The sequence below is a fragment of the Primulina huaijiensis genome, chromosome 15, assembly GCF_012295235.1.
Source record: "Primulina huaijiensis isolate GDHJ02 chromosome 15, ASM1229523v2, whole genome shotgun sequence".
Taxonomy (NCBI): domain Eukaryota; kingdom Viridiplantae; phylum Streptophyta; class Magnoliopsida; order Lamiales; family Gesneriaceae; genus Primulina; species Primulina huaijiensis.
In genome coordinates this window covers 18,474,920-18,545,767 of record NC_133320.1, presented here as the reverse complement: position 1 = coordinate 18,545,767, position 70,848 = coordinate 18,474,920, and the positions used below count along the sequence as shown (strand labels likewise).

The 70,848-nt window shown below is 33.8% G+C and overlaps 9 protein-coding genes and 1 pseudogene across 12 annotated transcripts in view; 2 read left to right on the top strand and 8 right to left on the bottom strand.

Annotated features, from left to right (window-relative positions):
• Positions 1–4,470: 4,470 nt before the first annotated feature.
• On the top strand, positions 4,471–10,553 carry LOC140958649 (cleavage stimulation factor subunit 50). The gene is made up of 14 exons (XM_073416169.1): positions 4,471–4,720; positions 5,269–5,352; positions 5,463–5,587; positions 6,382–6,454; positions 6,576–6,659; positions 6,737–6,823; positions 7,005–7,075; positions 8,378–8,429; positions 8,544–8,601; positions 8,735–8,835; positions 8,926–9,080; positions 9,236–9,344; positions 9,868–9,924; positions 10,175–10,553. The coding sequence occupies exons 1-14, from the start codon at positions 4,604–4,606 to the stop codon at positions 10,325–10,327; spliced, it is 1,326 nt and encodes a 441-aa protein (XP_073272270.1). The 5' UTR covers positions 4,471–4,603; the 3' UTR covers positions 10,328–10,553.
• A 285-nt stretch (positions 10,554–10,838) lies between these two features.
• Positions 10,839–14,209, bottom strand: LOC140958648 (small ribosomal subunit protein mL104 (rPPR9)). The gene is made up of 2 exons (XM_073416168.1): positions 12,518–14,209; positions 10,839–11,098 (listed from the first exon to the last, which is right to left on the bottom strand). The coding sequence occupies exon 1, from the start codon at positions 14,151–14,153 to the stop codon at positions 12,564–12,566; it is 1,590 nt and encodes a 529-aa protein (XP_073272269.1). The 5' UTR covers positions 14,154–14,209; the 3' UTR covers positions 10,839–11,098; positions 12,518–12,563.
• Positions 14,210–17,049: 2,840 nt separating this feature from the next.
• Positions 17,050–20,578, bottom strand: LOC140960066 (replication protein A 70 kDa DNA-binding subunit B-like; annotated as a pseudogene).
• Positions 20,579–21,842: 1,264 nt separating this feature from the next.
• On the bottom strand, positions 21,843–22,656 carry LOC140959372 (uncharacterized). Its single transcript, XM_073417223.1, has 2 exons — positions 22,581–22,656; positions 21,843–22,471 (listed from the first exon to the last, which is right to left on the bottom strand). Exons 1-2 carry the CDS (start codon positions 22,654–22,656, stop codon positions 21,843–21,845), a joined length of 705 nt encoding a protein of 234 aa, XP_073273324.1.
• A 380-nt stretch (positions 22,657–23,036) lies between these two features.
• LOC140959371 (uncharacterized) lies at positions 23,037–24,281 on the top strand. The gene is made up of 3 exons (XM_073417222.1): positions 23,037–23,333; positions 23,419–23,557; positions 23,703–24,281. The coding sequence occupies exons 1-3, from the start codon at positions 23,037–23,039 to the stop codon at positions 24,116–24,118; spliced, it is 852 nt and encodes a 283-aa protein (XP_073273323.1). The 3' UTR covers positions 24,119–24,281.
• A 1,701-nt stretch (positions 24,282–25,982) lies between these two features.
• Positions 25,983–27,869, bottom strand: LOC140960286 (uncharacterized). Its single transcript, XM_073418498.1, has 3 exons — positions 27,726–27,869; positions 26,441–27,248; positions 25,983–26,335 (listed from the first exon to the last, which is right to left on the bottom strand). Exons 2-3 carry the CDS (start codon positions 27,214–27,216, stop codon positions 26,143–26,145), a joined length of 969 nt encoding a protein of 322 aa, XP_073274599.1. The 5' UTR covers positions 27,217–27,248; positions 27,726–27,869; the 3' UTR covers positions 25,983–26,142.
• A 397-nt stretch (positions 27,870–28,266) lies between these two features.
• On the bottom strand, positions 28,267–32,043 carry LOC140960002 (protein NPGR1). Of its 2 annotated transcripts, none has more exons than XM_073418100.1 (6): positions 31,614–32,043; positions 31,211–31,517; positions 30,677–30,935; positions 29,259–30,466; positions 28,947–29,094; positions 28,267–28,862 (listed from the first exon to the last, which is right to left on the bottom strand). In XM_073418100.1, exons 2-6 carry the CDS (start codon positions 31,409–31,411, stop codon positions 28,549–28,551), a joined length of 2,130 nt encoding a protein of 709 aa, XP_073274201.1. In that variant the 5' UTR covers positions 31,412–31,517; positions 31,614–32,043; the 3' UTR covers positions 28,267–28,548. The 2 variants fall into 2 exon arrangements, with proteins under 2 accessions (XP_073274201.1, XP_073274200.1); XM_073418099.1 differs by having other exon boundaries at positions 31,854–32,043.
• Positions 32,044–47,541: 15,498 nt separating this feature from the next.
• On the bottom strand, positions 47,542–53,047 carry LOC140959005 (ubiquitin-conjugating enzyme E2 2). The gene is made up of 6 exons (XM_073416684.1): positions 52,863–53,047; positions 52,401–52,531; positions 50,472–50,497; positions 49,460–49,549; positions 49,255–49,343; positions 47,542–47,900 (listed from the first exon to the last, which is right to left on the bottom strand). The coding sequence occupies exons 2-6, from the start codon at positions 52,523–52,525 to the stop codon at positions 47,772–47,774; spliced, it is 459 nt and encodes a 152-aa protein (XP_073272785.1). The 5' UTR covers positions 52,526–52,531; positions 52,863–53,047; the 3' UTR covers positions 47,542–47,771.
• Positions 53,048–65,336: 12,289 nt separating this feature from the next.
• On the bottom strand, positions 65,337–66,918 carry LOC140958192 (uncharacterized). The gene is made up of 4 exons (XM_073415556.1): positions 66,720–66,918; positions 66,455–66,614; positions 66,000–66,081; positions 65,337–65,628 (listed from the first exon to the last, which is right to left on the bottom strand). Exons 1-4 carry the CDS (start codon positions 66,877–66,879, stop codon positions 65,434–65,436), a joined length of 597 nt encoding a protein of 198 aa, XP_073271657.1. The 5' UTR covers positions 66,880–66,918; the 3' UTR covers positions 65,337–65,433.
• Positions 66,919–68,327: 1,409 nt separating this feature from the next.
• LOC140959715 (SNAP25 homologous protein SNAP33-like) overlaps positions 68,328–70,848 on the bottom strand; it is a 3,687-nt gene continuing 1,166 nt past the window's right edge. For all 3 annotated transcript variants that reach the window (XM_073417700.1, XM_073417702.1, XM_073417701.1), the window contains exons 2-6: positions 70,403–70,848; positions 69,279–69,372; positions 68,992–69,122; positions 68,777–68,874; positions 68,328–68,610 (exon numbers count right to left, since the gene is read on the bottom strand). The exon at positions 70,403–70,848 is cut by the window's right edge. In XM_073417700.1, coding sequence (XP_073273801.1) covers positions 68,511–68,610; positions 68,777–68,874; positions 68,992–69,122; positions 69,279–69,372; positions 70,403–70,848 — 869 coding nt within the window. In that variant the 3' untranslated portion in view covers positions 68,328–68,510. The remainder of the gene's footprint in view (positions 68,611–68,776; positions 68,875–68,991; positions 69,123–69,278; positions 69,373–70,402) is intronic.

Below are 70,848 nucleotides of genomic sequence, written 5' to 3'. Positions count from 1 at the left end.
TTTTATGCAGTAAAAATAACTTTTAAAAAATGGTCATTATTTTTACTTACAAAGAAATTTACGTTAAATATTGATAACACAAGTTAAAGCTTCATTGAAAAATAGAATTGACTCTAAACCGAAAAGGCTAAATTATTGAGATGGTAGGCTTTGTGTCAAGATTATATTTTTTATATTGTTATTATTAAATCTCATGAAAATATTCTTGTAGATTTCTTATCACGAGATGGACAACCCTAACATCGTTGTCATCATGAAAATGCAGAGGCATTTGGGAGAACACCTTGAAATGCTTCAAATCGAATTCAATAAGTTTGCCCTAAATGCAGAAGTTGCGGGTAAGTTACAACAAGTTCATAAGAGCATTGTCTCTGATCAAATAACATGTTGTTTACATGCTTATAATCAGCTATGTTCTGTATTACAAAAGTCGATCCTCCATGCTATTGAGAAGCCACTGGTTTCTCAATTGGAGAATTTTTGAGTGTAGGGCTCTATATCTGGAGCAGGGGATTCAAGTACCCCTAACGCAAGTGCTAAGTCGGGATCATCTTTAGATGAGTCGGTAAAAACAAAAATTAAAACTCCAGATCCTTATCTAGAACCATCAAGTAAACCCTTCACCTCGGAGATTGAAGAAGGAAAGATCAATGTTAGACCTCAAACTGACAAGGGAAAATTTAAGGTTGGTACTAAAGAGCTTATAGTTTCTCTATTTCATGTATATCAACAGAACTGAGAGAAATTGAAAATAAGAACAGTATCAACCCAGCCACAATCCAAGTTGGCGTAGTAGGAAAGTATCATAGGATATGGATTAAATCAAATTCCTATCCCAAGAGGTAAAATCATTGTATGAATTTGGGGATCTTCATCAGTTTATACATCACCCAGCTTCCCAGAATTCTCAGCACTATCAAAATAGATCCAGGAAGCTATTCATGAAATATGTGCAAATAATTATTTTTCAAGAGGAGATATCATAGAGCTTTACTTTTTTAGTGCTGCACCAGAACTGTAAGGTCCAAAATACGATAACGTAACTCAACTGCGTGCAAATATAGGACAAATGAAAAATACTTAATTAAATTATTTTAATTGTACTTATTGAATGTGGTAGACATGTGTACATGTTTAAAATAAAGTTTTACATTAGAATGAATAAATCGTATTTTAAAGGTTATTCGAGACGCGTTCGAGGAACGGAGACCTGGGACATAAAGGGAAAATATTTTTATTAAATGATTATTTTTAATTATTTAATATATGGTATATTTTAAATAAAATTTTCGAAAATGGTGCTTTGTGAGATGTTTTTACTCGCCGAGTCGTATTTTAAACCGGTAATCGATTTTTGACTAAAATAAGGACTTTTTGGGGACTCGGCTAATATTTTCGAAAACTTCCCTAAACGAAATAATTTTCCTACATTCTAATGGGCCTATTATACCTAGATTATTGGGCATAGCTTAATATACCATTATTTATATCAAACTTTTATCTCCTAAACCCTAATTTCCAAGCCAAACTCACGCACAGAATATCATAAGGAACTAGGACTCTCTCCAACAGCAGCAACACGCACACACACCGAGTTAGGGCATGTTCACGTGAGTTTGAAGGACAAAAACGCAGCAAGTTCCCGTCTCTCCACCAACTTCCCTCACGTCAAGGATTGTTTTCGTGCGTGAAACACGCAAAGACACACCTTAATCTTCCTTCACTCATCATTCATACCATATTATGTGTATTTAACATGATTGCATGAAAAATATGATACACTTTCTTATATTTTCGTTTTTATGACAATACACGATCAAAACTTGAGTTTTCTTACTTTTAAATCCATGTTTTTGTTGCAAAAAAGAGCTGCCATGGTAGGGTTATGAAGAGGAGTTTAAGGGTCATAAGAGGCATGGTTAAAGGCTGGACAAGAATGGAATTATGTTGAGCGAAAATTTGGGTTGTAAGAGGGCTAAGGTTTCGATTTGGTGGATAGGAAGGAGCAGGCTGCTAACTGCTGTTGGGACGTGTCTAGAGATCCCTAGGGGGTCGAGTCATGGTCCAAGAGGGGTGAAGTGGCGGCTAGTGCAAGGGCTAGGGCATGGAGCGTGAGGCATGATCGCGTAAGGCTTGTAGGGGTACAACTTATGGTTGCAAGTGCATGGGCTGTATAGGCTGGTCCAGCAGCTTGTTAAGGGCTCTTTCTAGGTCCTAGGAGCGTTGGTCAGGGTCTGGTCCACTCTCGGTTAGGGTCAAGGGTCGAATGAATATATGGTTGGTTAAGGTTAGGGTTTTCGAAATATGGGCAGAAAATTCCAGAGGTTGTGTAGGCTATTCTGAGGATTATAAACGGCTTGAATTTGGTTGAAAAAAGGTTAGTTAGATGTTAATAAGATATGGTTCAAGTTTGGTAAAGTTTGATTAAGTTTTGAGTCAATTCAGGTTAAAACCAAGACGTAGGTTGAAGTTGTAAAACGAATTAAGAAATTAGTTGAGGAGCTTAAGTTTACGACTAAGAAATTTTTATGGGTGTATTTTAAGGTGTTATGTTAAGTTTGGATGGATTTGGGTCGTCTTTTTAAGGTCCAAAGGTAAATTGGGAAAGTTAAGGTTTCAGAGGTAAAACAGTCATTTTACACCTGAAAAATGTTAAATGTCCTGGCAGTGCCCTGAATGCTGTAATGAATGTTAAAATATTTATTTTGAAAGATTACGAAATTTTATGATGAAAAACGATAAATGCTAAAAGATGTGTTGTATGCTTGGTTTAAAAGAAATTGATATTATTGCATTTATTTTTATAAAGTGATGGAAATGAGGAAAAATATTTTGGAAGGGAGTGATTAATTGTAACGGTAAGGAAATGGAGATTCGTGAGGGACGAAGCCCCAGTGGAACCCGTTTATGGGACAAAGCCCCGTGGGAACCCAATGACCGAATTTGATGATATGTAAGACCAAGGCTAAGTTGACGAGTGAGAGTATCGCTGATATCCCCGTCGACTATAGGCCAAGGCACATAACAGAAAAGTGGTTAATGTCGCCTCGCCGCCTGGTACCATGGTTACAGCTGAAATTGATCAATTGACCGAAGGATGAAAGGATGGTCACAATTAATGAACGAAATTAACCTTAAAGGGAATGTATATGTATATGTTTATGAGGAAAGGAAAATGATATGATGAAACGAAAAAAATTTAAAGTATGCATATCATGAAAAGCTATTTTTATTAAAAGTATTTTCATTGTCGTATGTGAATGTATTTGTATTACTTGCTATCATGGTTAAGGTTTGCTGACTCATTAGACCCACTAGGTGTGATTGATACAAGTGAACATGATTTCGATGATGTTGGAGGACTTGATGATTGAACTAGCTGGACTGATGATGCACATAACCCGATGACCTTTGTTAGTTTTTCTGCATTATTATGATTTAAAGATTATTTTAAAGATTTTATGACTTTTATGTTTTTGAGATGTTTTGATAGGAGAGTTTATGCTATTATAGAAAAATGCTAGTTTTAAGTTTGGTTTGACGGTTTACGACTTTATGTTTTGCACTGCGTTCTTTTGGATTTTCAAATAATAGGTTGGTTGGTTTATTTTAAATAACCAAAATTATATATATGTATATACTTATAGTCGGCCGAAAGCATAAAGAAGAAAAAAATTCTATTATATTTTATAAAAAAACGAGTAGTAGACATTTCAAGAACAATCCGGAAAAGGCTCACATGAAGCCTTTCACTTCATCAAATTGAGAACACCAGACATGAACATTCAGAAGTTCATCAAGGATTTTCCGGAGAATGAAACACCATTTGTTTCATCACTCATTGAAGAAGACATCTCCACTAGACGAGCATGTGGATTATGGGTCTATCTCACATATATAGAAAAAATCAAGTTTTCGTTTAAGTTTTATCAAAATTCTGTAAATGAATCTTTTCTGTTAAATATCAAGCTTTGTAGAAGAAATATTTGAAAAAAGAAAAATCTTATGTGGAACAACAAATGGTCAGGAAGAATATATCCAGAATGACCAAACCAGAAAAAGCCAGAATTCAGGAAAAGTTTTGGCTCATATCTGACCGAAAACATAATGCAGAGACAACTCCAACTGGTGAAGACCCACACAAGTCACGTTTTCCCCGAGGACCATAAAAAAGTAAAGATTCCACGACAAAGGTAAAGAATGCATGTGATCTAATACTCCATTAGTGGAGGATGAACCACTCAACCGCCACAATATGGCAAATTACTAACTAGTGGTACACCAACTAAAAGATGTTGTCGGCCACAACTGGTTAAGCAATTCACAAGTTTGAATTCCGGATTTCAAATTTATCAAGACCTATTTATTAAACTAATTTTTTAGGGACAAAGGAGTATAGCTTAATTAAAAATAAGATTTGAGGACCAACAACATAAAAATAAATATATAATTCTCCGTAACTCAAATATTCAAAATTAATAATCCGCCAAGCTACATGGCCATGTTCGAAATAATTCCCAATCCGTTTCAGCCAAATCTGCCAATTGCTGCTGATAGGGTTTTATAAAACCCTAGGACAAGTTGTGGGAGAGATAATTCCCAAATGGATAGCAGCGGCCTCAACGCCAGTGGATTGGAGAAGACATTGCAGGACGGCAAACTTTACCGCCATGTCAATGCGCTCATTGTTGCCCATCTCCGTGACAACAATTTCAATCAGGTTGCTATTTCTTGCGATTGAGTTCAATTATCCAGCGATTTCTGCATATCTACTTAGTTGTGTAGCTACTAGTAATGATATTCTGAGTAACTGAGTTGATATGCATGATCAATGGAAATAAGATGGGAGTTAGGAATCACTTGAAATTTTGGGAAGGAAGTTCTTGTAGTTGGTTTATCTATTAAGAAAGTAAGCAATTTCCAGCCCACATGAACTGCTAACTTGCGAGTTTGCTAGATTGGCATGCTACGTATCATTTATGTTGCTTTGAGCTAAGCGTGAATTTGGGATGAAAATAGATAAGCAAGAATTGTTTGTAAGAATTCAAAATGCCCTGGCAGACTGATTGAGGAAATTGTCATTGTTTGCTGCTAGCGCGAAGGTCACCGCTGTTATCGCTAGAGAACTCTGAGATTTACTTCCTCTTGGGAGCATGCCCATAATTGCCAATGATATACATCTATTTTTGTGCATGGTATTCCCGTAATAAGTTTTTCTGCTCAATTAACACATTCAATTTTTTTTTACTTTTTCCCCCTCTTGTCCAGGCAGCAAGTGCAGTTGCATCAGCTACAATGACACCACTAAATGTTGAAGCACCTCTTAACAAACTCCAGGAGTTGGTTGCCAAGGTTAGTTGGTTTTGTGAATTATTGTGTTTTATATCACACAATCACAAAATTAGAAAATGAAGTAGTAAGAGATTAAAAAGATAATTGTGATGGTTCTATGTTTTCAACAGGGTCTTGCAGTGGAGAAAGATGAGATGCTGAGTGGGGGGGTATCTTCAACTACTTTGTTTGATTCAAGCGTACCTGCTGGATATGGCTCAATACCTGCTCCTCGAGTTGTTGGTGTAGATTTCAGGTGAATCATTTGATCATGCTGTTATGATATGGTATTGACGTGCATGTCTTAAGGCATGCTTGTTTGATGTGAAAATGTTGATTCCATCCCTCTTATATTGAAAATATAGATCTTTAGTTAATAAGATATTGATTATCTGTAGATTTAACCTGCACAGAGCTTGGTATTGATGTCTTTCCACCATGTATAAGAATAGTTGTAAGCTGTATATATCAATAAATAATCAGTTTAGTTTTCGGTTATCAGCATCACGGAACTACTGAAATCAACTGAGCCGTAGGGACTATAATCCAACGAAAAATGTGATTAGTATGTGAGTGAAAGGTTGTCGTTTCCTAGAGGAGCTCCATGGGATGTTAGGGTTAGAAAATCTATAAGATCAACAGTTCCAACCAATTGCAAAATTCTCTTTATAACCATAGATTCATAATGCTCAGAATAGTTCGTTATGTGATAACCTTGAAAGTGATGCATATCTTCCTGTTTTTAAATAACTATAGGTTCATAATGCTCAGAATTTAATGTTCTGATATCTTCTTTTGTTCCTCTATTTTCTTGTTTCGGTGCATATGACATCTTTGCAGCACCAGATAAAACGTCTGCTCTTGTTGTTGCCATTATATTAGTTGCTCGAGGTTACTAATCTGACCAGTGGCGGCACTTTTACGTAGAAATAGAAATTGATATATTATTCAACACCGTTGATCATATTTATTTAATTTGGATTTTTTTTTACCATAGGGATTTGTGATATTTCTAAATGATGAGTATTACAAATGTTTTGTGTTAACCAGTGCTGTGCATGATACAAAAGGAGCATCAAAGACCTTTCCAAAGCATGAAACACGGCATATTTCAGAACACAAGGTAAACAATCCTTGTAAAGTTTAAATGTAGGAACACTACTTCTATTTGGGCAAGAGCTTTTACTTCACTGGAAATATGCTCGAATAATCTCTTTCAGTGAAGTTAAGTTCCATTTATGTAGAATGTTGCTAGATGTGCAAGGTTCAGCCCTGATGGAAGATTTCTTGCAACTGGAAGTGCAGACACGTCAATTAAGCTCTTCGAGGTGTTGATTCCCCCCTAGATACCGACCTGCTCAAATCAATTTTCTCCTGCTCATTGATTTCAGATTTTGTCTCGCAGATATCAAAAGTGAAGCAAATGATGCTTCCGGATACAAGAGATGTTCCCGTGCGACCTGTAACTTGGACATTTTATGATCACTTACAAGTAAACATTCAAAATATATTTTATCTTAATATTCAGCCACATGAAACAAACATATGCTTATATGTCCAGTATTATATCTCTGCGAAGTATTTGATGACGACATTACTTTCTAACTGAGATTCTCTCTCAAGTAAGACATGTGCGTTCCTCCATTTCTAATGGGCTTATCTTACGGCTGCAGCCTATCAATGATTTGGATTTCCATCCTCAAAACCCTATTTTGATTTCTGGTGCCAAGGATCGCACAATAAAGTATGTTATATTTGTCTTTGAAATTATTTTGGTGCTCACCATGGATTGGAAAAATTTATTGGTCTTCACATCTAATGAAAAAAGTTTAAGAGAGGGAGGGCATGTGCGGATTTGGGATCCTCGCCATGAGTAATATATACAATGATAAACACTATAGGTTTAATTAGACAAAACAATTTTTGTTTTCAGATTGTGGGACACGTAGTAGGTTGTTTACAAATTTTCTTTCAGCAAGTAGCCAAATACCTTATGTTCCTGTTTGAACCAACATAGGACTAGTTAATCCTCAATTAGGATTCAACTTAGGACCATAGCATGCGCATGTCATTTTAAATAGCCACCCTGTTTTCTTGCCCAAATTTGATGTATCTAGGGTGATTGACTTGGATTTCACCTCCAATTGCCTTTTGATGTCAAATGTGACATAAATAATTTCCTATAAATATTTTCCATGTCAAATAATCTATAAAATTAAGTTAACACTACAATTACAGTTAAATCCTAAAACCCATGGTTAAAAACCATAAAATCACTTCAAAGCTACCAACAAATTATTAATATGTACTAATCCAAATGTGAGTTATAAAACCTGTACCAACTTTATGGTCGGCATCATGCTTTTGTGCTCTAGGACACAACATAACAATGCCACGAGACTTGAGGAAAGGCATGAAGTACTTTTATTGTGTTGGATGATCAATCCAACAATCAAAATAATAGAACTTTTGGGCGACAACTTTGGTGAATCCAAATGTGCATCTTTGTAAATACGATTTTGTGCTAGGCTTAATCAAATTTTGGCATGGTTCTCCAACAAGCTGGAGTATCCCAATAATAGCCGAAATATGCATACTACTGTTGTATGTGTGGGTGTGGCCATCTATAATTTAATGTAATATCCCCAAAATACATGAACACCAGAACACATATATCTGACCGACATAAAGCATACACGCAGACACATGTATGTGTGTGAGGGACGGGACATATAAATCTCCAAAAGGTTCGCAGTGAAGCCATTGATAACTACAGAAGTAGTAACATTTCTCAATGCAAAAGGGTACTACAACTGCTCCTAGTCCACCTGCTATTACCAATGCTAGTCGACTTCCAACCCTTGTCATAGACTCCTCATGAACAGGATTGCCTTCTTTTTACATTTTGTCAGTATTCATACCGATACTTATATGTCAAACTACCTTAAACACCATGATCACCCAATGATAATGGGTGTTATAGAGGGAGAGAAATTTAGGGTTGATGTGCTGCACGAGACATTTATATGACGCTTTGCAATACCAGGTTCTTTGATTTTTCAAGACCGGTTGCAAGGAAGGCATTCAGAATTATTCAGGTTATCATTTCTTATATTTGCCCATATTTAAATATGGTGTTTGGTTATGAAGATTGTAATTATTGTTATGTCCTTATGTTTGTCATAGATCTGAATTTTCTCATCGTTCAACAGGATACTCACAATGTGAGGTCTGTATCTTTTCATCCATCTGGAGATTTTCTTTTGGCAGGTTATTATTTTAATTTTTATTGCAACAGTGGGGTTATTGTTATTTGACTCTGTAAACTGTTATGTTTTTTATTGAACACATTGTGTGTTGTGGTTGAAAAATCGGAATCTTATAAAGCTTCAGTTAATTACAGGAACTGACCATCCAATCCCACACTTGTACGATGTTAACACCTTTCAGTGCTACCTTCCAGCAACTGTTCAAGAGATTGGTGCCAGTGGAGCCATAAATCAGGTATTATCCTTCAAAAAATGAAGGATCCGATCTTCCATCGTGTTTCCTGTCTCTGTTGAGCTGTATCTCTCAAATTGCTTTCTTATGCAGATCAGGTATTCATCAACAGGTGGCATTTATGTTACAGCATCAAAAGATGGTGCCATTCGTATTTGGGATGGGGTAACTGGTCATTGTATCCGTTCGATTCTGAATGCACATGGAACAGCAGAAACCACCAGTGCAAATTTCACGAAAGATCAAAGGTAGAGATTGGATAATATTACAGTCTGTATGGAGTTCTTTGTCCTTGTGAACCGCAACTCTTTCAAGAGATACATCAATATTACCGCATTTTTACTTATTCTAGGACCTGTGTGCATAAATTCTGCTTAATATCTCATTTTGAGTTTTTTCTTAGGTATCTTCTCTCATCTGGAAAGGATTCCGTCGTAAATCTCTGGGAAGTTGGCACGGGTAGATTAGTCAAACAATATTTTGGATCCACTCATACACAGTTGCGGTGCCAAGTAGGTTATTTTTCATGATTGTTGTCGCACTACCCAATTTTCATTGCATCAAATGTTCCTTTGATATGTAGTTTTATTTTTCTGCTTGTCAACATATATCTACTGGCTGGAAAGCTTTACAATTATTGAAGTTTTTGCAAATTATTTTTGGGCTCAACTCCCTTAATGCCGTGGGCTCTAGAACAAGATTAGTTCATATTTTTGTCAACCAACTTTTATAAATAGAAATTAGTGAAAATCCCTTCCTAGTTGCATCAGAGCAGGGTCTAATTATTCATTTTTATTTGCTGCTGGAGTTTGGACAATCATGCGTGGATACCTTTTTTTTATGCAAAATTTGTTTTGGAAGATAATGACTAGGTAATGTCATGCATCACAAAATATTTTATCACTAAATTTCAGTGTTTATTATTGCTGCATCGATTGAGGTTATGCATTTCAAACTTAATAATCAAATTATGGTACACGTACTTGTACATTGATTTATGTTGAATAAGTTCCATCAAAACATTTTATGTCGCAGGCTGTCTTTAATGTAACGGAAGAATTTGTTCTCTCCATCGATGAAGCGAGTAATGAGGTTGTTTCCCGTATGAATGTTAACAGTTGATTCAGGTTCTTTTACGCTACACCCAATGATATACGTAAAGGTGTTATCTAGAGTACCATTGGATTATATACATCTTGTATTGGTCTTATCAACTTATGCATCTCCCTTGTGATAATGCAATGGTAATCAGTGCACCCGGCATATATTGGCGGATGGGGGTGTTAGTATAGAGAGTTCCAAATTCTTCCCTTCGTGATTGGTGATATTTTTTGCTCTGCAGATTGTTATATGGGATGCTCTTACGACTGAGAGAGTAGCTAGATGGCCATCAAACCATATTGGCATGCCTCGTTGGCTCGAGCATTCCCCCGTAGAGTCATCATTTGTCACATGTGGAACTGACAGGTCATTGAGATTCTGGAAAGAAACCTGAATGAAAAAAGTTAGAAAAACTCCCACAACTTGAATTGTTAGGTGGTTTACACTCGTTACAAGTTGTGATGAGAGTTTTGGGGACGTCCAATTAGTGCAGTTGTTGAGTCCTAGGTTCAATATAGATACATCATGCATGTAAAATCACCAACACGTCCAAGTTTTTCACAAACACGTGTATCATTGTTAAATTGTGCTTGGTTACTTGGAATTGAATGCTTGGAATATGGACTTTACCCTTCAAATTTGGATGCAAGTGCTTTCAATTTTTGATAATTTCAAGCTTCTATTTACCTTTGCAGATGCTGCATCTCTCGGCTAAAGCTTCTTTAAATGACACTAAAGAGAGAATAAAAATTAAGAGCTGATGGAAGTTGCCATTATGCGAGTAACATATGCGTAGCAGCGTATTTGAGAATCAACATCATACAATAACTGTTAATAAAAAAAACAGAAAAGAAAAAACAATCAATTATCGTTCTTGAAAATGATGTGATTTTAATTATTAACATCAGTTTCAAGTGCTGTTGCGTCCAAAGTAATTCAACATAATAAAATTAATGAACTAATACATCCGGTGTGAAATTTTATTTCATTATGGAAACAAAAAAAGTTGACCTTGTGGCTATGCCCCAGATTCATGTCAGAAACAAACTAAGAAGCGTCTCGAAGTTTAGCCGTGAAAATGTAATCAGAAACCGATATTCTTGTCTCCGCCTTTCAAAATCTGCACTTGGATGGATTCATGAAGGAAACCGATGAATTCGGTAAGCTGCAGGCAATGGTTGTAAAGAAAATCAACATAGGGTAACCATCAATCATTTTGATACCAGACTGTTGCGAAAAAACGAACAGGAAACAAACCTTCCATGCATGGAAGCAACTACAACTTATAAATTTAAGGACATTTTTACAGTAGCGGAGCATGCTTATCTAAAAGCACTCATCTAAACACGTCACTATGTTGATGCAAAACAACTATGTTTACACATTGTATGTGGTGATTGAAATAAACAAATTGATCTAAACAAACAGAAGTAATTGCTATCGGTGGTACACATTATAACAGCTGCTATGGCAAGAAATTGTACAAGTATGAATCATTCTGTGGAAATTTAGAACCACTCGAAACAATGAAGGTTCCATTAAAACTTTAAGACTCCCAAGTCCCAATGCAGGTTTCAAACAAAATTAAACCATCAGACTTGCTGGAGCACAAATGGCACAGATTTTAATACAGTTGACTGAAGAAAAATTCATCCTCAACCAGGACCTGAACCTAAAACAGTACTCAACCAATCTCTGGTAAGTATATAGTGATATCACACTGAGAGGGATATTGATACAACAGCATTAGCCAAACTTTAGTTTTTAAACTGAAAAGCAAACAATACAGAAGAGTATCTAGTGCAAGTTTGGAACTACACCAACCTTCAGCCAAGTGCCATCCATTAGAGAGAGATTCAGTTCCAAAATATAAACATGAGGCTCGCTAAAATAGCCACACGATGGGAATACATTCAATTTGGATGCGTACGGAGAATCGGAGATATTTGAAGTGGTTTAACTGACTATTTGTTGATAAAGCACGATTTTTGTTGATAAAGCACTAAAATCGATTAAACAAAAAAGTGCAAGCAAAAACAATATAATGTTTTTTAAAAAGGTATATAATTTTTATGACATGCATAAAATACGATATCACCATACAAAAGGAGGGAAGAACAACTCAGAATGCAGAAACAGTTTGACATAAAAATGTAATTGAACTCATGCTCGTGAACAAAGTATACATCACTTCACCAAAGATAGTGTCCAGACTACAAAGTAGTACCCACTAAAAGCACGTGGCAAGCCTTATTAAGGACATCCAAAAAACATAGAAACACGAGGACCTTTTTCCCCTTATGATTCACTCGATTTCTCAGTTTCTCTCTCTTTGTTTTTCTTTTTCCAATTCATATGATCATCACATAAATAGATTCAGAGCTACACATATCTTACCCGAGAAAGACAGCACAACACAATTTTCCGAGGAAAATAACATGCAAGGATATCACATAAAGTGAGATTTTCAACAAAAAGCAAGAACATAATTAAAAATAGAGTGGACTGTCTTAGAAGTTAGAACAAACTATAAACTTGATAAACAGATGAGAAAGCTGATAATAAAGAATTTGATCAACTTTACCTCCTCCAAAATTGTTTGTTATACACTCCAACGCTAAAGAGATTAACTAATAAGCTCGACGTGTTGCCCGCTTTGGCTTCTTCACGAAACTCAACCTGATCTTTCTAAGCCGTCTTCTTTTCCTAGCCATCTTCTCGGGCAGTGTCTCCCTTTTCTTCTCCTTCTTTGCAGTAGTAGCTTTCTTCTTCACAAATCTAGGATCCACCTTGTATGCTTTTGGCTCAACAGGTACCCCATTGCTCTCAGCTTCTTTGTAAAGTACATTCGCCTTATCCAGACGTCCATGAGCACACAACTTTCCCATGAGCAAGTCGAAAGTTTTAATGCCCGGTTCATGACCCTCCTCCTTCATCTTTGCAAAAACACTCATAGCATGATCTATTCTTTCGATCCCACACAAAATCTTCAAAAACTCATAATAAGACTTCTTATCTAGAGCATATCCAGCAGATTTCATTCTATCCATCATCTCATCACCTTCCCCGAGTCGTGCAGCCTGATATAAACTCTTAATTAGCACAAGGAATGTAGTATCATTGGGGTAACATCCCCATTCCCCCATCCTAGAGAAAAGTTTCATCGCATCTTCAGTTTTTCTAATCTTACATAAATTAGTAATCAGCACATTGAATGTCTCCACATCACGTGGAACACCCTTTCTTTCCATTTCAATCAACACGTTTTCTGCCTCGGATTGAAGTATGAATGGATCCTTCTTTCGGCAAAGCCTACAAACACAATCTAACATGGAGTTGTACGCATATGTACCAATCTCAAATCCTCCCCTACGCATTTCATCAACCAATCTTTTAGCTTCATCAAATTTCCCAGCCACGCACCACCCATCTATCAGCGTGTCACATATGTACTCATCTGGAAAGAATTCACTAGCCAAACTCTTGACCATTTTTTCAGCATAACTAGCATATCCACGCTCACATAGACTCGTAACAATCAACTTCAATGAATCCACATTCCTCGAGAATCTATAATCTTCTTCCATTCTATCAAACAATGACACTACGTGTGTTGGCCTGCCAGCCCTAACCAGCCTATCGACAAGAGCCTCGAGACATTTAATCCCAGCTTCTCCACAGCCATCAACAAGAACTTCATGGGCCGCCTTGAAATCTTTCCTTCTACCAAAATAATCAACAAAGTAGGAATAAACCTCATCGCCGAGATGAAAATCAGGTTTTGACTTAGACCACTTGAAGAAATCAAGGGCCGCTCGCCCTGCATCAGGTGAAATATTCAGTGTGGCAAGGATCAGCGCGGGGGTGATGGCGATGTGAGAGAAGGAAAGATCCAGTCTTTGAGGCAAAGGGAGAGGCTCCTCGTCTGGGGTTTTCAGAAGCTCAGCGGAAAAATCTTCTGCAACGTTTTTATTTTCCTCTTCATTCTTTTCTGCGTTATTATTGAAGCTCCCGCCATCATTTGTAACGGAAGAGAAAATTCTCAATGAAGAGTGCCGTGGGGAGAAAAACTGGAGAGTAGAGGCAGCCGAAGTCGACGTGGGAAACGGTCGAAGGAGCGGCGGCGGCGGAGGTTGGTGGAGAAGATTTGGCCGCGCAGAGAAGCAGCGAAGTAGTTGGCGTAATTGGAGTGGCGTTAATGGTGATGTGGGCTTACGCATTTTCAGTGTGAGAGAACAGTAAATTGGAATCAGGGAATTTCAGGGTTTAACGGGGGGAAGACTAGTAATCTGATGTGGCGAGGTGCACAGTAGTTAAGGTGGGGTTCTGTATTTGAGCCCTTAATATAGAGATGTTAATAACGACAAGGCTAAACCCAAGACATGAGGCATGTCTCATGAAAAAAACTTTGACCTATTACATGTCCTACCTCAGTTAAATATTCTTCGGACTCATCCCACCCGAATACGAAATGGGGCTGGGTAGACCCGTGAGACCCGAATTTTTTTAAATGAAAACAGTAATCTTTTTATCACATGACTGAATTATGAAACAAAAAAACCTCTAAATACAACACAATAGAAAACTAATTCATGTCTTCGAGCACACTTAATAATAACAAACAAAGTATTTTCACGACATAATGAATTACATAAAAAAAGAGTTACTAGCTCTCCAAAAAAAAGTCTTGACATATCTAAAAATAACTCATAACAGAACTTAAACAGATCAATGTAAAATCATCGAGTAAGAAATCTTTCAGACACAGTCTTCATAATCATCTTCCTCTTCATCAAAAATGGTGGGACGAGTTGGTAAATTACTTGAAAAATTACTTACAAAATTAAAGAGAGAAAGTATATTGACAAAATAAAACTATAATTTAAAGAGAGAAAGTACAATAACAAAATTAAAATGAAAGTAAAATAACAAAATACAAATGTAATTTATTTACCTTCCGCCTCACCTCACAACCATATTCGCGAGTACATCAATTTATATTCACATATATGGGTAGGGGTGTCAAAATGCGACACGACCCGTTAACCCGACACGACCCAACACGAAAAAAATCAGGTTCGGGTTGGGGTTTTTCGGGTTCGGGTTGGGTTCGAGTTGGGTGGGTTCGGGTTAGTGCTATGTTATACGGGTTTCGGGTTGGGTCACGGGTTGACCCGAATTTTTTTTAAAAAAAAATATTACTTATATTTTTATATATTGTATGTTTGAACAAAATTTATTGTATATTTATATGATAAATTTTCATCATTTAATATTTATTTGTATTTTTTTATTTTTTTAACAATTGTTTATTTGATTTAGTAAATATACTTTTAATTTTCTACGATTAAACTTTCAAATTTAAATCGAAAATTTTGTTATTATGTGTTTAAATTAAAATATTACTATTATTTTTTATTTTTTCGAATTTTTTTCATTAATTTTTTTAAAAAAAATAAAAAAAATTCGGGTTAGGCGGGTTAAACGGGTTGAGTCGGGTTAGACGGGTTCGTGTTCGGGTTGGGGGTTTTTGAGTTGCTTCAGGTTCGGGTTAGGTTCGGGTTGGGAAAAAAAATAAAAAAATTTCGCGGGTTGACCCGAAACCCGACCCACCCGACTCGATTTACACCCCTATATATGGGGCGGGTATGGGACGGATATTATAGGACCCATGATCCGCCCCCTACCCAGACGAGTCTCAAAAATTGGACCTGAGAGCCGTCCCATGACCCATTTAGTATGCCCAAACCCGCCCCGTCTAGGACGGGTCCATTGCAGGTCTAGGTAAAACCTGGACCTATTGACATCCCTACCTTAATCTATCTTTAGACCTAATTACCCTTCCTTTTTATAAAATTCTAAAAACATAAAATCAACTAAAAAAATATGAATACATCTTTTTTTAAAAAAAATAAAACATATTTTTGTAAAAAANAAATATTACATTCCAATTTTTTTTTAAATTTTAAATATTAGAAAAATTTATATGAGACGATGTCTCACATAGTTGACGTCTCTCACCAAAAGACATGCTCTGAACTATATAATTCAATCTTTGTATTTAAAATTATTTTCTCTATTCATTCACAAATTCATTCATATCCATCATGTACATTAATTTCTTCAAATAATTTTTTACATCCTATTGAAGCACTCCTCTTATAAGTGTAAAATGATAACTTTATTTATAAAAATGGTTAAATAAATATCAACGTTCATCGATCCAACTAGCGAGAGTATAGATTATTATTGGCACTTTGTCATCCAACTAGCGACTATAAATTTGATCTCATATCTAAATTCTATTATGTCGGTGAATATTCTGTTGTTTCGCTCTAACAAAATTGACCAAAATAGACAATGTACTATCATATGTCAAAAACACCTAGTTCTCTTCTCGGTAAGTAAACATGGCTTCAAAAGAAACATGTCATGCGTCTTTCTTAGAAAAATTCATTCGAAACCCAATTCCTGCAGTATTTTGATCCAAATTCTACTCGTGAACGAACAATGCAAAAGTAAATAGTCTTGATCCTCCTATTTGTTCCAGCATAGGCTACACTAATTCGGACTCAAAGCACTATTAGGCCATAGATTTTACAACAAATCGCAAGTCGGCAAATTTCCAAAAGCCACATTATCTTAAATTACATTTATTTTATTTCATTTGAACATTGACTAAAGTTACGAAAGAATATATTATTGTACTATATTTTAACTTTGCAAAAGCGTGTTAATCAGTCAAGCGTGTGATGAATGAAATTTAAGAGGAAAGATATCAGGTCATTTCTTCTTTAGTTAGTTGGATTGCCATTTCAGTTGCAATATGTTTCTATTATTGTTTTCACTGTTTCCTTGAATGAATGTGTTAAATAGGTATATGAAACTCGAGATTCATAGGGACGGTTCTTTATCCATCACAGAATTGAATAACCTGAAAATTGGACGAGGGGATTTATGAAAGCTCTGATGTTTGAGATATGGAGTTTGTGCATTGACTAGCACTTGTTGGATCCTTGAGGTCTCATCCATGGTCTGGACTAGACATGGCAAACAGTTGATTTAGTATATTTTGAGAGTGAAAATTAGATCTGAGAATTGTACAATTGTAGCATACACACATCTAAATTTCAGACCTATGTTATCTACCCTACAAATTACACTTACAAAAAAATTGACTAAACAATGAGGCCAACCAATATTTTGATACATGAGGAAATGAGGAAACTTTTTTGGCATGACTAAGTTAAAAGCAGTAGCACTAAGATTAACTGTTCAAGGGAATTTTCTCCCACCATTCTAAATGATCATCAAAACATAATCCTATCATACCAGCATTGTGACAACAGGCCTATTCCATAGATTATCAAAAATCCAGTTTAACCAACAAGATCTCAGCCAGCCATTGTATTTTGAAACTTTCATCTTTGATATTTCTTCAAGCAAATGATTGGATTCAGCGACGTGATCTATGGGTGCGACCGCTTTAATGGTTATCCTCTGCCTCTTCTCGTTATTGTACTCATGCAATGTGACACTAACTCGGAAAAGGTGAGGAACCCATGTAGCTTCTTTCAGCTTCATTTGATAAGAACTGTCTCCATCCTGATATTTTATTAAATCAAGAACGGAGATCAGCCAGCAAGATATGCATAAATTGCACATTAGAAAATAGGGTTGCAATATGCTAACCTGAGATTTCAATACATTTAGCTCATCTGCTGAGCATCCAATTAATATTTCTGCTTGTTCGTTGAACACAGATAGATAGGCCTCACCACTTGTGTTGGAAACTTTTACTGCCATTATGTACCTGTGACGAGAGAAGGACGGATTTGTTATATGTTGTAAACATTGTTGACTGATAGTTCAAAGTAAATGGAATATTGCAATTTAAAACGAACCTTAAACTACACTCTTCATTTTTCTGGCAGCCTTCGCACCAATAGCCTGAACCAACAGCTTCAGTAACTTTCTTGTTACATGTCTTGCATGCCCGATACCACATTGCTTGGTCAAGTTTAACAGAGCTAATGTATGCTTTGATGCAGAAAAATACGGGCTGTGAACAAGGAGCAACAAATTAATACAAGGATTGCATACAAAAGTATGTAGCATTCCTTATATAACTATATTTCATGTAAGTGAATCATGAATTCACCATGCAGAATTAAAGACATTCAATTTTCATTATTTGTGTCAAAATTTGTTTAACTCAGAACATACAATAAGTTGAATGATACGATCAAACATTACCTTATCCTCACCCAACGAAGGGTTATTATTAATATGAGCTAAGAAGACTCGGTCTGAGTACATAGAACGCACACCATCTTTTGTGGAAGGGCTTAAACCCGAACCTACAGAGGCCATAGGAGTTTCTTTACCTTCAGATTCAAACCTGGAGAACATTACAACAAGAAGAATATATTCAGAATGCGTAGAAACAAAGAGAGCTGAAGGCTGAAAATTTTTTATTTCACAAACATTTATTTACCAAGATCTCAACTTTTTTGCTTCCGGTGTTGTTGGATTGACTTCTAAAATGCTTTTTCTCAGTGTTGACAATGATACACCTGAATTAATATAGAATAACATTGTTTAGCTGAAATTTTAAGTATTCAATTTCACGTGTAAAAAATGGTATCATAATTACCCTGGAAGTCTCCAACTTTCAGAGATTTTATCGCAACAGAAGATTTATCTGTCATATCTAAAAGTTCTTGTCCTACATTTGTGGCAAGATCATTCCATAGAGACACCACTACAGTCTTTTTCCTGCAAATATCATTTAAAATTCATCGGTTTTCAACTGCAATTCAAATATACTAAAAATCACTATTACAAAAACAACGTGGACATATGTCTCATCAGCTATTGTTATATCACGCTTTGGAACTAACTCATTGTTATTTTTCCTTCGGATACTCATTGTAGAAGATACATTTTGTACAACACCAATTACATCTGTGAAAATAAGTCGATTACAAGTTATTTTTCTAAATAAAGGGAAAGCCATCGAGTTATTGCATAGAGAGCACTTACCCACAAGTTCTCTTCCATGGACATATGGGCCTAGTTCATCAATAGGGACAAAATTGTATTTTGTCTCAGGAATAAAAGCTGCCTCATGGAAGACTTCATCGACTTCAGAATTTTCATTCAAGGTCATTTCATAATCATTTTGTACAATTTTGAATTGCTTGTTGGCAACTTTTAATGTGCCCTTCGATACAAAATAGACTTTCCCCATCTGAAACTTATCGTAGAACTTCCGGGCTGCCTCATTGAACATTGTTGCTTGTATTTGTGTTCCCTAAACCATATCAAAGCAATTCAACATCTCCATCAGAATGAAACAGATAATAAAGAGCAATATTTGACACATTTAAAAACATAAACAGTCCACTTACATCTTCATCTGTCAACTCTACATTAAACAGACAACCTTCTCCTTCAGCATTCTTGTAAGAACCCATGTTTCCTTTGCTAGTGACACGAACTTTTATTGTCCAACTACCCTGGTATGGATTCAAGGACACAAGCGGATGAATTCTCCGTGTCATGGACATTCGTGCAGCAGGTGACAGACATACTGCCATCAATCACATATAAGTACATTAAAACACTCGAAACCCATCACCAAAAAAATTCATTAATTGCAATATGTATGCATTCTATTGTTGCAAATTAAGATACCGCCTACTTACTTTCCATTCTGTGCTTGAACTATTTGATGAGCTGATTTAGACAATTTCTCGCTTAGGCTTCAATACAATGTCGGTACCCTCACTCTTTACCTCATTCTTGTCATGAATCTCCTGCTCGGGCTTCAAAACAGTCTCAGTTTTCACATCTGCTTTGTACACTGACTCAAACTCTGGGGATACAGACTCACATTTTGATACAATCAAGTACCTAAAATATCTCATGTTGTACCATATAAAATGTTAAACTTCATCAAGATATTTCGAATTAGATTAAGCAAAATAAGAGTATCAGAATGATATTTACTTTTCGTTCTTTGTTGGGATTTCGTTCAGAGCGTAATCAAGAATGCGAATGAGACCCAAATTCTGAATGTTTTTTCCAGTGGTTACTTCCGATGATAAAGTGGACTGCAACAGGCCCTCACCTTCTTCTTACCATCATTCGCCATAAACCTGAATTATTCAACAAAAACAAGGTTTTAATTCCTCTTTCACACAACCAATTCTTTTCAGATCCCGTCGAATAAAAATACTTATCGCATATGTAAAAGAGAATCGAACATCAAAATAATTGTACAAACACTATAATGAGCTTCATAAATGATTTGTTGGCAACCAGCTGAGAAACATTTCATAAAACTCACCGAACCGAAATCAGAAATTTTCATAAACTCGTAACACCACTTTAGCGACAACCAAATTTATTTAAGTCATTATTACACGGAAAATCGATTTAAAAAACGCGTACATTTCTTTCGACCCAGTAGGCTTTAGATTCACAACTTGTATGGTGACGAGACTCAGGACACGGGTTAGCCAGAATAGTAGATATCGCATCTGGGCTCACCGCTTTGGCCATTTTTGTTTCACCTCCTTTTGCTTCTATCAAGAATTACGCACTGGAAGATGCAAAATGAAGAAAAACCCAGATCTGATTTTGTCTGAGAAAAGTAGAGAAATGGATACGAAGATTAGGAGCGAAAGTTTTTGGAGGGTTGTGATTGAAATTTTGGAATTGGATTTTGGCGCGAGTGGGATCGCCTTGTCCAAAGCCATCTCCAACTCATTACGTTATTTTAGTGTCGCATTAATTTTAAAATAGTGTAATTCTTAAACCAAATACAAAATTCATCTCCAACCCATCAACTCTAAACTCTACACTAAAAAGAATATTCTCGAAATATTCTCTATTATTTTATTAACAACAAATAATTTATTTCACAAAATATTTATAAACACAATAATTAAAATATCACTAATATCTAAAATCATTTCTATATTAAAATTCATTATATATATTAATTAAATATATATTTATAATTACTTTAAAAAAAGTTAATATTTAATATTATTATTTTAAATACTTAAACTTATTACTTAATTAAATGTAATTTACTAATCATTCAAAAAAATTACAATCACACATATAAATATTTTGAACATAAATTACTAACATACAACCAATATTCAAATGATGCTTATAAAATAGAAATGACACACAAATATCCAACTTTTAATTAACGGAATTACTATATAAATCCCATAAATGGTCGATTAGTGCATCTCGTAGTGCGAAGTGAGCCTCTCTGTCCCTTATTTTTTTATACCGAGCAAGAAATTCTTGAAATCTTATATTTTGATCCGTAACCATTTCCACATTTGGAGTTGGTGCTTCCAACGCATCTTGGATTGGTGTATCCAAGTCACGTTCATCTTCGATAATCATATTGTGCATTATAATGCATGCAGTCATTATATCTTGCAAGTGTTTCTTCTACCAAGCACGTGCTGGAGATGATACAATTGCAAATCGTGATTGAAGTACTCCAAATGCGCGTTCGACATCCTTCCTACATGACTCTTTTTTTATTGCAAAATATTTTTTTTGGGACAGCATAGATCATGAATTGTTTGCACAAGAGTTGACCATTTAGGATATATACCATCGGCTAAGTAATATCCTTGATGATACTCTTTTCCACCAATAAAGTAATTTGCTGGAGAAGCGATACCTTGCGCAAGATTTGAAAAAAGATTGGATGCCTCGAGAACATTGATGTCATTGTTAGACCCTGGCATACCAAAAAATGCATGTCATATCCAAAGATCATAATCAGCAACCGCATCCAAAATAATGGTCGGAGAACCACTACGACCCGCGGAATGTCCTGCCCATGCTGTTGGGCAATTTTTCCATCTTCAATGCATACAGTCCAAGCTTCCCAACATTCCAGGAAATCCACGTTTTTCACCGATACGCAGTAGTATATCAATATCAATGTAGGTAGGTGACCTTAGGTATCTCTCTGCAAACACCTCTACAATATCCCGACAAAAACGTTGAAGGCATTGAATTGTAGTTGATTCTCCTATCTTAATATATTCATCAGCATCATCCGCTTGTGTACCGTATGCCAACATCCGCATTGCAGCAGTAATTTTTTGATTAGTAGAGAGTCCTAGCCGACCAAGACCATCTACTCGTTGTATGAAATAATGATCATGATTCTTTACAGCTTCAACAGTACGAAAAAAAAGGCCTCGTGACATTCGAAAACGTCTTCGAAACATTGCTTCATTGTATCTTGGATTATCAGCAAAATAATCGTTGAAAAGATTATGATCCGCCAATTCTCGATCACGCGGAATTACGATATGACCGGGAATCGACCCTCCATGTTTGACTTCAACTTCATGTTGCTCAGCATATGAAGCCGCTAAAATTGTGTTATTGGTTGCTAGAGTCCCCAATAAATTTTCTGTTTTGTTGATGGACTCAAATTGATCTTGAACATGTGAATCAAATTCATCAGATGAGCTAGATGATGCTGAATTAAAAAAAATGAAAAATTTGAAAATTCATGCTATATATTGATAGTTGGAAATTTTGAAGTACGAGTTGGATAACTTCATATGATTGATATTATATAACAAAACCAAATCTATTCACATTATCTTCATCATCTATCCAAAAATTCTGAACCGATTTACACACCGTCGGATTAGATTTCATTTAATCCGAACCATAGGATCTTTAAAATATATCCAAAAAAATCTGATCTGATTTATTCACCGTCGGATTAGATTTCATTTAATCAAAACCATAAGATCTTTATTTATCATTTATAAAACTTATCATATTTTGATCTAATTTATACTCCGTCGGATTAGATTTCATTTAATCGGAACCGCAGGATCTTTATCCTATATACAAAAAATCTGATATGATTTGTTCACCATTGGATTAGATTTCATTCAATCACAACCATCAACTTCATATCATCTAGTATCACTCATTCTATATATCGATTTAACATAATTTCATTTCGAGTCACCATTATCATTCTCTATATAATAAATATTATACTTATCTCCCAACATATTTTTGTTTCAATGGCTTCGAATGCACGAACTACTTCTTATTCATATCAAGAAGACATACGCCTTTGTCATGTTTATCTTGACATTTCCCAAGATCCTATCATAGGCATAAACCAATCTCGAAATCAATTCTGGAGTCGTGTCGAGCAAAGCTACAACAATTCCAGAGCACCCGACATGACTGAAGTTCGTAACAAAAGATCCATGCAATCTCGTATGGGCTTAATATTGGCGGCGATTATTAAATTAAAATCATGCATCCAACAAGTTGAACAACTCCATCCAAGCGGTGCTTCAGATATGTATATTGTGAGTTTTGTTTTGATAGAATATCTATACTTATAGTATTATCAGTTTTTTATATTATTTAACTTAACTTTAATTTCATATACAGATAATTCGTGCAAAAGAGTTAATGAAACAGGGTTCTAATTTCAAGAAAGGTTTTAAGTTTGATCATGTATGGTCTATTATGAAATATATGGAGAAATTTACAGCTTCGTCAAATCATTCACGGTCAACAATTCAAAGAGGTAATGAATTTTTCGACTCTCAACAATCGGACACACAAGCAACGAATTCCCCCAAATCAGCGTCCCCTGGATTATCACCATTTGAGATTAATTTAAGTGATGAAAATACTGGTGGTACTTCGTCACAGCAGCCACTTGGAGTGAAAAAAAGCAAAATTGAAAAAGAAAAAAGATGAATATATGTCACAGACAATTGAATCAATGAGATTAGGACAAGAAAAAATTATGGAAATAATCCAAACTGGAAATGCATATCGTGAACATAACAAAGAATTACAGATAAAACATATGCAACAAACTGAACGAAAATTGGAACAAAATGAAACAAAAATAGAACAAAATCGACAAATGTTGGATTTGAATAGGTTTCAAGAAGAAAACAAAATTTTGGTGATCGATCTTAACTCAATTCAAGATCCATCTTTGCGTGAAAATTTTAGGGCCGAACAGTCAAGAATTTTGAGTAAGAGGGAAGAAAGGAAACGTGCACGTGACAGTCTCGACTATGGAAAATATTTTGGAGACATTGGAGGATCTGGATCCAGCTTACCTCCGTTTTAAATTTAAGTGCTTGTCATCCTTATTTTATTTTATTGTGGTATGATTTTTAATAGTTTGTTGTTTATTATCTTGTTTAGGTTTATGTTGTATCATTATCTTTGATTTTAAGTGTTGTCATCTTATTTTATTTTATGTTGTATTGTAATGTAAATTTTAATAATTTAGTGTTTTTTATGTTTGTTTATTTAATTTTGTATCGTTTTCTTTGATTATAAAAAAATTAGTGTTTGAAATCTTTTTTTTTTTTTATACTTGTATCTTTGTATTCAATATTAATTAATTTAATTATAACTACATAATTAAGATATTCATGGCATATTTTATACTATTTTATTTATTACAACTAATTTATGACAAATAATTTATTAACACAATAATATTATCTTTATTAATTATGTATTAAATTAAAATATCCAAGTTTTTTAAAATCACTTTGTTAAAATTTATTGTTTGAAATAATACATTTTAATAATTAAATTAGATTATAAAACTAATTATATAATATTTAGAGTTTAAGTAAAATAATATAAAAAAGAATTACAGAAATAAAACAAAAAAAAGAAAGAAAAAAAAAAGCAACGCTATTGCCACAGTGTTGCACCAAATTTGGTGGAACACTGTAGCAAATCTCTATCTTGGCGTCAAACATAGCGCTGGGTTGGAGAAGGAATTAACTACACCATCTTGCTTTTTACGCTAATTTAGAGCTCGATTGTAGAGGCTCTAAATTTAAAGTGGTATCATCAAACAATTCTCTAACCTAGACAGCCAATTTGCTTTCTCCATTCTTTATTTCTCAAAAAAAAATATTTTAATTTATTTTTTATCATAAGAATTATCGTTCTAATTTTGATTCGAATTATATCATAGTTGTTATTAAAATAATTATATTATCATGTCTTTATGTTGTATTGTCTAAAATTTTATGAAAAACACTCAAATTTAGGGATGTTCATCGGCTGGTTCGGTTCAGTTTTCGGTTTTTTATTTTGGTTTTTTTTTAAATTTTCGGTTTTATAAATATATAATCCGATATCCGAATCATTTTTCTTCGGTTCGGTTCGGTTCGGTTTTCTACCGAAATGGTTCAGTTATTTCGGTTTTTATACAATTATTTAAATTACTAAAATAAATATATTGTAAAATATAATGTGTTATCTTTTTACATGATTTATTAGTTAAACATTTAAATATAGACAAAAACTTGTGTGAGACGGTCTCACGGGTCGTATTTGTGAGACGAATCTCTTATTTAGGTCATCCATGAAAAAGTATTACTTTTTATGCTAAGAGTATTACTATTTATTGTGAATATCGGTAGGATTGACCCGTCTCACAGATTAATATTCGTGAGACGGTATCACATGAGACCCACTATTAAATATAAAGTCTAAATAAATTACATAAACAATAATCAACTAAATATTAGTCAAAATAATTCATCATTCACTGATATCATGTCAAAAAATATATAATAAAAATAAAATTATTAATTTAATGAAACTTCGGTTTTTTCGGTCGGTTCGGTTTTGACATATACAATTCTAAACCGAACCAAATAAATTTCGATTTTAACATTTATATCTGAATTATAAAATTCGGTTTTCGGTTCGATTCAATGTTCGGTTTTTTGGTTTGAATTTTCTGTTTTATCCGAAGTTTGAACACCTCTACAGTCAAATCAACTTACTCGAACCACATCACACTACCGTCTTTAGTTTTTTTTTTTTTTAATTACTAAAACTGCTAAAAAAAAAAAATCAAACCACATCGCATAATAATTTACTATTTATTATCTAGTTATTATTCAATTTTCAAATTTATAATAACACATTAACGATGCTACAAGTAATTAATGTTCTGAACAAAAAAATTTAATAGTGTCACGCTTTGAAATATAGTTCAAAATGTAAACCTACGGTAAATCTTGGGGAATACACAAAATGATTTGAAAAAAGACGTTAAATTAATTATTGCACATCCCTTAACTGATTTACATTAAAAGTTCCTAATTTTCTAACATTCTAACACCATGACCAACATGATGGCACGCAGGGAAACCATCTTGGTCGTGTCGCGACGTTTCCGGTTGTATTCGAAGGTTCTGTCTCTGGCTCTTCCGTAATGGTCGAATGGGGTCGTGATTGTTCTTGGCTTGTTCTCTTTAAGGAAGCAGCATAACCGATTGAAGCACCTTTGTCATGGTCTCCAGTCATTCTAAAGTATAGCAAAATGAGTCAATTTGTTGCAATAATAAATGAAATCTTGATTTTGATCTCAATCTATTTCAACTTTACAAGCTCGATTATAATAAAAACTTACGTGCAAAATGCGAAAGATTTGGTACTTGTCCTGCTCCCCTCTGAACGGTGAGAAACGCATCTTGCCTCAGTGGCTTGAGCCAAGGATTTTTCATTCTTCTGGTTCTCGCTATCCCTGATCACCTCCTTCATGGTCGCCTCCGCTATTCCCAGCTCACGACTTCTGGTATCAGCACCTGCCTTGCTGCCCGCACACTGCACCGCCGAGTAACTAAACATCTGACCAGATGTTGACGTCTGATCTCCTGCACGAAGCTCCCCGGATTTCCAGAAGATATGGTCGTTAGTGAAGCTCATGTTCCCCATTTGGATACTGAACAATGATTCGTTCGAAGCCACGCTCCAATCTGTGGGTGCCGTCGACTTGTTTCTTGCGAATACATGAGATGGGATCCTATATGAAGAAGTGGTGGGATTATGCTCCATTGTTTGTGTAGGAGGGGCGTCAGTTACTGATACAGTATTGGCATTGGGTGGTGCTGATTGAATATTCGATGTTTCCTTGGAATTTTCGGAGACCGTAGTGTCAATGTGTGAAGAGACAATGCTTGGAGTGAATAGATCATTGTCTCCAAAAGGGTCGTAGACTAATGGGGAATCAGGTGAAGAAGAAGAAGAGGAGGAGGAGGAGAAAGAAGTAGAGGAAGAGAGACTTGATATTTTGCTCGTATTGTTGCGATTTTCGACCTTTTCAACAGCAACAGAAAATTTTTTTTGCTGGGATTCTGTGGATAGTGTTGGCTTATTCGGATCACGATCATGTGAAAGCGATCCCATTCCGTTTGAAATGTATATGTATCAATTTAGACCTGTAAGTAAGCAAACACACATTATGACAAACAGAATTGGGAACAAATTAATTCAAAACATGTCAACATTGGTTGAATGAATGAATCGCATGCATTGTTAACTTATTCTCATGATTCTTGACAGTTGATAAAATAATTATCAATCGATTAAAGTAGCATCAAAATCCCACAAAAGGCCAAAAGACCCCACCAAAGATTAATAATTAAAAGAAAAAACAGAGAAATCATAAGAGTTTATACCTCCATCCCAAATTGTACTTCATCTCATATTTTACCTTATCCAGATATAACTAATTAAAATAAAAAAATCTAAAGACCTATAATATGTTTTGGTTTTCCATGACATCGCATATACTGTGGACAAATCCCAGTTTTGGATTCCTAACACATAAGCCTCGCGACTCGCAAAATATGAGAGATTTACATGTCGAAAATGGATTATACAGAAGAACAAGTATAAAAGAAAGGCATGCATACCATGTATATTTGCACCCCTGTTGTTTAGAGGGAAGAAGCCTGGCATGGATTTGACCCAAAGTTTCACGAAACCTGGGCACAATATCGATCGGCAGACTCCTTTCCACCGTGATGCACGACAAAGAAAAGAATATGACAATGTAATGAACCATGCAAAGAAATTTGTCCTAAAAAGAATTGATGGTTTAACGTTGATTTAGCGTCTCCTACTGGTACACGATGAAGGAGAATAGAGGTACTACTAGGTAAAGATTATGTTTACACCCAAGCATTAGATAAGATCAATTATTCTTATGCAATAAAATGTAATTACTTACTTTGGATATTCAATTGTGGGTAGGACATTATATGATCTAACACACACACACACACACACACACACACACACACATATACATATATAATTTAGTGATTGAAACTACGTAGTTATATATTTCACTCGGTATAACATAGAATAATATGTAAATTTTTAAAAGCTTTTATAAGTTCATCAANGCAAAGGCCTTTCCATACATATCAGTCGTCACGGCCTGTACAAAACTGAAAACACACTAAAGAATAACCAAGAAAATGTAGAGTTTCAAGTGCTGATTTGGGGTGGCTAATATTATATAAGATAATAATCCCACAATTGTTTCACAGAAAAATGGTTGTTAATTATAACAACCAAAAACCTGGCATTTGTTGCCTTTATTTTTCCGGATAATGACCCTTCATTTTTGAAATGGAAGGCTTTGGGGCTCTAGGCTTGTGCCTTGGTAGGTAATGGCTACGGCTTCACATTGAGGCTTCTTCTACTAAATTCCTTGGCTCCAAAATACGGTCAGATAAAGCTATGGACGGGGGCAGAAACCTTAAGCTCGTGTGCAGCTTGAAAAGAGTCTGCTGCCTGCTGCATTGATCCTTCCATTTTATACGCCAATCCGAGGCTGAACCATGCGTCATGGTTTGTATGTTCCAAACGAAGAGCATTCATCAAGAAACTTTTCGCGACATGAAGTGACTCATCATGTCCCAATTTTATCAATACTTTGGCAGTTGAAACAATGCTTGGGACATAATCTGGATCTATTGATAATGCAACCGAGAAGGCGACGAGGGCTTCCTTGTGTCTTTCTCGAGCTTCAAAAAGACAGCCTGGATTCGTTTAAGAAAACATGTAAACAGGATGACCCAATGTTCTTATTAGAAATCACGAGAGAATTAGAAAAGAATGTAAACCTGTTGCATGCCAACAACGAGGGGAGTAAGTCTGAGTCGCCTTAGCTTTTTCTATGCAAATATCTGCATCAAGCCATGACTCATGGTCTGAATAAACTCCAGCCAAATCTAGCCAGGCTTCTAATTCCAAGCTCCTCACAGTCAGGACCTGAAAATCAAAAACACTAAAGAATTTGAAGAATAGTTTCCTTTAAGCGGAAAGACTCAAGAAATGGCCGTCAAATTTACCACAGACGTATTCCCGCAACTGTTCAAGAGATTCTGCAAGTTTACTTTCAAGATTTCATAAAATGAATTCTAAAGCGCACACACCTTATCCATGTTCTTCTCATGTTCGTCAAGCCCTTGGATCAAAGACAGCAAAATCCTGTAGGTTTCTACTGCTTGCTTTGGGTTTTCTTCAGCAATCTGAATGACAGCTTTGAGCCTCAAAAGTTCTAGCTGGTCAATAATTTCCATTTCATCCAAAGCAAGGTCGATGATGGCTCCGGAATCTTTTAGTTTATGCTCTCCAGAAGCAACAAGTGCCATTAGTTTCCACCCCTTCCCCGAACATCCTGCCATGATTTTAGAATACATAATCGCATTTTCGAAAGCTGGGCCAAAGTGCCGCTGAATCGCATTTTCCAGCCCGAGATTAAAATAAATCTCGGGATCTTTAATGCCAATTTGAGAAGCTTTGTTTAAGGAGTTAAGTGAATCCTTGTACAATTTAGTCCTATCAAAATCTGAAATGGACATTCTTGCTGCGTTTCCACAGCATACCCCAAGAAACTTATGTACTTCATTGTTTAGATGCTCACTTCGGTCTATAGAAATATCTATCACTCTTTGTGCAAAATCTATCCCTTCCAATGACTCATTCGGGACTTGAGCACACAACTTTGCTCCCAGCAAGAATGATGCCAAGTGAATTTTGTGCTTAGCTTCTGAATGGCCTGACACTTTCTTTAAAAGGTTTATCGCTGTTGCATTCTGACCTGCAGCACCATAACAAAGTGCAAGAAAATACCATCTTTCTGTTCGATTATATATACCAGGAAGGACTTGCTCCACGTGATCAGCCAAAGACTCAAACTGCCCCGTGATTGTGAGTGCGAAAGTTAAATGATCCATTATTTCTGGATCCCAATCTATTTCACCGTACAAAACCTTCTGCATAAGTATAAATAACAGGAGGATTGATTCTTCCGTGTTATTTTTCAGAAATGCTGGTTCATGAGTTTTATATTGAGATGGACTTTTTGATTCAACTCCACCATAGAGCAATATAGCAGCCAAATCTTTCTGTGTGTCTGCAAGTTTTCGAGGATCTAAGCTCCAAGGCTTTACAAGAGCTCTTCGATATGAAGTAACCGCTTCATCTAGAGAGCCTTCCTGCATCCAAAGTTTGGGAAGAAGCTCAAGTGCTTTATGAAACATATCGAGGATCTTGCTCTCAACGCATAATCCCCCTGATATACCATTTGGCAGAGCTAATTCAACCGTATCCAAGATGATTTTGCACTCTTTTGCAGCTTCTAGTATTCATTAAAACACAAAAAGAAAAGATTAGTATAACCAAAAGTCAAACCCCCAAAAGTGAAATTCATTGAACACAGGTCTTCAAATCTGGTTCTAAACCAAAACCGAGAGTCACTTCTAGTTTTGTTTGTGGAGAACAAAGCTAAGAGTTGCAGGTTCTGATAAAAACCCATAGTAAAATCTATTTGTTGCCTTGTGTCGGTTACCTTTAATTCGTCCAAGCTCCGCCATAGATTTTGCTTTGAGCAAGATTGCTTCGAGAATTAGACTCACTGAATGCAGTGACATTATACTAGCCACACCACATCGACTTCCGCCACGTAATTTCGGTTTCCGAATGCTGTCACTGATAGCTTTTGACATCCTAGGCATCAAGATTTTGATATCGATTCCTTGAAAAACTTGCAGAGCAGCATCAAAATTACCCCTCTGGTATTCTAGTCTCCCCAACAGGGCTCTAGCCTCCTAAATTCATAATCAAAAGCCAATTTGCTTAGTTTCAAGAAATAAAACTGGAGTACTCGTTGAATGTGATTCTCAATCCAAATATGAAAACTCGGTATACAGCCGTTGAAACATTAAATAATGCATAATTTTCACCAGTGATATAAGAACTCTAGAGCGATACAGGATCCAACTATCAACACTATGACAAAGCCATGTAACTCAAAGTCTTTTAACTTATTCAATCCGTGGCGCAGACGCTACAGAAAATGAAGGAAAATTGGTTGCCAAAGTACCTCATAGTTAAGAGAAAGTGCCTCTTTCAAGGTTGATTCAGCTTCATCAACTTGAGCATCTTCAAGTTTTGATTCCCAATCAACAGTCCCAGTTCTTGATGAAAGTGCACTTGCGGAGAAATCCCTTGTAGCTAATGACTCTGGAGACTGAGTCACCGCCTCCTCAAACTTGAATTTCTCTCCAGAACAAGCGCACAACATTTCTTCTTCTTTTTGTCCTTTGAAACCCCAAGAAAAATATATCACCAGCCTTTTCTTGTGTGATAAAAATGTCCCCTTTTCACTCACAAATTTTTTATTAAAACCCCTGCAAAAAGCAAATAAGCAATAAAAGAAAATGTGTAAAGAAGGATGCAATAAAACCAGTGGGTACGAAAGACTAACTCTTTAAACTAATCAGAACCTGTTTTTCTTCACTAATTCAGACACGGGTCTGTTCTGAAAAACAACAATATCGAACAAAAAAAATCCAACTTCAAGTTTTTTTAGAGAACCCAGATTAGAGAACCCGAAAGGAGACAAAAACAACCACACCAGAAACCGCAAAACATTGAAAGGGACTGAAGCAGGAAGATGGCTGTAGAACAAGGAAAGCTGACCATAAAAAACAAGAAGTGGAGAAAACAAAATAAAAAATATTTACATTGTGTAGAGAAATGATCAATGGTTCTGATCAAGCAAAATTTCTGAAAAAGGTACTATGTTTTGGAGATCTGAGTTTGAGTTTGACAGGACATTCTCCATTTCATGATATTGTTAATTCAATAAATTAATACAACGTGTTGTATTTTGGTAATAGGAAGTTGGTTTGACTGTGGTGACAGAGTGTGAGGCATGGGGATGGGAGTTAAAGGTCGTTAGCAGAGCCGCTGCAGCTGTTCAAAAGATTCTCGGTGTTCTTTTTTGGGGGTTTAATATATATATTTGTTGCAAAATATATTAATAATCAATCTTAAAAATATAACATATAATTGATGTCATAACAAAATTATTAAAATAAATATGAGATAAAAAAATATATAATTCATAATGTTGACCATATTATTTAACCACTACTGATTTAGGAAAAATAACAATATAATGTAGATAATGCATTCTAAACCTTAAATCAAATAATTGTGTCAATCTTTTTTCCTTTATATTTTGGATTTTTCTATCTTTTACTATTTTTTCCTTTGTTGTTCGTCTTTTCTTCTTTGTGAAAGAAGCAATATTATCATCATCTTCAATAACAATTCTTGTGATATTGTCGACATCAATCATTTGCCTTTTCATATCTTTATTATTTGATGATTTTTTTTGTTGGACAACCTCTTTTTTTTTTTTTTTTTTTTTTTTTTTTTTTTTTTTTTTATTTTTTTATTCTGAAGATCTTTCCTTGCAAGAGTAGCAATAATTTCATCATCCTTAATCTCTATTCTTGTATTGTCGTCGTCTTCTATTACTTGTATGACAATATCGTTAATGATCAATACATTTGTTGGACATCTTCTTTTCTTTTTAATTTCTTGTTGTTCGAAATCTATTGATCTCTTTTTGTTTGCAATGCTTTCATTGTTGAAATTTGTGCTTGGGTTTTGAATACCTTCAATTACAAATGCAAATGTTCCGTCTTTTATTTCAACCGACTTGTCCATTTTGAGAAAAAAATGTATATTTTTCTCTATTTGGTGTACATGTGGATTCAATTATTTCATCAATGATGGAAGTAAAAAATTTGTAAAAGCAATGAAATCTATTTCTTTAAATATATATAGATTGAAAAGAAAAAAACAGAAACATGTATCATGTAGTTCTTCTTGAAGAATATTTTCGATAGAAAAAAGTTCGATTGGATGGAAATATTATCTTGAATTTGATTATTAGCTTCACAGGACTTGTATTTGGGAATATTTTGATGCCAATCATTCTTTCCATTCGGAAAAAGAAACGGATATTGTAAAGAATCATAACAACCAAAATAAAGTTTAATTCTATGACTCTGACCATTGCATCCATGAATTGCGATATCTCTTTCATACGGTATATGTATTAGCATTATTGTCTTCGATCCAAATGGCAGCAACTTGATCAGTTGTAGGCGTATTGTAACTTCATTGATCCACAACAGCATTTTTACAAATATGCAGCCTAATTTTCTCAAGAGACGACCAATCATTTATTTTACGTAATAATTGAGCGTAAGGGTTTCTTTTCAGAACCTCCATTAATAGTCTCATTGTATCTTCATCGATATCAGCATTTCCCATCACATTCATTTTATCACTCATTACTTGTATCCCAAAAAAAATTTGGAAATGAGATGGACCAGCCTTATCGGGCGCCATAGGTGGAAGAGTGTGGAATATTTGACCTAATGCTCGAAACGTGTAAATTCCATGATTTAAAAAGGAAGTTCTTTATCTAGCTTAACTCCAAATGTGGTAAAAGAGAAAAGACTATTATAAACTCTAATTTTTTTTCCCCGGAAACCAACATCTTTGTGAGATTGATTTTTAATGAACAGATCTATCTATTCAGACGGCATCATAGTGTTTGCCAACTTAATTTTACCATTGTCACAGCAAAATTTTGGAGATTCAAATTCAAACATTCTTGGTTCACAATAGAGACAATATTCATAGGTTTTAATTCATGCAGATGATTGACCTAAAAAAAAAAATATAAATATGATAATAAAAAAAATGCAGTTTCCCGATACTTCATAAATGTGTATGAAATTAAACTTGGTTTTGAGTTCATGTATCAAAGCTTTCAATAACCAAACTGTATTTTCCTTATTTAATTTTGTAGATGTGCTGGATTCACATTCGTTTAATCGTTTTTTCTTCTAGAATTCACAACATTATTAATGTAATGACGTTTTTTTTATATGTATTTCTAAATTCGAATATTTGTTTTCGAAAATGCAACACCTATTAAATGTCAATGCATCTGTAATTTTTTTTAAAATCAAACAGCTTGTTAAGAATCAGATTTGGATATATATTATTTCAATTAAATACTACAAATTTGAAATCTTCAATTGATGTACCTCGGTTATTACTATTTTCAATTGATGGATTGTTTGCTTCAAAGAACTTACTGTTTAGAAACACAATTAGTCACAACTTTTATTTCAATATGTTATCAAAGATACAAAGGACATTAAATAAATATAGCTTTTTATCAATACCTCTTCGAATTTGAGGAAGAAGATTTTCTGCCCATAATAAACAGAAATTTTGTAAATTCTACAAACAGGAGCTAAAATTTCCGTTGATACCTCGAATCGAGGCAATGATTGTACATACATCTAAAGATATAACAAATATCAAATATTAGTACCAAAATCGAACCAAAAGTCGAGTTAAATTGAGAGGTTAGAAGCTCATTCACCGGCAACCTATGAAACTCGAGGTAGGGCAAGATTTTGAACTCCAAATGCCTTGAAAAATCAAGTCCAAGCAACGGTGGAGGCCCAGTACGGTGGATGACAGCGGAAAAACGATCGGAAGAAAAAAAATTTGATGACAAAGTTGCGAAATATCCCACAATATCGGTATGAATAGAAAGATTATGACGAGATCTTTTCGAATATGTATTTATTTATAAGTTTTGATGATGTACGGCGGCAAACCGACGACAAGAACTGGCGGAAAAGGTTTTAGAATTTGCATCAGAATTTTAATGGGGAGAAAGACTAGAGGGGAGATAATAATATGAGAGATAAACCTTTTTTCATTTACAAATATGCTTTTTAAGAATATTTTTGCAGGAAAAAATATAATCACTTTATTTGTAATAATAAAAATCAATGTATTTTGATACTTCAATCAAACTTGATCCTTATTCAACAAATACGTAGATTTTCATCGGAAAAAATATGTTCACTTTATCCGTAACCAAATAAAAAATAAAATAATAAAAATCAAAGTATTTTGATATTTCAATCAAATTGGATCCTTATTCAACAAACATGTATTTTGACCTTATCATAATAATTGATTTTACAAAAACATCATTACTAAATTACTCAAGTGTGTACAAACCAAAGACAAAGTTGACAATACAATATATATTCACTTTATCTTTAACCAAATAAAAAATATAATGATAAAAATCAAAGTGTTTTGATATTTCAATCAAACTTGATCCTTATTCAACAAACATGTAGTTTGTCAATTTTGATCTTATTATAATAATTGATTTTACAAAAACATCCTGACTAAATCACTCAAGTGCGTACAAATTGAGGACAAATTTGACAATACACAATGAAAAACACATTATCTAATACAATAAATTATGAATCGTAAAATCAACTATCAGGACAATACTCTTATGTTAGCTTGAACTCGACCTTTAAGATACAGTTGAAATCATCGACTCCAGATATAAAAGCTGCTGTATATGTGAAATTTACTTTAATACATAATAAACATGAAGTTATAAAGTTAGTCATTTGAATAAATTGAATTAACCCTCGCAATAAATCTCAATCTCATGCTTCTCTCTTCTCCTATTTTTTTTCCCTTTTTTCTCTTAATAAATTCTGTGGTGTTTTGTTATGTTACTTTTATCATATGATATTATCTTTTTTTTCTAAAAAAATTATATCATTTTTATGATATCATGAATACAATAACTAAATTGCATTTTTGTTTGATGTGGTGGGATATATAATTTTATTGTGATTTATGAATTATGAAAAAAAGGCTGATGGATTTTTTTATAAAATAATAATAAAAAAATAGGAAGATTTCACTGGCTTGTAAACGGGTCTAGGTAGTCGTAGACCGGAGCAAGAAGATCCGACCGACTCATAAATGAGTCTAAGTAGTCGTAGATTGGTAGACAAAAAACTTCGTAGATTGTTATCTACGTAAAAAACAAACACTAGAGACATCGGAGGTTTCTCGACATAGACACTTCGGCTCTCAAGCCATCAAACAATTCACAAATATTCTCTAGAAGTTGGAGAGCTCAAATAGAAAAATAAGAATGTATCGTGGATAGTGTGGAACCCGTAAATCAGACCACATATAAGTCATGCATAATCCTAGTATTTAAATTAAAATGATTTTATTGCATGAGTATTTAAATTCTTTTCTTTAAATATATTTATTTCATGCAGCAGTTTAGTTGCTACCTTTTTCCAGTTAAATAAGTGAGGTCGGACCAGAGTTGGAGTAAAGAGATAAATTTTAATATTAAGAAAATATTCTTAGAATTTATTTAAGATAAATAATAAGTTAATTTATTGTAAAAGAAAGTTTAGGGAATTAATTAATTAATTAGAGATAAGTAGTAAATAAATTCTTTTAGGTTCAATAATTTAATTAAAAGCCTAAAATAAAATATGTGACCAATTGAGATAAGTTAATCTAGACTTATTTTAATTAAGAAATTATAATTTAACATGATAGTAAATTTATCTTTAAAATTTAAAGATTTGGCCATGCATGCAAGATAATGGTATTCCTTAATTAATTTATTTATTCACTAAAATATTTAATGGGTAGATCAAACTCTAAATAATTAAAATACAAGATTTAAGAAATATTTCCCCTCCATTTTTTAAAAAAAAGTTTCGACCCCCCTCTTTAGTTTTTTAAAAGATTTTAAATTAGTGGGGCAAATTATTCTTTAAGTGTCTTTCCTTATCTATTTTTTGGGAGATAATTCCATCACACTAAATCATCAATAATTAATATTTAAGCAATATTTTTACCTAATTTAATCATCAAATTTTCGGCCCCTCCTCTTTATTTTTAAAAGATTTTAATTAGTTGGACCAATCATTTCTTTATTTCTTTCCTTAACCTTTACTTGGAGATAATCCCTCACCATTTTTTTAAATCCTCATTAATTATTAAATAAGCAATTTCCCTACCCTACTTTATTTATGAAAATCGGCCACCCCCTATTTTAAAAGATTTAATTTTGTTTAACAACTCATTCTTTATTATTATTTCCCTTAATCTTTTCTAGATAGATATCTTTCTCAACTTTTAAATCACCAACAATTAAATAATCAAGCAATTTTCCTTTGTCCCTAGACCATAAAAAAACGTCCAAGTGCACTCCTAAATATCCTCCGAAAATCTTTTCATATCATTCCATTTCCCTTATCTCTCAAACTCGAAGATAGAAATATTTTTCATTCCCTTTATCTTGCCATCTTCCCTATCTTTCCCTAGCCATTCCCTCTACCCTATTTTCGAAATTTTCAGAAGAAAATAGAGAGAAAAACGTGAGTTCTAGGGAGGAAAAGAGGAGGAGAAATCGAGAGAAGCAAGGAAAAAAGTAAGAAAGAAACTCCGTCTCCTTCGCGCCGTATCGTCGTATTAGTTCGTTTTCTTTTCAAACGATTTCCAGGCATGTTTATATTCTTCCTTGCTCTTCAATCAAGTCATATACATGTTTTTAAACCATATTCATTCATAATTTTTTTGTGCAAAACCGAAATATTACAGCAACTACACAACAAAATTCTGCACAGATTTTTCTATTTCCTTTTATGCTTCATGGCTCTTGATGTTTTTGTGGTTGCAGGGTTGGCTCGATTTCCAGGGGCTCAAGGGTGCATTTAGACATGTGCTAGGACATGTTAGGACCATGTTGGTTCATTCGTTCAGTCCCATACACGCTGGAAACTCGCATGTGACAGCAACACTCCATAAGTGTCCCTTTTGAGTCTCGGTGTTTTTTGGTTGCTGTCAAGGGAGAGAGTTCTTGATCTTGGTTGCCCTAGGGGCCTATAGCCATGGTTAGAAAACATCCCTATCATGTCTAAGACGTGACCAAGTTGCCCCTTTGAGGCTTGGTCCATGGTGGAATCGGTTTTAAATCAAAAGAAGCAAGAACAGCCCCTCTCCCTTCGGCCCCTTCTCATTTGCTGCATGGGTACTTTCGGTTTTGGTGGTTGGGGTGGATCTCGGTTGGCCTCTGGCCCTTAGCCCTGGTTCACTCAATACCCCTGGATGTCTAGATCAAGCCATTGTCAATCAAATGGCCACTAGAAAGATGAAAGACAGCAAGCGACCGATGCATCATAGTACACATTTTTGGTGCTCTCGGATGCAAGCTTCGGGTAGTCCATGGTGTTGTTTGAATTGTGGCTGGCCTTGGGCCCTTAGCCATGGTTCCATCCTTCCCTTAGGATGTTGGTAAGAGGTTCTGGTTGGTGGTTCAAGCCCCAATGGCCGGTAGCCTCGAAAACGACGCAAAGAAATCGAAGGCACAGCTGCTGTAATTTGGACAGCAAGCGTGCTGCGGTTCAGAGGCGAGTTCCGGGTTCTTGCTTGGCTTTTAGCCTATGGCCTTAGACTGGACAGTGCCTCATTGAGTTAGGAAGGTCATGTTTTTGGCCGTTTGTGATTCGGATCATTTTAGAGGTCGTACGAGAATTTACGGTGCAATGTGCCAAAATGACTCTCGAAAGAGCGTTTCACGTTTTTGGCCTCCATTCACTAAATTTCGAGTACTGTAAATTTAGGAGCATTACTTCATCATTTTTAAGAGTATTTTAATCATGAATAAACGTTGGTTCGGTGTTGGTTCGGGTTGGCTCGGAGTCATGATTAAATACTAAGTCAGTGGGCGTAATTGTCTCGTTTTTGGATTCAATTACAAAGTTTGGTCAAGAAAAATCAGTTGCATATTTTTCATGTTAGATTTAAGTCGCAGCGAGCCTGGGAACGACCCAACCCATTTGGTAAAATTAATACAGGACATTTAATTACGTTATTTAATTATATTACGTGCATAAAAATAGAAATTATTCATTTTTGAGATTTATGTGATATTGCTTGTGGCCATCGTACTATTGTGGGATTATTACTTCACCCGGTCGCCAGTTACCGGTCAGTTCAGTTTTGTACCACCCAGTATACTGTGGCATTAGTCTGATCAGACGATTAGCATTTCACCTGGTCGTCAGTTACCGGTCCCGGTCGTCAGTTACCGGTCAGTTCAGTTCAGTTCAGTTCAGTGCAGTTCATGGGGCCACTTGCGTAGAACATAATCTCAACAAAATTATGACAGGCTATTTTATTACAGAGCTCTATTGAGCAAACAGTCACTTATGATTTTCAGTTCAGTTATGCACGTATTTATAATTATACATGATAAGATATTTACAGTTCAGTTATGCAAGTACTATAATCCCTCATGACATGATATTTTCACTTCGCATGCCATTTTATTATTATCTATTTACTTGTTATTTACGATATATGCATGCTGAGTCTTTAAACTCACTAGACTTGATTGTTGTAGATACTGATGATGTCGGAACCGAGGGCGGGGACCAGTGAGCCAGCTCGAGTCGGCAGTAGTGGGACCCGAGGACCTCATTTATCAGTTTATTTATTATTTTTGGCGAAAACTCATTTTATTACAATGAATTATTTTAAGCTGTCGTTTTGAAATATTATTTATTTCCGCTGCTATTTTTGAACATTAAACTTATTTATCAGTTTATTTATGAATGATGCATTTTATTTAATTAAAGAGAAATTTTTTTCGCAAATTTTCAAGCACGAAACTAGAGGCCTCTACAGATAGTGAGAGTGCTAATAGATTGATTTCATTGATCATTGCTTGCCAGATAACTAAATTTTTGTAGGCGAAGTAGATTAAATAACTAAATTGGGTTTATAACCATCATATGCCTCTTACTCTTGAGCGGTGTCGGAAAACTGAGAGTGTTGAAGAGTTCATGTCTTGAAAGTAATTAGTCTTGAGAATTGTGTCTGGCTTGGTCGCTGAGAAATAATTATGATGATTGAGTCCGATGTTTTAGACCTCGTACATAGTGTTGATTGAGTAGCTTCATACATTAATAGTTGGAAATTGTTAGGCCTTACCATAATTCGGTCAATTATTTTGATGAAAAAATTATATTATTTATCGGTTTATTCATTGTTTATAGTCGCCATAACTTATGCAGTGACTCACTATATTTCTTATAGACTTCTAGCCATGAATTGTTGTGTTTCTTATAGTCGATGTGACTTACTATATTTCTTATAGATTTCTAGCAATGAATTGTTGTGTTTCTTATAGTCGATGTGACTTATTGTCATGATTGCTGCTTATCATTGGTTCATGAAGAATAACATAATGTTTAACATATGATACTTGGGAGTAGTTCAAGTTCCCAAAATTTTGTCTCAAAAGGATGTCTTAAACCCACATCTTGGGTGGTGAGTTATATATATATATATATATATATATATAGGTGTAACTAATAGTTCCGACCAATATAGTAATTAAAAACACATTCATATCAACAACTCACATCAAATATATGTTCTCTTGATCTGAATTAAACTTCACGCCGCACCAGATACATCATCCACTAGCCAACAAATATATTGACAAATCAAGCATATGCATCATATAAGTTGACCAAAATGAACCTCGGGGCATTAAAATCATATTAAGTCAGATAAATCATCCATTGGCTCTGTCAAAGCGACAATATAATCATACCATCCATGTCTATCTCGGTAATGTCTTAATTATTGTTATACATGTCTTTCGGTTACAAATCTTATACGACTATGAATCACGCAAACGCTCAATTACTACTACTCAATTTCTGTTTATACAATCTTTAAATGTAAGAAGTTTATTGTACTTGTGTGAAAAAATGAACATATCTGATTGGTTAAAACTATGAAATATCAAGGTTTTTTCTGCTAAATTTTTTATCTCACAATGTAATGTTGCTCGATTACACCGAGAAATACAATTTTAAATATATTTGTATAACTAATTTTATAATTCACATAATAAATATTTGTGATTTATTTGAATAAATTAAATAACGACTAGTGAAAAAGAAACAAACATATATAACAACAAAAGGGCTATCAGTGAAAATTAAAATAAGATATTGCAATAATTTGATATATGTCATAGTAAATATTCTAATTCCAATCCATTTACACTTTTTTAAAAAGAATTTTTTCACTAATTTCAAATTTGGATTTTATGCACAGTTTATTTTAACACATGTAATAAAAATTTAAAAATATAATCCTTTTAACTATTTAAAAAATATAATCCTTTTAACTATTTATAAAAAATATAATCCTTTTAACTAATAACGACTAGTGAAAAAGAAACAAACATATATAACTACTTCTACTCAATTTATGTTTATGCAATCTTTAAATATAAGTAATTTATTGTATTTTTATATAAAAATGAACATATCTGATTAGTTAAAACAACGAAATATCAATGTTTTTTCTCCCAATTTGTATTTCACAATGTCAAGTTGATCGATTGCATCGAGAAATAAAATATTACATAAATTTATATCACTAATTTTATGTTTCACATAATAAATATTAGTGATATTAGCAATGAAATTATTGTGATAAATAAAAGAAATACATATTCAATTTTAGATTTTTTTTTATTCATTAAAGATTATTATTGGTTCCAAAAATAACAAAACATTGTTCAAATGGATATGTGAATAGATTTTTGTTTTTGTTTTAATTGTTTTTAATGTATTTTTATTGGATTACTCTTATATTTAAATTTCTTACTCACCCAGTCTCAATTATGTATGTTTCTTCTCTTTTTTAGATTGTCTCAAATATAGAGTCCAATTTCTATATTATTAGCATTTTTTAAATTAATATATTCGCGGTAACTAAATCTTGAGAATCATGCAACTATTTTTTGAATGAATTAAATAACGATAAAATAACAAGTTTGTTTATAAATATTGATTTTCTTAATCTAAATGAAATACAAACAAACGGGCCTAATGTAATAATTAGCTTTCATTGTGCAATGAATATTGATGGATTTTAACAACAAAAAGTGCTATCAATAATAATTAAAATAAGTTATTGCAATAATTTGATATATATCATACTAAATATTCCAATTCCAATTCATTTACATTTTTTTATAAATAATTTTTTTTCGTTAATTTCAAAAATAGATTTTATCATGCACGATTTATTTTAACACATGTAATATAAATTAAAAAAACATAATCTTTTTTTCTATGATAAAGATTTTATAAATTCTTTAAAATATTCTCGAAATTATTTTTGATATAACCAAGCCTCAATATTTTGCATTGGAAAAGAAAACTAGTTATTAAATTTTAAACATAGAAAAGATCAAACATGTGTTAGAGTACATGTAATGTAAGCTAATGATTGGCTAAGGAATTTATTGACTCAGTTGTAATTAACAATCTTTATTTTAATATAATTTACATTTCATGGTTTCATTTTACTTTATCTGTATACTCATGCAATCGACATAGATAAAGATCTTGATTATACTTTAATACAAATGAATCATAATTCTATCTTGAAACTCATTTATAAAAATTATATATTTTAAATTCGTTCCTAGTCGATTCAGCCGCCTGAAAACAAGGATAAATGTTGCTTGAGCTTGAAACTAGCATCTGTGATGTTTGTACAATATTTTATGGTAAGAGTATAGAGATGTCCAATCATGCAGATGGGTAATCATATAATGATTGTACCGAACAACCCTCCATCGGACTTTACAAGTTGTTATCATTTATCGACAGGAAAAGTTCGTGGTTATGATTGTACATCATTAGTCCTAATGACACAGGACAACACTGAGACTCTACCAAGTTTTCTTGGCATATCTATCTCGATGGATTTTAGTGCCAATAATTCTTTTTGCAAGCCCCAAGTCTTTCATAGAAAAAATCTTGCTTAGTTGCTTCTTTAGGCCTTTGATTTCATAAGCATTTTTCCCAACAATCAATATGTCATTTACATAGAGCAAAAGCACCATCAAATCATCATCAGATGTATTTTTGACAAACACACAATGGTCTACAGTGGTTTTCTTGAATCCCTGTTGAGTTATCACCGATTCAAATTTTTTGTACCATTGTCTTGGTGCTTGCTTGAGACCGTACAAACTCTTCTTTAATCTGCACATGATGTCCTCTTTCCTCTTCTCTGCAAACCACTATGGTTGCTCCATGTAAATTTCTTTCTCCAAATCCCCATAAAGGAATGAGGTCTTGACATCCATTTGTTCCTCCTCAAGATCAAGCTCAGCTGCTAACCGTAGCACAATTGATGTATGTCATCTTCACCACAGGTGAAAATATTTCGTCAACGTCGACCCCATGTTTTTTGTTCGAAACCTTTGACGACAATTCTAGCTTTGAATCTTGGTTGACTACTGTGTTCTTCGTGCTTCAACCTGAACACACACTTATTCTTCAAAACTTTCTTACATTTCGACAACTTCACCAACTCAAATGTCTCATTTTCATGCAAGGATTGCATTTCATCTTGTATAGCCTCCATCCACTTATCCTTGTGTTAACACGTAATAGCTTCCTCGAAGCTCTCTGGTTCTCCCCCGTCAGTTAGCAGGATATATTCATATGAGGATTATATCTAGTTGAGGGTTTTTTGAGTTACAGATGAGCTCCATAAGGACTTGTTTTGGTATTGCTCAATCGGCGCGAAGGCTCACTTCATTTCATATTTCTTTATGTGATGTTCGAAATCGCTGTTGTTCGATTCTTGTTCGATCCTTGTTCAATCTGGAACCTCAAGAGTAGTCTATTAACTGTTTAACTACTACTACTGTTCCAAACTGACCATTAAGGATTGATAATGAGGTCACACTTCTCTTCCAGAACGTGTGGTAATGGTACCACGAGAATTTTCTGCTGGTGATTCACTATGAACACGGATCTCATCATCATCCTCATGATCGTTATGTAATTCACCTTCAACCAGTTGTGGATTTACCATTGAAGGCCACCATGGCCACCATTCCAGATCTTGTTCAGATTCAGAATTCTCATTTCTCACAATCTCCAAAACTTCATTCTCCTGTAATACGGCATCGCGACTTTTTATAGACTTTTTGAGATCTATATTCTTAAACTTGTGACCAAGTTGATCATTGTTATATCCTGTAAATACGCATTTTCTTGTTTTAACATCCAACTTTTGTCTTTCATCTTTTGGTATATGAATATAAGCAACACATCCAAATACCCACAAATGATTATAGGAAACTTCTTTGCCTTGCCACGCCTACTCCGAGACATAGTAATTGAGAGGAACACAAGGTGAGCGATTCAATATATATTCAGCAGCAACCACGGTCTCACCCTAAAATTCCTTAGTCAGCTTTCCATGTGAGAGCATGCATCTGACTCTTTCTGCCAAAGTTATATTCATCCTCTCAGCTAATCCGTTGAGTTGTGGTGTCTTTAGTGGTGTTGTTTGATATCTGATTCAATTCTTTTTGCATATCTCATCAAAAGATCCAATGTATTCTCCATTAACTGTTCGAATACATTTTAGTTTTATGTATGTTTGTCGTTCAACCAAGTTTAGAAAATTGTTGAATTTTCCGCTATTTGATCCTTGGTTTTGATTGTCCACACCCAAATTTTCCGAGAATGATCATCGATAAAAGTTACTCAGTACCTTGCTCCTCCGAGCGATAATGGCATCAGACCACATAGATCTGAGTGTACCAGATCTAGAATTTTATCGGCTCTGCTAGGAGGTGAACTTTTGAATGATATCTTTTTTTTTCCGGTTAAGTAGTTCGTTCATTGTTTCATATGAACCTGCTTTATATCGGGCAGAACTTGCTTGCTCACAAGACGTGTAAGATTCTTTTCACTTATGTGGCCAAGACGTCGGTACCACAACTTTGTTGAGTTTTCTTCCCTTGCATAGTTCACTCATTCAGAATGATTTTTTTGAACTATATATAGCTTCAACATCTTTAATACTTTTGCCACCACAAGTGATCCTCTTGAAATCTTACATACCCCATTTCGAAAGGTTGTGCAGAAACCTTCTTCATCGAGTCTTTTGACCGATATCATCAGACTCAGAGTCTTTTAGGATCAGTGTAGAGCCATATATGGTAGTAAAGCTCACATCTCCCTTTCCCACGACTCTGCATAAGTCGTTATTCCACATCCTGACCACACAAAAGTCCCCTTGTATGTAGGATGTAAAGCATTCTCTTTGAAATGTGAGATGGACTGTTGCTCCACTATCGACCACCCAACTAGTTACTTGAATTGCCAAATTTACGGACTCATGTTCTGGCTCGTGAACAACATTGAATTCGCCAAATTGCGTTTGTTTGCTCATCGTTGGTTTCATGTTTGTTTTTCGATTGCCAAAAATATTTTTTAATATGTCTGTTTTCTCCACAACGATAACACTTTACGTTGGCATATATGTCTGAGTACTTGCTTCTTCTTGGCTTTTTATTTATGTTTTTCTTAATCTTACTTCTCCTTCTTGACTCATCAACCAAAACATCTGACTGTGAGGTAGATGATCCTTGAGATCTCCGTCTCATCTCTTCATTCAAGATTGCCACTCTTGATGAAGTCCATACTCACGACTTCTCCTCGTGTTGTGTCCGTGAGTGATACCTTTAGAGTCTCCCAAGACTCTGGCATTGAAGCTTGCACAATCAGAGCTATCACCTCGTCATTAAGTTTTATGCTCATACTTGATAACTGCTCCACGAATCCTTGAATCTCATTCAGATGATATGCGACCAGAGTTTCTTCTTTGTATCGAACATGTACAAGCTTGCTTAAATAGAACAATTTGTTGTTGCCACTTTTGGAGACATATAATGTCTCCAACTTCGTCCAAAGCATACGAGCACGTGTCTCGTTACAAATATGATTGTATACGTTGTCATCGAAAAATTGTCGAATGCACCCACATACTTGCTCGTTCTCAAAGTTCCATTCAACATTTGATTTATCATCTAGTTTAGATTCATTGAACACTGGTAGGTGCATCTTGGTGACGAATAGAAGATCTTTCATTTTATTTTTCCAAAGTTGATAATTAGAGTCATTAAGGCTAATGATCTTGCTTGTGTGTACCTCTATCATTTGTGACTGCTACCAACGAATTAATCATCAAAGACTGAACACAAAATAACCAAGCGTGAACACCAAAAAACCACTTCCCTAATACTGTCTAGAAAGCCTTTTCTCATGTGGAAGTTTAGATTAAGCTGCAACCACATAGCATACGAGGACTTTTTATAGTATTTGAGAACCTGTCTTAGATACCAGTTGTTGGGATATCAGGAAAATAAACAAGGTAACATTGCAGCGGAATATTATAAGTAATATCAACAATGAATAAGATGAACACCAATATTTATAGTGGTTCACACCAAGATTGGGTTACATCCACTCTAAATCTCTCAAGGATATCACTTCTTTATTAATAACAAAGAAGACAAGAGAATTGAGAATACAAAGTATTTCACTCATAACACTCTGATTTTAATACTCACTATTTCTCCACTAATCATATTCTTTCCAAGGATATATCTCATACTAAATCTTTTATCTCACTTCTACACTTATGACTGTAGATAAGAGAGATTTTATGTTTCGGTATGATTTTAAAATGAAGAATATATGTGTATTTATAGGTGAAGTTCAGGAAAAAAACAAAAAAAACACATCGTTGCTTACATAATCAAACCAAATATTTTTTACTAACTCAAACCATATGTTAATTATTTGTCAAAGTGCGTTAGTTGAATTTCAATATGGTTCCTTGAATATTAGCTGTTACTTCATAGCATGTCCATAAACTGCAACAATGGGATTTTAATGTTCACATGATTTACCAAGTTTATGAGCCCATGAAAGCAAAGAAAGAACATACTAAACTTATTGGTCAGGCGTTAACCATTTCAGGTACGCACTTATTTGACAATGCTCTGTTTTGTTATTTATTTTCTTTCATCCACGTTCCTCTTCCTGACTGTCCACGTTCTTCTCTTCCACCAAAGTCATTGCATTCTCATAAATGTATGTTTTTTTATCTGAGAATGCAATGTGTCATGATAAGTTAAATTTAATTCATGCATTTGTATTTGTTTCTTGTTTCATAATTTAATTCATGCATTTGTATTTGTTTCTTGTTTCATAATCAGTCAGTTATTGTTTGTTTCCTATCGTTAGTTATTTTATTGATTATTTTCATCATTTTGATTTGTTTAATTTTTTTTTACAATATCATGTTTCTCTCTATGTTATACGAAACTAAATTCAATGTTTAAGATCATTCCAACAAAAATTTTACAAATCCAAATATTTGTGTCTTCGGTTCACCCAAATCTTCAGATTTCCCGGTGGTGTTAAAAACCCCAAATAAGGCCAAAATAAAATATAGATATTAATAATTTATCGAGTATTAATTTATAAAATTATATCGTAATTTTATAATTCAACTTTCCATTAAAAAAATTTAGAATAAGGTGTTCCAAGGTGCAAATAGAAAAAAATTTCACAAGCCAACAATCACATTAATTTGCCAGTACTTCGAAGTATGCTGCCAAGTAGTAACACTCTCCAACAAATCCAAAGTAAACCAATGCACAAACTGAAACCTATTTTACATGGTGTAATGCTAAACGTGGCTTACAGGATGAATTTGTCACACAGTTCAACGTGACAGAAACACGAGCAATTCCGAACTCCGGCTCGATGTGGTCTTCCAAATGCTGGACGTTAATCTGCCGTCCAACTTTGTTCCACACTTTCCCTTACTCTCCGATTATATTCTCGCTTGTTCTCACTGAACATTCGAGCAGCTTCAGAATTCGCAGGAGAATTGGGATTTGGGTCGCATAACAATGACTGTAACAAAAACACAAGGGATAAGTCAAGATTGGTTTTAACAACTGATGTTAACATGAGGGTGAAAAGTACAAAATGTTGGAAATTTTTTGGTGAGACGTTTCTGTGAGCAATACAATTTATAGAGGATCCAATATTCTATTTGCTTTAATCATGGGTCGAAGTAAAATAAAAACATACTGTGATTCATGGTCTAAACATACGGAGTCACACTTTCTTACATGGAGAGCTAAAAGCTGTGATCTACGGTGTCTCTAGTGATCCAGGGTATGCTTCGGCGAGACTCTTTACTTTATAGACTTGACATGTTATGTGTGACAGCAATGTATGCTGCTACTACTATACGTGGGGGATAATATGAGCATTATCCTTTGGACCGTTTTCACATTGGATTTGGCAGTACAGCTGTAATATTACAGCAATTTCTAGTACAATTCACAAATCGTTCCAAAAGAGTTGTTGCTTCGTGAAGCTTCGACGACACATTTCAGAGCAATATTGACCAAATCAAGCAGTCTACTAAAAATATTCGAAGTACTTGTATCACCACCACATGTCATAAGTTTCAATACGATATGTTGTACTAATTTCACAAAGTTTTGATTGTGAAATAGTACAAAAACGAGTATAGCACCCCAGATGCACCCAGTAAAATGATGGCATGACCTCAGCCAAGTTAAAAAAAGCCCATCAACACGCTTAAATTTGATTTGAGCAATTGCATCAGGATGGTTTCGGTTATGCAAGGCACACCTCAGTTATTTCAAATCAAATGATCATGTAATTAACAAATGTGTTACAAGTTCGTAACACCCAAAGGATCGATAATTTCCATAAACTTATGAAACATTTAGATATCAAGCTAACATGATTTAAGAGAAAATTAGACAAGGAAATGGCAAACATTTGCTTTATAATCCTTTTAAACTTTAGAACATATTGATAGCAATTAGCAAAGAATTATCAACTCTACATCCTAACCGACATCATTCAACATTTTGCACATCCTTAACAGTAAGAATAAGCACCAATAAACACAGGTTTATAACTGTCTCAGCAACAGTAGCTCAAATTTCAAAACTTAAAATTGGGAGAAAAATGAAACCAAACGCACCATTGTTCGTAGAGTTAAAAAAAAATTTTTGAACCATCAACAAGTTACATGCATAAACATCAACTTTTGTTATTGCATAAAGAGTGCAACGTTCCATTGATCACGAAACCAATCACACAAAATGTCTTTCTGTCGGTTACCTATCAGTAGTCTACTATCTACCTTTAGTCATTTAGTTAGCAATCAGCATGGAATTCAGAAAAATGATATCACAAGTTTAGTTCAATAAACAGAAGGTACCTGGATAGAGGTAAGTATAGCTGCAACATCATAGATAGGACTCCACTGATTTTGAAGGATGTCCAAGCATATACTTCCATCAGCATAAACTGATAAGAAAAAGTATAATCGTGAATTTGAGTTCAAGATTAAGTAAAAATATCACGTGAATTTGAGCTCAAAATTAAGAAACACATCAAAATTTGAATAAAGGGAAGCATCTTACTATTTGGATGGAACATCCGAGAAACAAATCTAACTGTTGGTGGTTTGTTAGGATAGTCTTCCGTAAACTGGAGTGTCAACTTGAACGTTCCTATCACAATCAAAGCATGGCCATCAGTTCTGTATATCATGACAATAATAAGAGTAGAAGATATTGTGAAATTGCATTTGCCAAACGAGAATATTAACTTTTCTTTCATTTTCTGACGCTTTACCCATCCTTTATTTATTCAAGTGTTTATTTGCATGTTTTCAGAATTGCCGAAGGGGTTTAAGCTCAAAACACATTTAGCAAGGAACACAACTTTATCAAGGAGAAGGAAGTCTGAACTTTCTCACTTGGTAAAGAACAAATTGCATGAAGACCTGGAGACTCTTTGAAACAAAATTATGGTTCAATAAAAAACTAATAGAAGCACAATATACACAAGCTTTATCTCAATATTATTTTTAATCGATCCATCAATAAATTCTTTTGAAAAGCGAACATATTGATTTCTGAAAGAATAGATTTGTTTCTAGAAAAACATTCAAGCATACTTTGTATTAGAACTGAGTACTAACTCAATTGAAATGTTAGCACCATCAAAGTTCACAACGGGGAATGGGGCGTATCCATTACCACAATAATCTAGTGTTGGGTATCTTGTGTTCAACAAAGATAAATTCTTTTTTATGGACCTAATTGTTTTTGCATACAGCACATATTACAAGAGCGAAAATAAACACTGCAACATGGATTTACAAAAAGACAGCCAATGAAAACTAGATTATGGATTAGAAATCATCTCAACTTTTTACCAGAAATTAATAAGTGGGGGCTTCTTGAATATGTTTTATAAAACACACAGCAGAAAAGCCACTTAAAAAGGGTACAAGCAACAAGGTTTTCTACCTTCATCAGACAAAGTAAATAAGCAGATGTAAACAAATGATAAATACATCGACATTGAATGCCAAAAAAACAAGAAAGACTGAATTTCCAAAAATGTCCAATCATAAAAATGACTCACCTCCATCCCAAGGTGTATCATCAGGACTGCAACCACATGAGAAAAGAAACATAGAATTGATCATGCAGCCATACTTTTTTCAAAAAATGCAATACAAGTTAAACAGAAAAATCCCAAGTAGCCAGTCGATTCCGACTTGTCTTACAATTATAGACTTTTAACTTGCATTCTCATAATTATGGCATTTAGGATTTCAAGATGCAGCAATACCGATTCTCCCTACTTTTATCTCTCTTTGTTTTCTTCTTATTCTGTCGGGAGTTTTTATCTTATTAGGTTTAATCAGTTGACGTCAGTGCTAGTAAATCGGATTCCTGGACTGAGGCTTAAGAAGTACGCAACACACAAAAAGACATCATAAACCCCTTATGCCATTAGATGGCAAAACTTCTTAATTAGCAGCCCTCCCACTTTAAGTGGATTTTTCCCAACTTCAAGAATAAGATTGAGCCAACCAACGAAGAAACTGACAGTACTGCGGTAAATCCATGGTTCGCAGCCACGGAACGGTTGTTCCAGAATGGTAACGGTAGCATGTAGCTACCACAACAAAGCTCCAGACTTAAACAGTCGTGCTAGTATAATGTTGTTTGACCAGAATATAGCTGATTTCTTGGCCACTGAGGAAGAGTTTTGATTTCTTTTCCAAGTTTTCGAGTTTCTTCTATTATTTAATTAAATATTTTTCAAATACTTTTCGAAGGTTCAACAGTTTTTTATTTCTTATTATAAAAAATTTGTGACAGTTATTGATAAGTGCAATTTTGCACTTAGATTTTATGTGTTTTTAACTCTGATTTATTTTAGTTCTCGAGCCGAGCGATATTATGCGTTTTGGTGTTGTCTGTGTCATTTGCAGGAATTCAGGCAGCACCCAATTTTTGTGACATAGATCGATGTGGAAAGAGATGAGAGCACGGAAAAGAAGAGCACGTATGCCAAGACATGAAGGAAAATTCAAAAGCAAAGCGCACCTGTGCTAGAGCAGTTTCAGATAAAATTATAATAATAATAAGAAACAACGAAGCTCAAGCGCACCCGCACATCAAGGAAACTTGGCAGCTAGGTTTTAAAAGAAGGCTTTTAACTTATTCAGGAGGACTTTTCGAGATTTTTAAAGAAGAGGACGATTGAAAGAGACGAGAGAGCACTGGAAAGCAAGATATCCCGGTACGAAGACAGAGAAAGCGGCATCTAGGGACAGAGAAGCATCTTCAATCATCGTTCTTGTTTCTTCTCTTTCTTAGATTTGTGGATTGATGATTATTTGGAAGAACTTGCTTTGTTGACCTTTTAATTTCGTCATGAACTAATCTAATTGACTAGAGAAATGATGTAACTTGACTTGATACTATGTTGTTTTCCTTTTGATTTATATATTTGAACTCATTTCGGTTTATTTTGAGTTTAATGCTTTCAATTTACTGGTCATAGATTGTACGATTTAATATTAAGAATCTATCAATAGGGTGAGGGGATTTTGAATAAAATATAAGAAAATACATTGTTGATGTTTATAGAATTACGGAGGCCTATAACTCCATTAAAGTCATAGAAGAATTGTTGTGCAACTTTACATTATTTAATGATTGATTTTTTATACTAATATCGAAATCAATATTAGCTAATAGTTTATATTCGTCACTTGGGAGAAAGAGCAGAAACTCTAGAATTTTGTCTCATTAATCCTTCATTCTTGTGAATTTGTGATTAAATTATTGCGACTTTCAGTATTTAAAATCAATTCACTTTCAGATTTCTAAATAAAGTTAGGATTATTTTAATTTTACAGTACAAGTGTAATTTCTAATTATTCATTCTCCGTGAAACAATATTCTTAATCATTCACTTACAAAAAGTGAACGTTCCGTAAAACATCAGTGAACCATGGGGGTTACCCACCCAACGGACACAAAAGTAAGAGCTCACCCAAATATGACTGCATTCCAGAGCATGATATTATTGTCCTGCGGTGCACCACTAATTCCTGCTGGTGGGTCCTGCTGCAACCTCTTGAAGTCCCTCATCAGCCTCTTCCTAGCTGGAGTCGACATTTTAATCTACATATAACAATAAATTCAACATTAATCAGCACAAGTAAGGTATCGGACAACTTATTGACTGAAAAAGGAGGGTAAACAACAAAAAGAAACATTTCATCTTCCTGTCCAATAATTATTTGCAATTCAAAATCAACTCAATTCAAAAGGGATGCAGCTCAACTTATAAACCAATAATTTACTATAAGTAGAAACCTAAATCCCATCACAATCAAGATTCTCAACAATTTCTTTGCTGGCTAGATCTGCTTCCGATCGATTACTATCATCATTAACATAAACAACATAACTATTCGTGAGCATAACACACAAAAAGAAATAGGTAATTTACCTTGAAGGGATAAATCGAAACCCTTATGGTTAGGGTTCGGGCTGCCGAGTTGTGGCTTGTGGAAAATGGAAGGAGAGAAGACCGAGTTTCGTGCTCTCGATATATCTGTCCACTATTCGATGCAATGATTAAATACGTGTTTTATTTTGACTTAAGTCAGCCAATCAAATTTAATTATTGTGAAATCAAATTGAATTAATTTGAACAATACATCCATCGTTATATTTTGATGTGTATTGATAAAGTTTTTGAATAATATAATATCTTATAAATTACATTAATTTGATAAACAGTAATAAACAAATAATGTAAGACATGTTCATTTTAGAAAATTGATGAGAAAATCAGATTCATGATTACTGACCAAACAATATTTTTTTCTATCATCTAATTGGACATCTGACTATTGTTATCTGTTTTATTTGTATTATCTATAAGATGATTTTCTTATTTAATGTGGTCGTTCTGTATAATAGTACACTATATTTAATTAAATGACCATTACAAGATTATTTATTACTCACTATAACAAAGTTTATCCCAAGATACATGTACTCTTAAAGGGTAAAAGAGTTGTTCTTATTTGAACTTTGAAAATCAACTATATAAGGCTTATCAAATATTCGCAAAATAAATATCTCCAACTCTTGAACTATGAATTTATTGTGAATCGTCTTTCAAAAAGGTTTAGGCCTTTCAAAGGCTCGGAAAAACCAACATACGTTTTAAAGTATTATCAGATTCAGAAGATCATTTGTGTTATCTTTATTCATACTCCTTCATTGTTTTAACTAATGTAAAAGTGTTAAACATTTGTAATATGAGAAAAAAGTCTTTCTCATAATTAAATTTCTTAAAGTGAATGCTTTGTAATATTATGAGTTTTAGTAGGAAAAAGTATAACCTGGTGAAGCGGGTTTGTACAAGTGTGTATCAAACCAAGTCTTCTAGTGATACATTTTGAAAAAAGAAGAAGGAGAAACATAGAAAGGTTTTTGTCATTCGAACTTTTAGAAATAAGTCTCGTGTCTTATTGCATTATGTTGCTTTTAGTTTAATTAAGTTGGTGTGGACTTATTACACACTTCTCAAAGTAGTCTGCTGCATTTTCAAATAACAAGACCAACCTCTGATTTCTTAAAACATTTCAGATGCACACTTTTCAGAATCAGAAGAATTTGAAGTGTTTATTTAACCCCTTTCTAAACATTTCACCGATCCTAATAAGTGGTATCAGAGCGAGATCTATCTCGTTCTGAAACATCTATTACAAATATATATGGCATCCTTAAGCAAGTTATCATGTTCTCAAAAGAAAAATTCGATGATTGGAAAATCAAAATGAAAGTTCATCTTCCAACACAAGACGATGACATTTGATATGCCATCATTTATGGTCCCATTAAAATCATGAAAGCCAATCCAGTTGTGACGGTAACAGAAGGTGATCCACAAATAGTGGAAAAACACAGAAGCGAGTGGACCTGCGAAAATAAGAAGAAAGCAAACCTTGTTAATGTTGCCAAAAATATTCTGTACAAAACCCTTTACAAGAACACTTTCAGCAAAATCAAGATATGTTCTTTTGCAAAAGAAATATGAGAGAAGTTGATCCATATATGTAAAGGAAATAACCATACAAAGAAAAATAAACTTTTTGTAGTAATGCAGAAGTTTGAGAGTGTTAAAATTAAGATTAGAGAATCTTTAAATGATTTTGATGAAAGATTAGGTAGGGTTATCAACAAGTTAGCAGCTCTTGGTAAAGAGTATGACAACAGAGATATTGCTCTCAAAGTTATGAGAGCACTACCCAAAGAATGAAATATTAAAATCATGACAATGAAAGAATCAAATAATTTGAACAAATTGGAATTTCATGACATGTTTGCAGACTTGAAGGCGATGAGTTTGAAGTAAGAAGTGGTGAAGAGCCTTCGTCAAGTCAGCCAACTAAAGCTCTTATTGATACTATTGTTGTTCCAAATGTCTCAACAACTGCTGCAGCTGAAACATCATCTGAAAAGACTGCTGAACAAATCAACAACAATGTTATGTCACTACTTGCCAAGAAATTCTCAAGATTTATGAAGAAAAGCCACAAAACCTTTCAGGATCCCAATCAAAACTTCAAAAAGAATCACCATCTGGTGACACGGTCTGTTTCAACTGTGGAAACACTAATCATTTTACTGAAAATTTTCCTAAGCCCAAGAAAGATGATTACAAGAAGAAATGACATAAATGCATTGACAAGAAATTCTGAAAAGACCGCAAAGCAATGATTGTCGAATAAAGCAAAAGCAAGTGAGTAAATTCTAGTTGTGAATCCTCTGATTCAGAAAGTCAATCTAGTGACAATGATGCTGAAGAAGTTCAGTGTCTCATAGCAGATACTGATTCAACCACAACTACTGATGAGTTACTGACATTTGTGTTGGGATGAAAAGAAAGATTTACTGATCATAAGTTGAAGGATCGAGTGTGCTAGTGCCTTCGAAGGCATTTCGAACACTACATTCTCCAATGAGCTGCAATAGCTCGTGTTCTAAGAATATTAACACCGATGAGTTAAATCGAGTTCGGTTTAAATCCAAGCAGAAGAAACTCGAAGTAATCCTTTGTGAAGAAGACTGTTATTAGAAAATATTTTAACTTATGTAAACTGAATAACTGAGAAATACTAGATTAGTTTTTGCATTCTTTAGTTCAGTTACGGTGACAACTGAACTGACGAAAGCTCTAACTGATCGAAACAATTTGAAAACAGCAGTTAATCAGTTAAATACACAAGATATGTTTATGGATATTCGGAGACTTCAACTGCTCCTACGTCACCCCTTCTACCTCCACGGTTAGGTTCCATTAGAAGACTTTGATTTATACAACTCTTTGTACAAACCCACTCAGCTAAGACTTACACTAGAACTCCTAGCTACGACTGAAGGCAACACCTTCCAGCCAACACTTCTTTAACGTCTATGTGTCAAAGACTACATACACAAGTTTAACGTCTTTGTGCAAGACGGTATTTGAGTGGCTTTGAGAGTGAGTGTGTGTGTCAGAACTGAACAAGAATGTTCTCACACACTGAGGGAAAATGGCTTCTAAACTAAGCTGATACAACGATGAAGAATTCCCTCTGGGCTGATTGCTTCTGAAAGCTGATATGCAACTGAGCATTCCCTTTTCTGTTTTTCTTCTCAACTCTTTTCACTCTCATATATGTCTCTTGTTTGAGTCTTCACTGATCTTCTCTTTATATAGACGGGAAAAACTGATCGTACAGTGAGACTCAATTATTGTATTAGTTGCATTTGAATCGGCTCCTTGGACTTTGTGCTTCGACTTTTCGACTGCCATGCTGGAGCGTTTTGTCTTTAATGCTCTGATGCAACGTCCATTATTGTCCTTCGACTGGACAATGGCTTTATACCTTCTCACACAGCTGGAATCCATTTACTGTAAACTTGTCTTGATCTGCAACTAAAAGATTCTGACTGATGCTTTGAACTGGTCAGCTGGACTGATCTTCAGTTGGGCTAGTGAAATCAGTTGACTCGTCAGTTGAACTAATTTCACTCCTTCAGTTGAACAAGTTAGCTGGGTTCTTCGTCAGTTGGACACATCATAGGCTGGCCAGGCTTTTGAGATCTTCCTGCTGAATCACCTATCAGTTTGGACAATCAACTGAACTGCTTGTTTGAAAAACCAGTTAGACTGATTTAGTGTCGGCAATCAGTTGGTTCAATCAGTTGGCATCTCCGGTGGCTTCAGTTGTGGTTTCGTAAAACTGATTAATTCAGTTTTAGCTGTCTGTCCACTAAGATAGATTATTAGAAACAAAATAATAAGTTTTGTTAGCATCAAAATCAAGGTTACGAACTTGAAAAGTTCCTATCTAAGTTCAATATGATATTTAGACAGTGAATGCTCAAGACGCTTGAGTGGTCAAGCAAATCTCCCAAGAATCACATTTGTGATAATTCTAATGGTAAAATTGTAGGTAAAGATAAGATTATTCACATAAATGTTTTCATTAATGATGTACTTCTAATAGAAAATTTGTATTACAATCTAGTAAGTTTTAGTCAACTTTGTGACAATGAATATTCAGTAGATTGCTAGAAGCACACATGCACTGTCAAGGATACTAATAATTATACTATTTTACAAGAAAATATAGATGGAAACACCTACAAAGTTAACTGGAATATCGGTCAACCTGATCATCCTACATGTCTGGTGGCATCTCTAAGTAACAAACATTGGCTATGGCATAAGCATTTGAATCATTTAAATTTCAAATCTATCAACAATCTTAGAAAACAGAACTTAGTTATCGGATTACCTTATATTAATTTAATTAAGAATCATGTTTGTTCTGCGTGTCAGTTAGGTAAACAGGTAAGATCAATCTTCAAGAACAAAAGAATAAATCAACATCAAGATGCTTAGAGCTACTGCATAAGGACTTCTTTGGACCTATCTCTGCAATGAGTTTAGGGATAATGAAGTACACTTTAGTTATTGTTGATGATTTCTCTAGGTTTACTTCGGTAATATTTCTCAGTGGTAAAAATCATACCAATACTCATTTAATCAAGCTCGAAACGAGTTCAAAATGAAAAATATATTTCAGTCAATACAATCAGAAGCTATCGCAAAACTGAGTTCATTAACAAATCTCTTGAAATATATTTGAATATAACATGAATATTCAGTTGCTAGGACTCTTCAGCAAAATACAGTAGCTGAGAGAATAAACAAAACTCTCAACGAAGCAGCAAGAATTATGCTTGCAGATTTAAACATCTCTCAACGCTTCTGTTTGGGCAGAAGCAGTTAATATTGCATGTTATACATAAAACAGAACCATGGTCAACAAAAGATATGGAAAGACTCCATATGAAATATGGAAATGGATTAAGCCTAACGTGTCTTATTTCCATGTATTCGGATGCATATGGTATGTTAATAATAATATCAAAAATCATTTATCTGTTTTTTATTCAAAATCAGATGCTGTAAATTTTTTTGGATATTCAGAAATTAGTAAAAATTTTAGAATATTTAATAATAAAACTCTTAATGTTGAATAATCAATACATGTTGTTTTGATGAAAATGTTATTGCTCCAGAAAATTCGGATATTTCTACTTTGAGTAACAGATTAGACAAGATTCATCTAGATATAGGCAGTGAAGATGAAACAACACCAAGAGGAAATGATTCTCAAAATCCAGAACCAAAAGTTCTCGAGAAAGAACTAGTAAATAAAACTCAGAAGATTCCATAACTTGTCCTAGAAGATCCAGAACCTGCTCATGAAGCTCTAGAACATCCTGTTGTCCAATCATATCAAGAAACAATAACTTCATAACCTAGTAATAAATGCAGGAATACACATCCCCCTTACTGGTTAATGGTAATCCATCAGCACTCCTCAGAACCAGAAGACAAATGATAAATGAATATATGCATGCTGTCTTCATCTCTCAGATGGAATCAAATAAGATTGATGAAGCTCTAAGTGATCCAAGCTGAATTGAAGCAATGTGAAAAGAGCTCAATCCATTCAAAAGAAATGAATCATGGATTCTGGTATTTAGACCAAATCATCAATCGGTTATTGGAACCTACTAGGTATTCAGAAAGAAGTTAAATGAGGAATTAATTGTAGTCAAAACCAAAGTAAAGCTAGTAGCTCAAATATTCAGACAAGAAAAAGAAATATACTATGATGAAACCTTGGCTCCAGTAGCCATACTTGAAGCCATCAAAATCTTTCTAGCATTTGTAGCATTCAAGAACTTTAAAGTATTTTAAATGGATGTAAAGATTGCTTTTCTAAATGTCTACTTCAAGATGAAGTTTATGCGGAACAACCCCCAGGTTTTGTAGATCATTCACTTCCAAATCATGTTTTTAAATTACATAAAACTTTTTATGACCTTAAACAAGCACCAAGAGCATGATATGACAATCTCTCTTTATTTCTTATTAATCATGAATTTATTATTGGAACAATTGATAAAACACTATTTACATTTGTCAAAAATCAGTGTACAATCTTAGTAGAAATATATGTTGGTGATATTATTTTTGGGTCAACTAACCACAAACTTTGTGAGAAATTTGCTAGCATTCTTTTTAGGATTACAAGTTAGACAACTTGAATCTGGAATTTTCATAAACCAGATGAAGAATACTAAGAGCTACTAAAAAAGTTTGTCATGGAAAAATGCATTGCTGCCCCAACTCCAATGAGCTCTTCAACTAATCTCGATTAAGATGAAGGAGAAAATTCAGTAGAGGTAACCATGTATCGAGGTCTGATTGGTTCTTTTTATATCTTACTGCTAGCAAACCAGACAAAATATTTGTAGTATGCATCTGTGCTAGATTTCAATCTAATTCTAAACAATCTCATTATGCAGTTGTTAAGCATATATTGAAATATTTAAATGGTACTCAGAATGTTGGCTTATGATATACAACAGATTTTACATTTAATTGTGTAGGTTATTCAGATGCATAATATGCGAGTTTCAATTTGGACATAAAAAGTACTAATGGTTTCTGTCATTTTCTTGGTGATAGTCTGATATTCTGGTTTAGTAAAAAGCAGACTTCAATTGCCACTTTTACTTCAGAAGCCGAATACTTAGTTTCTACTCTCAAATTCTTTGGATTTAAAAACAATTAAGAGATTATGATATCACTGCTTTTGAGTCGGGAGATCACTGCTTTTAAGTCGGCTATCTTCTATGCCAATACGAGTGCACTAGTCATCACACTTACAATCTAGTACTGCACTCTAGAACCAAACATGTTGATATAAGACATCATTTTATCAGAGACCATGTGCAGAAGAAAGACATTATCTTAGAACATGTGTATACTGATCAACAAGCAACAAATATCTTTACCAAAGCATTATCTGAGGCTAATTTTTGTTATTTCAGAAATGCTTTAGGTCTCATTGATTTATCTTAAACATAAATTCAGGGGGAATATTGTTTAGTACGACTAAGATTTTATAAAATCTTGATGTATTAAATAAAGAATTTGTTATATTGATAAGATAGTAATTTTTCTGAAAATGAGTCATTACTGGAATTTTTCTAGTATCTTTTTTTTCAGAAGACCTTACCATATAATTTACCAAATTTATACTTTGCGCTGTTTTTATCATTAACTGACTCTTGGACAACCTACTGTTTTTATTTTTATAAAACATTTTCTCGTACTTTTATGCAATTGTTCAGTCTGTCTGAGCGCCTTTCTTAAAATTTTTAAACTAACTGCAAACATACTAACACGCGTCCTTGTGTTTGTAACTTGTGGCTGTATTTTTCTTTTTTTAAATCGCCTTTTCAAATTTTACACCTTTACTTTGCATATATTCATCTTCGAGCCTTTTGTTTTCTCTCTGCAATTTTACAATTCTCTGCAAACCTTGCTTTCGATTGTTCTAACCTTAAAATCATATAAATGACCGAGGCATATATTCTGAACGCTTAGCAAATCTACTTTGCCTCGGTCTACACTGTCCCAGATGCCAACCTTGTGTCTATGTTCAAGGCATTGGAGAAATCTGATCTTTGTTCACATCTAGAAACTCCAGCAATCATTTATAAGGCCGTTCTTCTAGATTTAAATGTCAAAGCTTCTCTTTCTGCTGATGGGAAGGTTGTCCATTCTCATGACAACAAGATGTTGGTTATTGATGAAGCCCTGCTCAGTTATACTTTATCTCTTCCTACATCTAGAATTGTTGATTTCTCAATCATCTCCAAGGAAGACATGACTACTGCTCTAAATAAATTTTCGGCTTCAAGAAAAGATCAGTCTCTATCTTGCTTCAAGAAATTGCTGAAGATGTAATTTCAAGTCTTGGTAGATATTGTTGCAATGCTATATTGATAAATGCAGGAACTTTGACAGACTAACATAGGAGAAGTTCCAGGTGATGTCTATCATTCTTACTGGAACTCAAGTTAACTGGGCCTCTGTTCTGTTTAAATCACTCTATGAGATGGTCCAGAAGAAGAGTTCAGCTGGTTTTGATGTGCAGATCAGCAAACTTCTCAATAATGCTGGTTTCATACTCACTTCTGAAAAACATGGTACTTCAACCACCATGATTGATGCCGATAATGTGGTTGCCTTTCAACCCAAACCATATGCTACCAAATTTATCGTAGAAAATAAGGAAATCAGAGTCCAACAAGAAGCTGCTCAAAAGAAGTAGAGGAGCAAGAAGAAGCTTATCACTGTTGTCAGTTATTCTGAACAAACGGGGGTGGAGAATCCTCTGCTCCCATTCAACCTCATCCAAAGCCAAACTCAGAAAAGAAGAAAACAAAACAGACTCTCTGCCTTTACTCGATTCCAAAGTCGACGTTCTAGATGCTAATCTTAATAATCAATCTCAAATATCTCTTTAGACTTTGGATAACCAAGTTGGCAACATTTTTGATCACTTATTTGAATTTATTCATTGGGTCAAAGCTAGTACTGTCGAAAAGGGGGGAAAAGAGATGTGTATCAAAAATAAGTTTTTTTAAATAAAAAAATTTCTTGCCTTTTTTAATAAATTATTTACTATTAAATTATAATATAAATATTACAATTTATTCAATTGATGGATAATTTCAAAAAAATGAATTCAAATTAATAGTTCCACATGTCAATATTTGTAAATGGCAGAGAAAAATCAACAATGATAATTTCAACATGCAAGATTGTGACGAAACCTAATTAAAAATTGATGGAGAAAGGTGGAAAAGAAAGTAGTTTAATGGATAGAAGTTTAATTTAATGTGATTATAAAAGGCCATTTTGATAATCTAACTCGACCAAGAAGATGTTTAGCTACACTTATTTAAAACATTTTAAAAGCCCATATATTTTATAAGTTGTTTTAAGCAATTTTAAGAACAAGTTGAAATGTTTTGATATTATAATTTTTTTAATGTGATAATTACCAAAAAGGACATATTATTATAAAAATAATACAATAGTTATTTTAGTTATTTTTCATTAATTATTATTATAATAATTATTAATATTAATATTATTTTGTTATTATTATATTATTAGTAAAAAAATTTATAATAATTAAAAATATTATTTAATAATAAATATTAAATATTAATAAAATTATTATAAAAATATAGTAATAAATAATTTTAATCACCCATAAACGTCTTAAACGTCATTTCTCGGCTAAGCAGACTAAAGGGCTACAACATGAATTTATTATTTCCTTAGTTGCTCGAACTTTGTGTTCACCATTTTCTGGTTCATCTTTTTACCTTATGTTATAATCAAAAATCTTTATATTACATTAAATTCCAAAATTTAAATAAATCTTTTATTTGTTCAATTTCATTCCAAATTACAAATAAATATAGATCATGTTATAGTAAGGTTAATGATTTAGTACGAATGATTTAGCCTGTCATTTTTTATAAAAATATAGTAATAAATAATTTTAATAATATTTATAATGATAATAATTATTAATAAAATAACAAACGATGATCATGGTTATGATTATTATACTTTCAAATTTAAAATTTTATTATTATATAATAATTATAAAAATAAAATAGTAATATTTTTTAAAATTAATTCTATGATATATTATACGACGATAGATTTGAGATATAATAAGATCAATAAGGATAATTTGATCTTTTCAGTACCCCAACTTTTTTCAAAACAGTTTATAAGATGTCAAACAGTTTATTTTAACATACTATAAAATCTTTTTGAAAAACTTAATTATCTAACAAATTTTAAGAGCTTATAAGCTCTTAAACGACTTATAAGCCGATCAAACAGCTTCTAGATTGTATTTCACAAGGTCATTTCCAAAAATTCATCTTAAAATTAACATAACTTATATCAATACTATTAATTAAAACTAGGCAAAAATCTTTGAGACCGTTTCAGGATCAATTTTATGCTACGGATTTTCGACCGATCGACACATGAAAAAATATTATTTTTATGTCAAAAAGATTAATTTTCATTATAGATATGGATCGGGTCGACCGGTCTCGTGGATATATCCATAAATCCGTCTTACAAGATATCTACTCTTAAAAATAAACATCTTATAGTAAGTGATTTTTGGTATGTTGACGAAATTTTTTTATAATTACAAGTACCTCAATTTTAACTATCTAACTCTATCTCAATTTAGTTTAAAACACTAATAACTTTCATTTTGATTTTTTTTAAAAAGTTTACTTTCTTACCAATTTTTTTTATGGACTACACATATTGTGTGTGACATGATCCACTAATTAATATAAAACTATGATTCCTCGTCTTTACCAAAATTTGAAACAACGGGGAAGCTTCGACCACTACATAAGCTAAATGACCACGACCATAAGTGTATGCACAACGAGTGAGGAAGAGTGCAATGAAGTGTGTCTTTCCCACCCGCATTGTCTCCTCGCCCCTTGGATGGACCAGGATCTCGCACGTCGAGTGAGGATATCGATGGCCCCGCATAGTGAAACCCATCGTATTTTAAAAAAATTGAACGGCCAGATTAATCTGGCCTTTACGAAAAAAAATTTAAAAATGAAAAAGAAAAAAAAAAAGAATGGTTGGGATGATCTGGTCGTTGCAGATTAAGGACTAGAATCAATCTCAACCTTTAAATTTTTTAAAAATAATATTAAAAATTATTTAAAATTAAAAAAATTTGAAAAAATGAAAAAAAATCTGTAAAATTAACAACGACCAAATTTTTAAAATTCAAACATACTCCTATAAATTGACATTATCACACTTTAAAAACTCACATTTTTTTCCACTTTAATTCCAAAAACTCAAATTTTCTTACTCTTTCATTTCATTTTCAATCCAAATTCGAAAATGAATAAATGAAGAAATGAGGATCTCAATACTATTTTATTGAATTCTTCTCAATTAACCGACAATTAAATGTTGAGTTTTATGTTCAACCGAACTCAATTCTCCAAAATCACATCCAACTCTCTCCTCCTATTTTTGAAATCATGTCTTCTAAATATAAAAAAATAGGGAAGAAGATCGTTGCAGACGATGGGGTGAAGCATCACAAGGAAACATTGGACAAAGACCGAAGATGAACTTCTAGCAATGTATGGTGCAACACTTCCACCAATCCGACACTTGACAATGATCGATGAAACACTAGTCTTGGGGATTGGTTATTTTCAGGAGTTGCAAAGTGGATAGAAAGTACATACACGAGACAACAAGCGCCAACATTTCACGGATGTTGAGAATCAGATGTTCGATTTCCAAAACAAAATAAGTAAACCAAGAAGCACTCAACCATAGCAGATCGTCATTTGAGATGTAAATATTCGTTCTGAAATATTTATTTTAACTGAGCAAAATGAAAATACCTAATTATAATTTCTTTTGTTTAGTATGCGTAAGCTCAAACAATATTCGAGCAAGATTATGGGATTGCATGGTCTGATGGGAAAGTTGGTTAGTGATGAGGGAACAACCAAAATGGATATATAGTCGTTCAAAAAATTCAAAGGAGTTTCAACGAATACTATCAAGAAGCTGGAAAATATTGATGATGAATCATCTCTATATTCTTTCTCCACACCCTTTATCACACACCGTCGAGGAAGGAGACGACGTGCAGGAAGTGAGCAAAACTATTAGACAAATGGGAAGAAATGCCTTCAAAAAGACCATGAGAGGAGAATGATCTAAAAATACAAATATGGTTGATATGCACAAAAGAATGCATGAAGGAGAGACACAAAGAAAGATGCGAGGAACAAAAGAACATTATTCAAATATTGCGCAAAATATGGAAAAGAATTATGAAATGAGGGTGATGGAGCACGAGATGAGGGTGAGGGAATATGAAAGAAAGGAGATGGAACAGGAAAATCGGATCATGGAGAAATATGTTCATGATCCAAAGTCAAGTGACGTTCAATATTAGTATTATATGAAAATGCAAGAACAAATTCTTCATAAATGATTCATTCAGTAATTTATTTAGTTCATATTTAATTATATTTTAATTATTTGTACTTTTTTATTTCGTGTAAGTTTTAAAATTTAATTATACATGTGTATTTTTAATTTGTTATAATTATGTGAATTTTATTATGTTTTTAAAAAATATTGAATATGATAAAAAAAATTATATTTCAACGTTATCTCATCACTCCAGAAACTGATATTAAGTTGTCCTTCTAAAAGAATGAGCAAATTACCCTGTTGACATATATAAATCTTTCAATATTGTTAATATGATTTATTTTTCTTGATAAATCTATGACAGTTTATTTTCAAGTCTGTTTTTATAATTTTGATTGGTTCTATTCAAAAGTATATATATTAACTTGCGTGATTGATATAGTATATTGCTACAAGTAAATATTAAAATATAATATATTGTACTCAAATTTTTCATCTGATCACTCATTAAGTAACGAATCTACAAATTATTTCAACAATTTGAAATTTAATTTGATATAAATTATAAAAAAATAACTTAAATTTATGTATTTTTTTTTCCTTGTTAGAAGCAGAAGCAATATTTGACAGAAACTTTTCCTGTGGATCTCATTTTGCTTGCCTTTTCTTTCGCAATAGACATTTGAACTCTTCTTTTCCCCTCGATTTTTGCCTTTGCTTCAGCCGCTAAACGATCGATCCTCAATATCTTGCTCTGGTAATGTTTCATGTTTCTTGATTTTTTGATCTCCAATTCAGTCTGAAAACAACAAAGTTGAGAAATACTACACTTAAAACTGTACTATCCCCCAAATTTTAGTTTTTTTCCACCAAAATGCTGGCGTCGCATCAGACACCACTCGACAACAATGTATGTTGCCACATCTCCATTTTCTAGTGACATGTCATCATTTTGCGGTGACATGTCATTATTTTTCGTTTTCACTTCGACATTCTGATTTAAAAATAAAATTTAAAAAATGTGCAAATTATTGTAACCATAAATTGAGCACAACTTGAGCAAAAAAAAGGGTACTTGTAAGGACAAAAATATAATTTTCCAAATTAATCCCAAGAGTTTTATTGGATCATTCATGCAACGAGTGACCATGCCATATTAAACATGCAAACCTCTCGTCTTTCGAGTCGATGTTTTGCTTTCATCTTCTTCTCTTTCTCCCAAGCTTGAATCTCTGCGCTCATCTTATCATATCTGCAAACGAGATCCATCCCTCGATAAAGTACTATTCAAATTATATATCAAACTTATGATCAAGCATACACAGTGGCGGAGTCAGAAATATGGCTCTGTCCGAGCTAAAATTTTAAACTTTAAAATTTTTTACTATTTTAAATTAATCTATCAGAGCTAATATTATAAAATCTATACTAAAACTCAATAAAATTTGGTTGCACCGAGTAATTGAGCAGTCCCCGCCGGTAGATAAGGCCGTTACCCTCCATGTTTTGAGATTAATTGAGGTGACTAATATCCCTCTCCCTCTCCCTCTATATATTTTATCCCTTTCTATCAATTAGAAATATATATTGCATCAAGAAGAAATCAAATCAATGAACAATAATACCGTTTTCGAATCTTTATCATTTGAGCTTCTTCCCAAGAATCTGCATTATTCCTGCGTACCCTCGAAGTTTCTTTCGACCTTTCATGCCCGAATAGGATAGGTGTAGGCATCGAAAAGAATGAAGTCCTATTATCCCTTTGAGGTGGTTTCCTCAGAGAAACTTTTCAGACCAAAATTATAGGATATCTTTCAGTCTTGGGAATTCATGCCTTGATTATCATGTAAAGGAAAATAATAACTAATGACTAAAACAGAAGGAGCATACCTGTTTTGGCTGGTCTGATCAAGGGCTCATCTCTTCTAGTACTTGCCTTCCTTGGATATCTGGAACCGGTTTCTTGCGATTCGATAGAATGTATGGCATTAGCAGACGCAGCCAGCGCGGTGGCGAATTCGATATCCCATGAGTCATATCCACGTCTCATTTTTGGTCTACAAACTTTCGAGAAATATAAGAGTATGTACTTCTAAAACTCAATTTGTTCACTAAAACAAAGAATTTTTAATGGGCTGTGAACTCAAAACCTAAAGAGTAATCTGATAAATCAACTTTTAAAAAAATGAAAAATTTTTGAACGTGGATGATATATTTGTTGTGAACATTATAATTCGATTCCTTGTTTGTTTCAGAGATTTCTTTAGAGTGTATGCCGTGAGATTGAATGAGTAATGCCAAAGTTTTCTTTAAAAAAAAAAAAAAGAAGAAGTAAAGCCACCAATAATATTCTAACCAAACTCATTTCACATTTTCAAATTAAGCGAACCGAAAACAAAAATAAAATCCAATTATTTATTAGGAAAAAATACACTGAAACCAATTCTTGATTATAATATATAATTTTATTTACATATCCAAAAAATTAAGAAAAGGTATATCATCGTAAAATCCATTCCACGGAATTTTCAACAGAAAACATAGAAGGTCAAAATCTAGCATGTGTTTCCAAGAATTGTCCTTGGCTCATGTGATGAAGGGAAAAAAAATTAACATACATTAATTGTCAAGAAAATGAAATTGTGCCTAAAGTGTTGATTCAGTTCTTCTTTAATGTAAATTAATGCTTCCTTTTTTCTTTTTTTTTTTTCCATGGAATAATAAAATTTTGGGGACCACTATATACATATATTTCTTTTTCGTGGCTGATATGTATTTTCTGAAAAATAAAAATATTCATGGTACAATTTTTCCTATTTATTTGCTACAACAATATCATAAAATTTTTTAAAAAAAAGCACTTGGAACTATTTTGTGGGTTTACATAGTTAATTGCACTGTACATAGACTATTTATCTAATAAAAAATCCACAAAGATGATCTACTTAAATATGGGTTCTTAAAATATTAAAATAAATTGGTATGTGTAATATATATTAAATAGGCACATGGTTTTTATTGAAAACATTGTCTTTTTAAAAGTAATTAAAATTATTTCGGAGCAAGAGTGTTTATTTTTTACAAGCTAAATGTTTCGATAACAAAAACACTAAAAATTATTTTTTGGAAAAAAAAAAGAACTTATTTTCCACTAAAATCTTAGGTACGAAACTTTTTCCAGTGTATTTGTTGATAAATTTGTCCTATTTATTCATAAAATTGAAGAAGCACAATATTCCTTTATGGCTAAAGACTATATCATCTTACTTGTTGTCTAGCTAAATTGTTAATAACACATAATTGAAAGGCGAACATATAACATATTAATGTTTCGTAGTAATCTGAGACAGCCTAGATTTCAACATGGAGATAATTTTTGGGAAGAAGTTCGTTACAAGTATGCCTCGAATCCGATATCTTGTACCAAATTCGAGATTTCGAAATTTTTTTGAACATGAGACATGTACATTCGTATGTGTATAAATGCATACATGTACATATAGAAAGATAATAATAGTTAACATGTAGTGTCATAACAAGTTCAAATTTTGTCCGAATCATATAGAAATATGGATGCATATGAAGCTACGGTTCTAGAAACCGGTGAAACGCGGAGACAACAGTAACGTAATGGAAGGTTACACAATATGGGATAACAATCACAGCCATGGCTACAGCCTTCTACTTTCCAAGCAAACGACGGCCACGTTGAGTAACGCCTTTCACTCGGATGTTTACGACCTCCACATCATCCTGAACATTATCGATAGCTTTGGTTTGCCTGCAGTGTAAGAGCCATAGGAGAATAATTAATTTGCACCTCCAAAAGATAATCTATTTTATCATCGTTTGATAGTCGTGATAGGTAACGCTGCCACACAAACACCAAGATATGCACTTCCCGGAACAAGGAAAAATAAATTGAAGAGAAAGGTTGAATAACTAGCCTCTCAATTTCAGATCCCATGTCTACAGCCATATCCTTTAGCTCCCCCAGTATGTTACTTAAATCTGAGAGGGAATCATCCTGTTTGGCTTTCTCAAACTGGCAGAAAAATCATACAACCATAATCAGTCGGGCGTCAAAAAAAGTAAAATGTGTACTTTATCACATCAACGCTTTATTTCTTGAAACCTAAATATTACACATGAAAAAGCATACCTCAACTTTCTGCAACGCATTTGTCGGTTCATTCGGAGGTGTCTGGCTGTGAGATCTTTCCTTGGAAGCATGAGTCAGCCCCAATTTTTCTCTTTGCTCCAAGTGATTGCCCTTTCTTTGCACCGGATCATCTACAGAATAATTGAAGTCTTAAAACCAAGAAATTGTAAATAAAACTATAAATAGCAAACCTTCGCACGGGTCTAGGAATAATAAGCCTAAAGATCAGCTTTATTGATGTTTAACAAATGATATTAATGATTAATAAAAAAAAACATGCCACATACCTCGAATGATCACAGGGCCTGCTATTGGGCGAGTTTTCTTGGGCTTCCATGTCTTGGAGAACATGCCCCCAAGACTTCCCATGAGCTTTTCACCCTGTAATAAGTAGGCACATGGTTTTTAGGATCAATTATTGCAAATAGCAGAGACATAATGAGCACAATTGGCCAAAACATTTAACAGATGTAGGAATGATGAACTAACATTAGCACAGAGACAAGGCATTGTTCAGATTCACTTGAATTCTTTAATTCATACATTTTAGTGGGTAAATCCAAAATCACCATTAATTTTTTGTAGTTTCACAGTGCCTAGACCATCTTCATGCCTTTCTATAACTAAGATGATATTAACGAAGAATAGTTTTAAGAATGTTTTGTAACAAGGATAGAGAATGGAAGTGATCGTAACTCTGAGTTATTAAGTATATATTCAAGAAGCCAATTTTCTAGCCATAAAGGAGGGTGAAACAAATGTATATATGCGAAAGCCATTAGAAATACGAGCATACAAACTTACTGAAGCATGCAAGAGACAGATAACTCCTCACCGAGTTTAGGCAAGCAAGTCAAAGATTAAGTTGAATCAAATATAAAAGAGCATACTAATGAGGATAAAGAGGGAATCATTTTCGAAGAAAAGATGAAGGAAGAAAAAGTCTTACTTTAACAATAGATAAACAAGGAAAAAATGTTACAATTTAGTTCTGAGGTTTCACTATTGAAGTTGAATGAAAGAGTTTGAGTTCCTATTTTAACCCGAATTCTTGACTCCACGCCTCTGCTCCCTCTCATTAAATCTAGCAGATGGATACAAAATTATACATTAAGTGCTGTCAATAATGCATTTCCCTTGCTGTATTTCCATTTCATTTCCTCCACCATAGTTTAGCATTCGCATATGATTTTAAAAGTAACAATTCTAAAATTAAGCCAAGAAAAGATTAAGGGCAAAACTTAGAATTGTGTTTCCTGTATATGGCTTTCAGCGAGTCAAATGTCCACACACTTATGTACTAACTTAATGCTTCTTGCAGATACTGTTAATGGCAAACATATCTCTGGCTTCTAAGACGCCAGTATTTCTGCATCACCAGAAAACCAGTCATAAAAAAAATTATGCATACCCTACTAAGGTCATGATCGATATCAGCAGCAACCATGTGAGTTCTCGTAATCTGTTCTCCCTGTTGATGCAAGGTAATCAATGTTTTAGTAGCATCATCTCTCATATCTTCAGCAATTTTGAGACAACCATTGACAGCATTTGTAGTCTCTTCCGCCTTATATACAGCATAATTTTCCAATTCCTGCACACTTTGGTTCTCCAATCCCCCGGAATCCCTGAAATCATTCTTGTACTTGTTTCTGGCTGCCGAAGATTGAAAAGAATTAGATGACGTGGTCCCTTTAATCTCGTTATCATCAAAAGGGTTCGAGCTCGAATTTGGTGTCATGGGAGAAGGGTCTGAAGAGGTTCGTCTAGCAGCTTGAAGGGATTTCTTATTGTCAATTTCATCATCTGAATCAAATGGATTAGAAATGGGCTTATCAGAGACTTTTGGGTCGCCTG

Bases quoted from the DNA above. Each gene is read 5' to 3' on its own strand.
- LOC140960002 (XM_073418099.1), bottom strand. The intron at 29,095-29,258 runs GTGTGTGCGCTT...TTTGATTTTCAG, and splicing joins ATGAGAAGAACATGGATAAG to GTCCTGACTGTGAGGAGCTT. The intron at 28,863-28,946 runs GTTTACATTCTT...AAACGAATCCAG, and splicing joins TCGTTGTTGGCATGCAACAG to GCTGTCTTTTTGAAGCTCGA.
- LOC140959372 (XM_073417223.1), bottom strand. From the start codon at position 22,656: ATGAAATCTAATCCGACGGTGTGTAAATCGGTTCAGAATTTTTGGATA. The intron at 22,472-22,580 runs GTTTTGTTATAT...TTTTTAATTCAG, and splicing joins AGATAATGTGAATAGATTTG to CATCATCTAGCTCATCTGAT.
- LOC140958192 (XM_073415556.1), bottom strand. From the start codon at position 66,879: ATGAGACGTGGATATGACTCATGGGATATCGAATTCGCCACCGCGCTG. The intron at 66,615-66,719 runs GTATGCTCCTTC...TGGTCTGAAAAG, and splicing joins GATCAGACCAGCCAAAACAG to TTTCTCTGAGGAAACCACCT. The intron at 65,629-65,999 runs GTTTGCATGTTT...TGTTGTTTTCAG, and splicing joins ATCGACTCGAAAGACGAGAG to ACTGAATTGGAGATCAAAAA.
- LOC140959371 (XM_073417222.1), top strand. From the start codon at position 23,037: ATGGCTTCGAATGCACGAACTACTTCTTATTCATATCAAGAAGACATA. The intron at 23,334-23,418 runs GTGAGTTTTGTT...TTTCATATACAG, and splicing joins GTGCTTCAGATATGTATATT to ATAATTCGTGCAAAAGAGTT. The intron at 23,558-23,702 runs GTAATGAATTTT...ACTTGGAGTGAA, and splicing joins ACGGTCAACAATTCAAAGAG to AAAAAGCAAAATTGAAAAAG.
- LOC140958649 (XM_073416169.1), top strand. From the start codon at position 4,604: ATGGATAGCAGCGGCCTCAACGCCAGTGGATTGGAGAAGACATTGCAG. The intron at 5,353-5,462 runs GTTAGTTGGTTT...TGTTTTCAACAG, and splicing joins TCCAGGAGTTGGTTGCCAAG to GGTCTTGCAGTGGAGAAAGA. The intron at 8,836-8,925 runs GTATTATCCTTC...TTTCTTATGCAG, and splicing joins CCAGTGGAGCCATAAATCAG to ATCAGGTATTCATCAACAGG.
- LOC140960286 (XM_073418498.1), bottom strand. From the start codon at position 27,216: ATGGGATCGCTTTCACATGATCGTGATCCGAATAAGCCAACACTATCC. The intron at 26,336-26,440 runs GTAAGTTTTTAT...GCTATACTTTAG, and splicing joins AAATCTTTCGCATTTTGCAC to AATGACTGGAGACCATGACA.
- LOC140958648 (XM_073416168.1), bottom strand. From the start codon at position 14,153: ATGCGTAAGCCCACATCACCATTAACGCCACTCCAATTACGCCAACTA.
- LOC140959005 (XM_073416684.1), bottom strand. From the start codon at position 52,525: ATGTCGACTCCAGCTAGGAAGAGGCTGATGAGGGACTTCAAGAGGTTG. The intron at 50,498-52,400 runs GTGAGCTCTTAC...ATGTGGTTGCAG, and splicing joins TGGAATGCAGTCATATTTGG to TCCTGATGATACACCTTGGG. The intron at 49,550-50,471 runs GTGAGTCATTTT...TGATTGTGATAG, and splicing joins TGATACACCTTGGGATGGAG to GAACGTTCAAGTTGACACTC.